This window comes from Parambassis ranga, unplaced genomic scaffold, assembly GCF_900634625.1.
Source record: "Parambassis ranga unplaced genomic scaffold, fParRan2.1 scaffold_21_arrow_ctg1, whole genome shotgun sequence".
Classification (NCBI taxonomy): Eukaryota; Metazoa; Chordata; class Actinopteri; family Ambassidae; genus Parambassis; species Parambassis ranga.
In genome coordinates this window covers 5,293,101-5,365,189 of record NW_021144767.1, presented here as the reverse complement: position 1 = coordinate 5,365,189, position 72,089 = coordinate 5,293,101, and the positions used below count along the sequence as shown (strand labels likewise).

Below are 72,089 nucleotides of genomic sequence, written 5' to 3'. Positions count from 1 at the left end.
CAGAAGAGGCTGAAGAGTCACAGCAGCTGGTAGCAGAATGTCTTGGAAGAGGGAACGCCACCTTTATACATGTTGCCACAGCCTTCAGTAAATGTTTCTAAGACAAACACAAAGGCGATACCTGTCAGCAGTTTAAACAGTTCCAGTGTAACTACAGTATTCACACAAATGTATTGGAAAATATTTACATTCCTTTGATGCTGTCAATCATTCTTCCCTGTACTTCCCTGAACTGGACTCTTCATTAAAGGTGTGTACTTAAAGTGTTTGTAAAATGCAAACTTCTAAATACACATCTAAAAATCATCTGACATCTCATGTGTCTCTGGTTTTCTGAATGTGATGGAGCTCAGGAGGGAGGTGAAAGGCTAGAAAGGTCGCTAACAGTGCCACCTGGGGGGATGGGAACCCTAATCCCAGGAAATATGGAAGGCACTCAGGTTCAAGTCACACACATGGCAAGGATCGTGTACCACAAAAAGAAGATTTATTTGATTACAAGAAAATTAGGATCTGCAGAAATTATGAATTATGAAATTAAGAAATTATGAAATGTGTTGCCAGTTTGCCGAATGAGATGGGTTGGGATGGCCCTGAAAAATAAAATATAATACTGACAATACTGAGGCTCACCCAGGGCGGGGGAACAAACCAAGAAGGGATCAAACTACACCCCCATGACCCTACACTTCAAACGAAATGACATGAAGAAAACCCACCACCAGGGAAGGGGGACCACCACCGCTGGGCCACAGCTCCTGTACAGCAAAACAAAAGAACATTAATCACAAATCACAGGGACCCAACCACATCAACATGGCAACACACACACACACACACACACACACACACACACACACACACACACACACACACACACACACACACACACACACACACACACACGGGTCTATGTGAACTAGACGGACACTGCTGGCCAAACGCGTTTTTTGCTACATTAGGCGGACACCCCTTTCCACTTGCTTTACGAAGATATGGGGTATGTCAAAAAATCTGTTTTGAGCCATAGAACACAAATGTCACTTTAAATCTTAAATACACAGCACACAACCCAAGATATAACAACCTGACAACATGGTTAGTTAGGCGGACAGGAGATAATGAGGTAATTAGCCCCGCCCATGACACAAAGAGAAATTAGGAGGACTAACTCAATTTGTGCAGACAGTAGCTATACACACACACAAAAATGTCACTGAGGTGTATTAAAGGGTCAAATACCATTAATGGAACATGGCTAAACACAAACACAAACGTGAAGGCATTGTCCATTGAAAGGACACACCTACTATATGTGGACAATTTGTTTTACACAACACACAATACGCCAGACTATGCATTGTGAAGACATACCTGATTTGTGAGGACACATTTTAACTGGCAATATAGCTCACATATATATTACATATTTTATATAGTTAATACCTCTTTCATGATTACAGAGAATGTTTTTGTGATGCTATGAGACAAACAACAGTCAATGCACTGCAAGCCACATTTATTGCAGCAAAAACAATCATAAAACATCTTGGCTTGTACATTTTAAAACATCATTTAACAAAAAACTAAAAAAGTGCTGCAACATTATAGAACCAAATGTCTTTCACACCATTCACTGCTCCAACCTCGAGGATGCTGGTGGATTGAGTTAGGGGTCATACCATCTGACGTGTGTTGGAATCAATGTACATAAGTTATCCTACTTTTACTTCATTCTTTATGAGTTTATATGAGTTACATCTTACTCTTTATGTGTGCATAATGATTTAAGTATCTTACTGTGTGTAGTATCATTTAACCTGTTGATTTATGCTTCTATTTGAGTTAACCTAAATCACATGAGTGTTTTCTATTTGAGTTAACCTAAATCACATGAGTGTTTATGTTTGAAGGTATGCTTACTTTAGTTGAACCCTGACATTCACATAGAATGTTTATACAGCATGGTATGTGCAGCTTAACCACTTTACAACAGACCAAGACTGGAGAAAGAACAGAGGCCGAAGATGACACACACACACATTCACACAGAGCTTGTTAAAGATGTTCAAGGACATCGTAAAACGAAACTAAGATTTGTGATACATGAACCCTTTTTCCCTTAGTAAACTATGTATTAGGGCGTTCCCAACTAATAAAAGGCTTGGAGAACCCAGAGCTGCTTCAGAGTGGCGCGGGAGATTGTAACTGAGCAGTCTCTGGTCACTCTCCTTGCAAGTAAAAAGATATCTAACTCTCTGTGTCTCTTTTGTGCAGGTTGTGTAATACAAATGTTTGGGGTTTGAACCTAACATTTAATTGGTCCTTCGAGCCGGATTCCAAGATACCTAACGATCCCAGCGAACGAGGTGAGATCCAGAGAAAGACAGTGGCCACTGCTTGAGACCCTTTCCGGGACTGGTCCCTCCCTCGTGGGCTGGGGTCCGATGGTTGACGGAAAGTCCAGGAGACACAGACGATTGTGAGTATAGATTTCCTTAAAAAGGGGGAATGTGTGAAAGACGCGCGCAGTAAAAGATAAGAAGTACAAGAGGATGGTGAAATCCTCTGTGTGTTGACAAGAGGATGGTGAAATCCTCTGTGTGTTGAAGAAGTGAAAAAGTGAATAAAACCCTGACAATTCTAGACTCTATCAGGTCAAGTAAAAAAGTCCGCAGGAGGGTAGACTCCCCTAGTTTAAAACGACTAGTTAAATTCTACGTAGGACAGCGGAACCTGTTTGGCAACTGTGTTAAAATTAAAAGTAAAAAGTGAAGTGCACGTTCGAACAAAAAGGTGTGAAAGTAAATGTGTGAATGGAAAAATAATTACCACTAGGTAATTATATTTCATATAAAACAACAAGACTCAAATGGTGAGCCTTTGTGGATGCATGTAGGCAAGAAAACTCCACCTGAAAAGGTTGAAGTGAGTTTTACCACAAAAGGTTGTTGATTGCCATCTTGTTGAAAGAAATCCAGTGATAGAATACAGCAGGTATTAAGACCCACTGGATCCAACATCTAGATCAAAATGGGGAAGGGGCAAAGCAAAACCCGACAAAAGTTAATTGATGAGTTAACTTGTAAAGATTGGAAAATAGTTCAAAAGGCAGATGAAGCCGCGATAGAACCGTTAGGTCATTGGATAAAAAGGTATAGTTTTAATGGTAAACTATCAACTACTAATGTAAAAGACCTACAACTCAAAATTAGGCTCAAATGTAAAGATGATAAAAATAAATTGAAAAAAGAAGGTTATGAACACACGCAGGTCTGGATCAAAATAGCAGGACAGCGTGAGGAGGGTGAGAGGAAGGCGAGACGGGAGAGGGATGAGAAAAAGAGAAAAGGGGCAGCAGGCAGTGACAGTGTAGGAGAGAAACAGACATTGATGTTTCACAGGAAGGAGGATGATGATTTTATTGGGCCATATGCTGGGGTTAGACAGCTGTTGCAACAACAGGCTGAGGTCTCCGCTCCAGACACACACATAGCAGCGGGGCCACCAGGGGGGCCGCCCAAATACACACCTCTTGAAAGTGAAATTTCACAGCCCAGCTACGCACCTCCTGTATTTGAAACTCCACACACAATGCTAACCCGTTCAAAAGGCAGTGTAGGAGACTGGTCAAAAGGCTTAACAACCGGAATACAAAATATGTTTTCTCCGAAACCAAAAATACCTGATTTCTCACAAGAGAGAGAAGACACAGATGTTTTCCCTCTAATAGAATTACCTAATCCACGCGCAGGCCAGGAGGGTGAGAGAGAGATAATTAGAGTATTCTGAACTTGGACTCAAAGTGATGTTAAAAAAGCAGTTGAGGGGATTCCGCACCCTAAGGAGGATGTTGAGGAATGCATCACACAAATGGAAAATCTGCGACAATCATATCATTTAAATGGAGTAGAAGTTCAGCAAATTTGGATGACCTTGACAGGTCCTGACTGGTTTTATGTAAAAGGAAATTATTCCCCTACTGATGCACAAAACCAGATTCATCCTCCTGAGAGTGGGGAATTAAATGGAAATGTGAATCCGCTTTTAGACCGGATCAGAAACAGATATAGAAGGAGAGCAAATTACACTGAAATTGGAAGGTGTAAACAAAAGCCAGAGGAGCCGTTTGAGGAGTACAGAGTAAGGATGGAGAAAATTTTTAGAGCGCACAGTGGTCTAGAGGTGAATGACGCTGATGATGGAGCTTATAAACAACAGCTAAAAAACGCTTTACACTCAGGCTCCCTACCAGAGATTAGTGGGTGGGTAAATCGTCATTATATAGGCATGAGCGGGGGAACACTCGCAGAGTATGTAAATCATGCCCTGCATGCGGAGAAAGTCATTAGCAGCAAAAAAGGAAAAAAGGAGTTGGTTTTCTATCAGGAAGAAGAAGAGCCAGCTGTGTTTTATCAACAAGCCAGAGGTCGAGGTCGCGGACGCGGTAGGGCCAGAGGCAGAGGAGGTTTTAGATCACGCTCAACTGATAACCCCAGAGCGTGCTGGTCATGCGGAAAGGAAGGCCACATAGCGAGAGATTGCAGAAGCAATCCCTCCCCCCACAGTCACAGACAACACTGGAACCACATGCACATCTCTCTATGTAAACGCACACATGCTAGATGGAGAGATCTCGGACAGCTAGTGAATAGAGGAGAGAAAGCTTGTGATTGGACAGCAACAGGTGTAAACACCTGGTATAGTGATTCAACTGAACTGACCAGAAAAGCATTATTCTGGACTGTAACTGTCCAAGCAGGAGTACATTTGGCTGAAACTGAAAAGTGATACATTTTCTTCACTGATGAGCAGGAAAATTTATTGAAACAAGTTCCCTCACAAGGTCACAAGGACCCACGGATGTAGGACTAGTGAAACGAGCACAACCGGTAATAATCAGGCCCAAAACAGAACATCGTCCTAGAATAAAACAGTATCCTTTAAAGCCTGATGCAATGGAAGGAATAGAACCGGTAATTGAGGATTTAAAGAAAGCAGGTGTATTGATAGAATGCGCAGACTCCCCAGTGAACACGCCTATTTTTCCAGTGAAAAAGGCGCCTCCATCTACAGGGTGGAGGATGGTTCAGGATTTGATAGCAGTGAATAATGCAGTAATTCAGAGGTCTCCATGCGTAGCAGACCCACATACACTATTAAATTCACTGAATCCAAAAGCTAAATATTTTACTGTGATAGACATAAGCAATGCATTCTTTTCGGTACCAGTGCATAAAGATAGCCAATTCTGGTTTGCATTTACTTTCAAAGGAAAAAGATACACATACACCAGGTTGCCTCAAGGTTATTGTGAAAGTCCAACTATTTATTCACAAGTAATTGCTTCTAGTCTTTCCACTTTTGAACCTCCAAGTAAGAGTCAATTGCTTACTTATGTAGATGACATTCTCGTGGTGTCAGAAACAGAGGCAGGCTGTAAAACGGACACGATTGCATTGTTAAAACATTTGGCACAAGAGGGCCATAAAGTAAACAAAAGCAAACTACAGTTCTGTCAGGAAAGAGTAAAATATTTAGGACACCAGTTATGTACAGGGGGGAGAACAATACTGGAGGAGAGAAAAGCTGCAATTCTACAAGCACCCAAGCCACTAACAAAAAAGCAGATGATGTCATTTTTAGGTTTGACTAATTATTGCCGAAGTTGGGTGCCGAATTACGCAGAATTAACTGCACCATTGCAGTCTTTGATGTATAAGGAAGAATTGAAAATGTCTGACAGCCTTAAGTGGACAATTGAAGCTGAAAATGCTCTGTGCAATTTAAAACAGGCCATGGTAAGCAGCTGCACATTGGCCTTACCAGACTACCAAAAGGAGTTTGTGCAAATGGTAGATTGTAAAGGATATTTCATGACCTCAGTTTTGACACAAATGCATGGAAATAAACTCAGGCCAATTGCCTACTACTCGACAAAGTTGGATGCTGTAGCATGTGCATTGCCTCATTGCGTGAGAGCAGTGATCGCTGCGTCATTAGCTGTAATTTCAAGTGCAGACATTGTACTTTTTCATCCGTTACTTTTAAAAGTCCCTCATGCTGTGTCTGCCTTATTATTGCAAACCAAAATGACTTTTCTCTCCCCGGCCAGACACTTATCCTGCATGTAAAAATAGAACGGTGCACAGTGCTTAACCCGGCTACACTCGTGCCCACGGAAGGGGAGGGGGAGCCTCATGACTGTGAATCTCTATCAGAGCAGACAGCTAAGAGCAGAGCAGACTTAAAGGACATTCCTTTACAGCAGGGACACACACTGTTTGTTGACGGTTCTTCTAAAAAGGATGATAAAGGAAAAACAAAGACAGGCTATGCTGTCGTAACACAAGATAAGGTTTTGAGAGCAGAGGCACTCCCTCAACATTTTTCTGCACAAGCAGCAGAATTAGTAGCTCTCACTGAAGCTTGTAAATTAATGAAAGACAAAATAGCAACAATTTACACTGACAGCCAATACGCATATGCAACAACTCATACATTTGCGCAACATTGGAAAAATAGAGGCATGATAACATCTACGGGAAAACCAGTAACACATGCAAAACTTCTCTCAGAACTGCTACAGGCTATACATTTGCCGAAACAATTAGCCATATGCAAATGTGCAGCACACACAAACGGGACTGATCCTATTTCTAGAGGAAATGCATTTGCAGACAAAACAGCAAAAGAAGCCGCGCAGGGTGAAATCCATGTTTTCAGTATGTCAGACACTAACTTAAACCATGACATACTACGTGATATGCAACAACAATCACCCACCCAAGAGCTGGAACAGTGGAAACGAAAGGGGGCACAACTAAAAGAGGGAATATACACATGACCAGAAAATAAACCAATCCTACCGAAAAATCTATATAAATGGGCCGCTATATGGAGCCATGGGCAAACACATGTCTCCACAGGAGGGATGTTGAGCTTGGTAGCCAGAAAGTACACAACATATGGATTCAATTCCTATTCAAAAAATTTTTGCAGAGCATGTTTGATATGTGCAAAACATAATGCTCAAGGCAATTTGAGACCAAAAAGAGGACAGTTTCCAAAACCTAATTATCCGTTCCAGCACATACACATGGATTTCATAGAACTAAACAAAAGTGAAGGTAAAAAATACTGTTTAGTCATAATTGATTCTTTTTCGAAATGGATTGAACTATTTCCTACAAAAAACCCAGACGCACTAACGGTAGCGAAAGCTTTGTGTAAAGACATTATTCCTCGCTATGGGATTCCAGAAAAAATCTACAGTGATAATGGTTCTCATTTTGTAAATCAACTAATCTCTAACATAGGCAAAATGTTTTGTATAGATCTAAAACATAATTGTGCTTATCATCCACAGAGCGCAGGTTTGGTAGAGAGAATGAATGGAACAATAAAAAATAGACTTAAGAAATGTATGGAAGAGACAAACAGACCATGGACTAAATGCTTAGATTTAGTAAAGTTGTACATAAACATTACAAGTACAAATGGACTAACACCTTATGAAATTCTGTTTGGCAGACCTTACAGATTGCCTTTCTTTCAAAATGTGTGGGAAACTGATGACGAAAGTACTTTAGCTGACTACATGAGAAAAATGCTGGAGCAACGAAAAGAGGTGTTTAATCAGACCGATAACGATGATACATCCCGTGTTCCCACAGGATGACCAGCTAGTAGAGCCAGGAGACTGGGTCCTGATAAAAAGTATAAAGAAGAAACATTGGCATTCACCTAAGTGGGAAGGCCCGTATCAGGTACTTTTAACAACTGGCACAGCAGTGAAGGTTGCAGAAAGGAGTACTTGGGTTCATTTGTCTCATTGTAAGAAAATAATCAAACATGAGTAAAATAACTTTTATGATTATAGCGCAGGCAGTTGCTATCATCCTCTGTATTGTAGTGATAGTGCTGTGGTATTTGGTGTAGATTAGTGACTTCTCAAAACAGGCACCTCCAGAGCAAAGGCCGACTACAAAGGGGGCCGTAACCATAGGTTGCTGTCGTCTCAAACCCGGTGAAGATTGTCCACCACTCTGGGCAGGTGATTTAGGAGGAGTCTTAGGAATGTTGAAAAATGGTGTTGACCCCAGCACATAAGAGGATGGTAGCCGTAGCAGGAGTAATCGGACTCGTTGCTATAACTATAATCTTGTTATGGGAAAGATATGAGACACTATCAGCTAAGGAAAAGAGAGCGATCGACTTTGTTCCTGTACACCCATGCTCAGAAAAATATCAGCAACCTGACTTCAACCCAGAAGTAGTTTTGTGTTACAACTCTGTAACTGTGAGCCAGACCATTGTTATTCCTAGTTCCGCCTTTCAGACTGCAGTTCATCGTTCACAGCCAAAAGACTATTTCGGACATACGTTTTACCTTGATTGCACTCCCTACGGTAAGTCACCTATGGGTGAAAGCGGGTCGTGGGGTACAGTTTTTAGATCTACTGATCTGAATTGGGCTCCAAATTCCTACGGATGGGCTGAGTGTGCCCAAGAATTTAAGAGAATCATTCCTACCCTGATGGTCACTAAAGACAGTGTAACATTGAAGGTCAAATCTGGACATGTACTCTTAGACAGAGAAAACTGTAGACGAATATACTTGTGTGCCTGGATATCAGGTCGTGATCCATGCTGGATTTTACGATTATGTTCCCTTCTGAGTGCAGGACAGGACACGACTTTCAACAACACGGAGGGTAAACTCGTTGTGGCAGGAGGCCAACCAAGGACAAAGACAATCATCATCAAGGAGGAAGATGCTTCAGATTTAGTTGAAAATGTTAAGAGTGTGATGCCTCATCATTGGATCCATACAGCTAAAAGGAGATCCACTAGGTCTTGGCAGGGTGATGTCCCGACATACATAGACAGCATCGGAGTACCCAGGGGCGTCCCAGATGAGTATAAACTGGTAAACCAAGTTTCTGCAGGTTTTGTATCTGTTTTATGTTGGTGGTGCACTATTAATAAAAATGTAGACCGAATCAACTACATCCACTTTAATGTGCAGAAATTAGGAAACAAAACTGAAGAAGGTTTCTCCGCTATTCACGAGCAGCTTTCCGCTACCTCTTTAATGGCTTTCCAAAATCGTATTGCTGTTGATATGTTGTTGGCAGAGAAAGGTGGAGTCTGTTCCATCTTTGGGGACCAATGCTGCACGTTCATTCCGAATAACACAGCAGCTGATGGCAGCCTTACCAGGGCTCTGGAAGGCTTAAAATCCCTTAACAGCAAGATGAAAGACCATTCTGGAGTGGACACATCGCTGTGGAACGGTTTTGGAGACATGTTTGGCAAGTATAAACAATTGGTGATGTCCATCATCATGTCTATCGCTGTATTTGCCGCTATTCTCACCTTATGTGGATGTTGTTGCATTCCCTGCATTAGAGCATTGTGCACTAGAATGATAACCACCGCCATAGCACCTGTTAGAGCAGAGATGCGGGAAGTGTATGCTCTGTTACCTTTTGTTGTAGAAAATCTACAGGAGGATGAGGATGACGATGACGAAGACATGGCTGTCTTCCTACCTGACTGAGATGATCCATCCCTCTGAGTGTACCATTTTATACTGCATGTATGAATTTGTGACCGAAAATCTTAACCAGAAGTGGTCATTAAAGGATGTAACATAAAGCAGTAAAAGTGAATAAACAGGAGGGAAATGTTGGAATCAATGTACATAAGTTATCCTACTTTTACTTCATTCTTTATGAGTTTATATGAGTTACATCTTACTCTTTATGTGTGCATAATGATTTAAGTATCTTACTGTGTGTAGTATCATTTAACCTGTTGATTTATGCTTCTATTTGAGTTAACCTAAATCACATGAGTGTTTTCTATTTGAGTTAACCTAAATCACATGAGTGTTTATGTTTGAAGGTATGCTTACTTTAGTTGAACCCTGACATTCACATAGAATGTTTATACAGCATGGTATGTGCAGCTTAACCACTTTACAACAGACCAAGACTGGAGAAAGAACAGAGGCCGAAGATGACACACACACACATTCACACAGAGCTTGTTAAAGATGTTCAAGGACATCGTAAAACGAAACTAAGATTTGTGATACATGAACCCTTTTTCCCTTAGTAAACTATGTATTAGGGCGTTCCCAACTAATAAAAGGCTTGGAGAACCCAGAGCTGTTTCAGAGTGGCGTGGGAGATTGTAACTGAGCAGTCTCTGGTCACTCTCCTTGCAAGTAAAAAGATATCTAACTCTCTGTGTCTCTTTTGTGCAGGTTGTGTAATACAAATGTTTGGGGTTTGAACCTAACAGTTTTCCCTTTACTAGCTGTCTCCTGGAGTAGTCACGGACTCCCGGGTTGAGGATTCTCCAGATGTCTATTAAATTATTTTTAGCCATTATATCATATAATTCGTTTCTACTTATATCGTTGCGTATATTTCCATGCACTATATCACTATTTGTTAATATTGTATTAAAATCTCCTATTACTATACTATACTCTGTTATCCATTTTACTAATTTATTTTTATAAAAATCCTTTCTCTCCATTTCATTATTACTACTATATATATTAATGATACGAACTACTTTTTTATTTAATTTCAGGTCAATCACCACCAGCCGGCCCTCGTCGCCGGCATGTACGCAGGTCACATTGTGAGGGAGGCCCGGTCTTACCAGGACCGCCGTGCCTGCTGTTAGCTGGGGTCCAGGGGCAAAAAAGAAACCCCCTCCCCATGTTTTTCTTGCATGCTCTTCTTTTTGTTGATTCCACCTTACTTCTTGCAAGCACAGTATGTCCGTTTGAATGGTTTGAAGAATCCCAGTTATTTTCTCTATTGCTCTTGCCCCTGCTATGTTTAATGATGTGATATTAAGCATTGCAAGAAGTAAGGTGGAATCTTCCCCTTATTATCATCTTTTTTTGAAATCTTTTTCCTTTTGTGTTTGCCCCGTTTTATTTCTTGCGCTTTTCCTTCTCTGCAATTTTTTCCCCGCTTCTCTTTCCAGGTCAGAGTCAGAGGTAAGATCTTTCCGACCCAGAAAAGCAGAGACAGGGGCAGCCTCCCTTTCTCTGGCTTTTTCTGCCAGCAGGAAGGCGCTGGAGCGACAGGTGGGTTCGACAGACATTGGAGAGGCTTCTAGCTGGGAGCCGGTGTCGACGTCTGCGTCATCCAGACTCGAGCCGAGCACCAGCTCCTGCCGTCTCCGCGACAGCCTCCGGGCAGGGAACTTCGCCCCCCCATCCACAGCTGCCGCCGCACTGATCTCTGCACTACCTGGCTCAGGCGTGCACATGATTTCATTTTCCTCGAGATCCAAGGCAGAACCCTTTTTTTGAGCTCCCCTCGCCCTCTCCGGAGCAGAGCCCGCCCTCAGAGCTCCCTCCCTCACAGGGAGTGCCTCTGTCTCTCCACCTGCCTCGCTCACAGCTGGCTCTTCTGTCAGAGCCATTGGCTCCGCCCCAGTCTCCGCTTCCTGGTCCTCGTCGTCCTCTGTGTTGGACTCATCATTCCTTTCATCCATTTCATTTTCTTCCTCACTTCCCTCCACACATATACACCTTTCCATCCTGTTATAACATACCCTGCATTTTTCAATCTTTTTTGTACATTCCCTCGCATAGTGCCCCTGAACCCCGCACTTATTGCACAGGAATTCCGGGCAGTCCCTCACAATGTGACCCGGCTGGATACAAATCCGGCAGACTCGGACCTGCCGGTCATGGATTACGCGGAAAAACTCAGCTCCCCCTGCCGTATTGAATTTGGCTGAATATGGCAAAGACTGCACATCCTCATTAAACTTCACTTTCACGAACCGAGTCCCATCAGCCACCCTTGTCCCCGGCCACATACGGCGCTTTATGGGGGACACCGCCGATACACGCCACGTCTCCAACTTCTCCAGGATCTCCTCGTCAGAGATATACACAGGCAGACCCAGAAACGACACCACCAGTTCATTATTATTTATCTCCTTTCCCTCCACCACTGTGTTTCCTATTTTAAAACCATCTATCAATTTTGATTTCCCCGCGTGACTTCCCATCGTGATTTCGTATTTGTCTTTCCCAGTGCTTCTACATGCACATATATTTCCACACATCAGTCTCACTACTCTGATTAATTCTATTGGCGATACTATTTCTTCCCCTTTTAGTTCTACTTGTACAGTTAGATCTCTTTCGTAGCTAATTGTTTTATTCTTCTCTCCCTCTTTCTGCGACTCCGACCTCGTGGCTTCATGGCTGTCTGCCCCCCTCCCGGCCATCTCTCCCTCCCTTCCATTCATTCTTTCGTTCGTTCACCTGTCTCATGTCTTTTTCCGTACCTACCTGCTCATTTGTTTTTTCCTTCTCCTTCTGTCCGTTCTCCATTCGGTTTGCCGTTTTCCCAGTCCTGTTTTCTTTATCCGTGTAATCCATCCTGCTTTGTCGGCCTGTTTCCCTCCCGACCAAAGCGTTACAAATAAACAGTTTTTAAACACAAAACTACTCCCCAACAGTCAGTTTGACTGCGGGGAGCGAGAAAAACAAATGTCCTTTAACGAAAAAAGTTCAAACCAGAACGAAAAAATCCAAAATAAAGCACAAGAAAATTAATAAGGTTTCCCTCCAAAACTGCGCTCCGCTCGCCTGCGACCTCCTCCTCTGGGCGTCTCCAGAGCAGTATGGCCGTGACATGTGACTTTACTTATGCAACATGTATGATAATGTTCTGTCTCCTCTCGTTTCCAGACTGTCTGGAGGACACACAGAGTGGACATGGGTCACAGAGTGCTGCTGCTGTCTGTGTCTCTGCAGCATGGGCAGCTGCTCCTGCTCCACTCGTCACCGGCTGATTGTTCACACCTGTGATCAGTCATCAGCCAATCCTGCTGCAGCTTCCATCTAGTATATGTGTCCAATGGAAGCTGAGCAACATGTCAGCTACACACATAGAAACACTACATATAGTTTGTCATATAAATAACATGGATTGAATCATGTTGTACAGTCAATGGAAACAAAAAGCACTGAGAGTGGTGCTGGTAGTGCAGCAGTGGATGGAGGCTGAAGTGCTGCCACCTAGTGTCAATATTTGGTATTACTCTGACTACATATTCCACCTTTAACTCTCTGCCATATATACTGTGCCATGTGTGAAGTGATAATAAAATGTGAATGTGAATTTATTGTAAAGAACTTTACTTATTATCCCTGTTATAAGTGAGCAGTGTGTGTGTGTGTGTTTGATGGAGTGTGTAATGTCTGCTCAGTGTTACTGATGCTGCTGTGTGTGATCTGAAAACTGATCAAACTGTGATGTGTCTGATGCTGACAGAAGAATCAGAGGTCAGACAGTCGGATCCTCCTCTGTGACACCTTTAACATCATATCAGAAATCTCTGTCTGCTTCTGGTACATGCAGCTGATCACCAGCAGGGGGCTCACTGCTTTGCTGTCACTCAGGGGGCCTGCTCTGTCTGCCACTGGGATATGATGAGGTGAACTTCAGAGTTTGAATAGATTTCATTTGTCATGTGTTTATGATCATTTTATGAATCAGCTCAAATAAAGGAGACTCACTGAAGTCACAGTTTAGTGTTTTAATACTTATACACACTTATTTTGAAGCTGCTATCAACTTGATGAGTCTTCCTGTTGAAGCACGAGGCAGGACGTGTGTCAGAACATCCATGAACTGAGTAGATTAAGAGGAAAAGCTGATGTGTCACAGCTGCTGGTTGTGTTCTTTCAGTGTCTCCATCTTGATGAAATGAGGCGTTTTACTTCCTCCAAGTAGAGTGGACCTGGCTCACAGAGTGCTGCTGCTGTCTCTGTCTCTCTGTGAGCAGCATGTTAAACAGCAGGCTCTGAATAGTGACGTCATGATGTCACAGTCACATCAGTCTAATCTCCCAATCTGAGAGAGAGCTGTCATCAACAGCAGGAAGTGCAGGAAGCTCATGGTGTGCAGGCCTCTGATGTGTGGAGGCTGTCGGCTTGTAGCAGCCAACAAGAAGGGAGTTTGTAAAAGTTCTCTGTAACTTTAGATGTGAGGATTCAGAAAGAACTTAGATCAGATATGTGCAGCACTTGTGCAACAGATACTCCAACAGTGACAGCTCTTCTGAAGAAAGCCTGAGGAGCTGAGACCTGGATGAGACACTGATACAGCTTTGCTCTGCTGACAGGAAGGATGAAGGCTGACCACACACACACACTGACACACACACACACACACACATACATAACACAAACATATAGACACACACACGCACACACACACACACACACACACATATAGACACATGCACACATATAGACGCAACACACACACCAACACACAATCATACACACACTCTCACAGACATGCACACACATATATTGTCACACCGGCTCAGAAAGTGTGACACATTGGGGAGGACAAACACAACTTTAACCGTTTGACCATTTTATTGAAGAAAGAACAGTAGTTGTATACCAACAATTGACAAACAAGGAAATGTGCAAACAAAATACACCGCCATGCCTGCAGCAGGCTGGAGAGAGCAGCCCTCCTAGTAGGCCAGACAGGGAGAGAGAGAGTGAAGCAAACAGACTGGGAACTCTTAAACCGTCTCCAGCTCGTCAGCACAGGAGAGCTGCATAAGCTCAGGATCAGCTCCACCCAGCAACCTCCTGCACACACAGGGGAGAGACAGCAGCAACAACACAACACTCCCTGAGAGGCCAACACAGGGCCACAATATAGACACTGACACACACTAACACACAGACACACACACACAATACACTGCTTCAGACACACACACTGCCTGCTTCAACTGTGGAAAGGCTTCCTGTGCATCAGTACAACAGGCTGTTGGGCCTTTGCAGGATCCTGCAGGGTCGACCCCAAAGTTCAGACTCACAGTTCATAGCAGGACTGAGCTGGATGCAGTCACAGCTCCTCACTGTGTGCAGCAGCTGGACTGAGCTGAACACTGGACTCAGACAGATTCAACATCCACACGTCAGTCACTGGAAGCCTTCAGAATGCTTCTCTCCTCACTCAGCTTCCAGTCCAGATCCAATACCTTACTGCAGGTGAGTGACGGACCTGTCAGCTGTGTGTTAGAAATGCATGAATAAACAGCAGCTTCATGTTGATGCAGGACGTATGAGGGCGGAACACTGATGAGATGAAAAGATTCAGAGGAAAAGGCAGAAAGAGCAGAGCTGATAAGTCACATGACTGATGCACTGACACGCTCTCTAGTCAGCTCCAAAACACCACTCAGATCCATCCACCATTCCAGATCACCTTTGAGAGCTGCTTTCAAAGGTGATCTGGAATGACAGCTGACAGCAGAGAGAGGAAAGCTTTAAATGTACTGCTACAACCTGATTGGCTGCATGAGCAGCGAGGCAGCGCCTGATTGGTGGAAGAGCTGACTAGAGAGCGTGTCAGTGCATCAGTTATGTGACTTATCAGCTCTGCTCTTTCTGCCTTTTCCTCTGACTGCTGTCCTGATAAAGACCTGAGGAAGACTGTTTGGAGGACACACAGAGTGGACATGGGTCACAGAGCGCTGCTGCTGTTTGTGTCTCTCTGGAGCTCCGGTAGGACTCTGCTTCCATGACGATGTCTTTATAAGAGCTGGGAGAAGAGTGTGTGTGTGTGTGTTTATATTTGTTTTCTTCACTGACAATCTTATTACGGATAATGCTAAGGATCACAGTGGAATTAGTCTGATTGTTTTTAAAGTTGTTATTATAGCAGTTTATGTTCACTGTGTATGTCCACATTGGATGTTCCTTTTTTAGGATTAACATTTATGGAGCCCCGAAAGGGACATTTGCAATTTATTTATTTATATTTCATGCTGTATTTATTTCATCCCTAATATGCAAATCTCCTCTTAAGATACAAATCATAAAGCACACAGTCCTTCTCTGGATAACTACAAACTTCACTACATCCAGTGGTTAAACAGACTGAGCCCTGTTGTTGCTGCTGTCAGCTACAAGGAGACATAAACACAGCGTGAACTGAATCAATATGAATTAAAATGGAGGAAACCTTTATTTGACCCAATGAATGACTAATATGCCACCATATGAACGATCTGGCACCGACTGGCTGCGGCTCCAAGCAGATGAAGGGAGGTTGGTGAGAGGTGATGAGGGTGATGAAGATGATGATCTGTTCTTATTGTCTAAACAGGAACAGTTGAAGCACAGCTTGCAGCCCCTGTATCTCAGGCTTCTCAGCTTCTCTTCAGATGTTTGGACGTTTCTGCTGGAACCTCTCATTTAATGACTCACATTTAGAACTTCTGACTTTATGTGGAGGAGGGATTTATTTTTGGAATGAGGAGGCTTCAACACTTCAGGACTGCTTTGAAGTGACTGACTGGCAGGCACTCTGTGAACCCCACAGCCAGGACATTGATGAGATCACAGAGTGCATCACTGGATACATAAACTTGTGTGTGGACAGTGTTGTTCCAGTTAGGACAGTGAATTGTTACCCCAACAACAAGCCATGGGTGACTAAGGACATTAAAGCCATTTTAAATAGAAAAAAGAAGGCATTCAAAGCAGGCAGGAGGTGCGAGCTACACAGAAGGACCTGAGAATAAAAATCAGGGAGGCCAAGGAGAAATACAGGAGGAAGCTGGAGTGGAAACTTCAGCAAAACAACACAAGAGAGGTGTGGAGTGGCATGAGGACCATCACTGGTTACAGGTGGAGCAGCAGGGGTGGAGTTAATGGCAGTGTGCAAAGGGCCAATGAGCTGTATCAGTTTTTTTAGTGACCCCAGTTCAGCCTGCTAACGACTCTTCAGCAGCTGAGCGACAACGACCAGCCACGTCACCCGCCCTCTCTTCTCCCACAGCTCATCCAGATGGCCCTGCTCGCACCTCGTCCTCAGACCCCTCGGCTGACATCACCTGGGAATTACTGGTTCCCCACCTCCACCGATCACCTTCACCACAGAGCAGGTGCTGCTTGGAAGAATGTCAAACATCAAACATATTCTGCTTGGTTTAACACTGTTTGTTCACTGCATCATTCCACATGTGTTCCTTCATAGCTCTGATGTCTTCAGGATGAATCTACAATGTAGAAAGTCATAAAAACAAAGACAAACCACTGAGTGACTTTTGACTGGTACATTTAAAAATGTCATCATATGTCCTAACCAGCAGGGGGAGCACTGATCATAAACTCTCTGTCTCACATGTTATTGTCATGTGTTTTTATGGAAGATGATGCTGACTGTTGTTTTCTTGCTTCTCTCTGTAAACAGCTTGTAAACAGCAGCTTCCCTGAGGGAAACTCAGCTAATAAATGATGCTGTAACCTCTGGGACTTGATCTGCTGGGTGGGAGTCCACTACATTATCCATCCTCATCCATCCAGCTGATATACTGAATGTGGGTTTTCATTGGTTGTCTGTTATAATCATCAAAATTAAAAGAAATAAACACTTGAAATATTTCAGTCTGTGTGGAATGAATGTTTGCATTATACAGCTTTCACTTTTTGAATGGAATTACTGAAATAAATCAACCTTCTGATGATATTCTAATTATATGACCAGCACCTGTAGTGGTGTTTTGTTGCAGCTTGTGGGGTCACCATAGAAACAAAGCTATTTTATTTTGCTTAGAGAGCACTTGAGAGCACTCCCTAATACTTGTTCTTGTTTCCTGAATAATGAGTACTAGCAGGACATACCAGCATGGACAGCAGAGGATTCCATGTTATAACTGGATCATCCAGCACAAGCAGCAGGATTCAGCACCACAGCCTCCTTCATGGCCTTCAGTCCATTAATGACTACAGCTGGACCAATGAACCGACTGTGGACTTCTCCATAGGCTTAACTGTGTAGAAAGGACACCAGGATAACTGGTCAAACAAAAGGTTCCACTGAGATTTGAACTCAGATCGCTGGATTCAGAGTCCAGAGTGCTAACCATTACACCATTGAACCTCCTCTGTGAGTAAACCTGACTGGAAGAGAACCAGAGACATATCTTGTCCAGATGGTCTGTCTTTCCAGAAATGGAGTCTGTCAGTTGTTAAAATGAGTGAGCTGATGTCCAGGTGTAGAACAAAGGAGCTCCTGCTAGCAGTGGTGCAGTTTGTACCTACCAGCTTCAAATGAAGACAGAAGTGTCCTCTGAGGACTCACACAGCACTACAGTAGATCATTAATCAATCAGACCTGCAGATCTGTTCTTTGACAGTGATGTGTCCAGGATTACACCATCTATCATTAACAAACAATACCAGCCCCCCTCCTTTCCTCTGACCGCACTCCACTGTCCTGTCTGTCCTCGCCAACTGAAATCCATTTAGCGCAACGTTAGAGTGCAGTGTTAGCACCGTTAGCCAAGTTTCAGTAAACAACAGCATGCTACACTGACGATATTCCCTCTGGTGCCGGGTCAGCACCGTCAGCTCGTCCATCTTATTAGTGAGAGATCAAACATTCCCAGTGATGACCGAGGGGAGTACAGGTTTATAACATCTGATGGAACAACACGCAGCTCCGGCACGGGTTCCCCGTCATCTTCTCCTCCTTATGTCTCGAAGAATGTCGGGTCTCTCGCCGTGCAGCACCGCTGTGTCCCTGAGGGCTAACAGCTGATCCCCCGTGTAAACAATAGGGCCTCCACTGTGTGTCCACGGTTACTTGTGAAGCAAGGAGTGTAAAAAACTGAAAAAATACCAGCGCAAACTCCGTAATCTTTCCTTTGAGGACAACAATGTCCACATTTTAGACAGAGAGGAAAGGTGGTTTGAAAGAGGAGTCAAGGAAGCATCTATGTTAAGCTGGAAAAACCTTCCCTTAACAGAGGTGGTGGCCTCAGACATCATCTTTCTACCACATACAATGCAGTGATTCCATCCATTCCCAGAAAGTTTGCACATACAATAAGAACAAAGGGCTGTCAACCAGTCCCCCTCCGGCAGTCTCACAGTCGTTAGCCAGTCGTTAGACACACCTAGCCCAGGCAGCCATGGAAACATTTAGTGCTATTGTTTGTGAGTTTTACCCAGACCCACCCACTGAGGTCTGCAACCACATATAAACCATGTTTCCCCACCAAACAGTTAGAACTGATGAAGCTGCTTGGATGAGCAGCGAAACGTCTTCAAGAAAACTCTACAAGTCCAGACGCCTTGCTTCAATCTTCTCTACGTATTAACATATCATATTTTCACAGCAGTTTTAAGGTGTGTACATACTCCTAAAGGTTAAATTAATAATTTTTGTTGGTGCAGTAGTCAGCGTGCATATGAGAGATATTCTCACTAACATACTGCAATGTAGATGTCTTTGTTAAAAAAAGGACCATATTTCACTTGTTTCTGAGCAACCACAGCCGCAGTAGGCAGCGCGTCAGTCTCATAGTCTGAAAAGAGTAGTAGCCAGCACGTATACGAGACATATTGGCACTAACATGGGCACTGTATATGAAAAAAAGGCCTTAAACTTCCTGGTATTGTGTTCACAATGGTGGCATTGATCCCCAGCCTCTGTCACACAGTCTGTTCAGTGTGGGGCCCCTTAAGGTCTGTGTTCCACACATGCACAATGGGTAGGCAACCACCGGATTGTATAGTAAGCACTGACAGACATCTGCTTTTATGGTAATTTCCTCTGTAAATTAGCTTGTCGATGCTACTATGTAATATTATGTACCTGTAAATGGTGAGTGTGTGTACTCTTTATTCAATGCTGTCTCTAAAAGTTGTGCCCCGTGTGAGGGTTGAACTCACGACCTTCAGATTATGAGACTGACGCGCTGCCTACTGCGCCAAGGCTAGCGCCCATGTGTCGACGTTGATGCCACAAATCGCGCCACAAATCGCGCCGAGAGCGCCGGTTCGAATCCCGCTAGGTGCGTTAATATTTTGCACTGAAATTACGCGAAACATATTGGTCGTTGTATGACATTTTACCGAGGTGACGTTATAATTAAAAACAAAGCGAAAGGAGAGTGATGCACACCGTTTGTATGTGACAAATTTCACGTGTCATTTGCTGTAATAGTCCAATTGCACATGCATGCATTGAATGGGATAAGTGCAATCTGCTCGCTGTTTAGCTAATATGGAAAGAGCTTGAGAGGAACAGGATTGCATACAATAATTGTATCCTTAGTAACAAGCTGTAATGTTTTAATCTGCATTTTTCTTAACATCCTTTTTTGTATACCGACCTTGTCTGCAATATAAGGCTCATCAATGGCTCCAGACTCTTGATTAACCCCCACAACCCCAAATATATAAGAACAATGGAAAAAAACCTTATTGTTATTACCATTTCAGTAACTTTTTGGGGGGAATATTGCTCACATTGAGCACATGTAAAGGACCAGTAGGAGTTTATTTGCAGTCTTTACTGCTCATAAAGCCTCTTAATATTAGTCTAAATTCATATTTGGATAAACATCATTTTTTATCAAAGTATTTTGTGAAATTAAATGGTATTTACAAACACTGAAATCAGACTGTATTTACAAATCCTGTAAAAACCAAACAAAAGCTTTTGTAATGTTTATAGCCTCATTTAATTGTGATAAAGGCAGATTCACAGTTTTAAGAATCCACACATTCCAGAGGTCAAACAATACTGTCTGGCAGACCTGTTGTTCAATCTACTATCATTCTATGAAGCTGTACATGCCCAACTACCTGAACATTATTATTATTAACTGAATTACACAGAGGGGGAAACTGATACCAAAAGAATGTGTTTGTTTACACTATATACACACTGATATACACTGCAGCAAAGATGCTGCGCTGGTGGCAGGATGCTGCACTGAAGCAGATGCCAGGCTGGCCTCAAGATTCAGAGAAGAGATGGGGGTCTGTCTCCCCCAAACACCAGCTGCCTTTTAAACCTGGCCATTCTGCTGTATTGGCTGGCACGGTAAAGCTGTGCAGGTTGTCCCCTGCAGCCATGGTCAAGAGAGCTTCTCTCTGAGGTGTGGATGGCTTTGGAGACTCAATGGCTTGCTGAAGCACCTCGGTCTCCCGAGCCCGACTCTGCTTGTTGTACCTGAAAAAAACAACAACAACAAAAGTTTTACAGAAGCAATATATTCCACAAATACAGCTGACATGGTTCACATACTTCATGATTTACTCACCGTCATGCCAGCATTGCTGTGTTCACCTCAGGCAGCTGGATGGTGGTCTCAGCCATCACACAGGCTTTGTTGACAACACACTGGTGTATGCTGATGAAGAGTCTCAGTCATCCAGGTCATAATCATAGAGATGATTGAAGCAAGGCAAGGACTTAGAGTTTTCTTGAATGGAGTCGAACAGGTCTGGCTGCCCTTGGGACCCGATGAAACACCTGGAAAATTAAGGCAGTGTGAAATATAGCAGTAAAAGATAAGTGTACATGCTAGTTTGAAAAATAATGACCAGATATTACAGTAGCTGTCTTATAATTCACAATTATAAAGCCTGCAGTGAGTGGAGGTGCTGTGGCAGATGTACCAGTGAGTGGAGGAGCATCCAGCAAGGGGACAGTGACGTCCTCAAACTCCTCTGGCTCCAGCAAAGCGTAGCCTGTCTGGTCATATAGATACTCCACCCCATAAGCTCTCCTGAAAATCATACACACAAACACATCAAATCATATGTCATGTACTAATATATGCACTAAACCTAAATACAAATGAGTTTTTCCAGACATTAGGAAACTGTACCAGTGCATTTCCTTGGTGGTGTGTAGTCCACCAGCTTCAGGATCCATGTCTGTCAGTAACTAGTCCTAAAAGAACAACAATAGAAGAACAAGGAGGAGAAGCATAATGTTTATCAGAACACTAAGAGAGAGTTCCTCACTTTAACACAAAACAATAATTTAATTATAACAACTACATGATCATAGGATATTGAAAACCAATACAGTGATGCTATGACACAGTAATACTACACTGCAGTAATAAAAGTCCATTGAAAGTTACGCTAACTGAAGACAAAGAGAGAGCTAACTAAAGCTAACAATAACAAGAGGCTTGTCTGTAGCTGATTAGCCGAAGCTAACGCTGTAAATGGAAATGTTTGCTAAAACACACTAAATGTAGCGTTCTCCCAGTCAAATGCTTTATAGGTGTAAACAACACAGAGGCCAGTCTATGATCAATTATTCCATCTGAGCCGTCGGTAACTGTGAATTTATCCTAGCCAGTAGAGCACCGGCTAGGTACGTTCATACATACATTGCTACACAAACGTAGCGCTTTACAATCACATACCAGCATGTACACAACGACACTCACTCACCGACACGTCGGAATCTCCGCGACACGTCGGAATCTCCGGTAGAAATTAATCTTGCAGACGGTTACTGGGGTAAATTATCCTGATAGCCGTCCACGGCGACGTAGCTCGGTAAAAGGCAATGACGAAGCCATAGCAACAGCGTCGTGACCGGGCCACATCCGCCTCAAGCAGTGGTCCGAGCTGTGATTGGCCGGCTCGTTGCCAGGGGCGGGGGCTGGCGAATCGTGGTAGAGGGCAGCTCTGTCATTGGTCAATTCGTGGTCAATTCGTGGTAGCACTCGGCCTCGTGGTTGGCCGTCGGCGGAGGTAGGCGGGAGCTGGCGAATCGTGGTAGAGGGCGGCTCCGTCATTGGTCAATTCGTGGTAGATTCGTGGTAGCACTCGGCCTCGCGATTGGCTGTAGGAGGAGGCGGCTTGCTCGACACACGGGCGGCCGGAGGCGCCAACGAGGCCCAAAAAAAAAAAGAAGACCATATGTCTTCTTTTTTTTTTTTTTTAAACAAAGATCTACAGCAGGGGTCTCAAACTCAACTTACCCGGGGGGGCGATGGGGGTCGAGGCTGGGTGAGGCTGGGCCGCATCAAGTATTCCACAAAAAAGCATTAAAATATTCCAAAATACAACTGGTCCGATCTTCTCAATCTTCCAGGTCAGAATAGGGATGCAAATTATCGAGGAATTCATTAATCGTAAATTGATATGCAGCGATTTTCCCTCAGTTTCACTAAGATTAAAAGCTAAACATTGTTTACTAAATAAAAACTGCATGTCATATTCCTTAATGACTGATTTGCTGTACCATTGGGGTCAAACAGGCTGGTTTGTTTGTAGGTGATTTTGTGTTTACAGATGCAGAGCTAGCAAATTTTAAAAAGGCTCTATCTACTTGCTAAAGGTAAGATTTGACCAGTCAAGGATTCTAATGACTACATAACACATCCTTTATTACATAAACGTGTTGTAAACACATGTATTGAACAAATGCACTTCAGATAAAAAATCAAATCAGATAAAAATCATTGTGACATATATGTCACATCGGCCCTTTAGCCAAAAAACCAGTGAAAAAATGATGTGACATTATGATGAAACTCTCGAGGGTTAAAAGTCACTCCTTCGAGCCAGATTTGAACCAGCGACCTAAGGATTTCAGTTTTATTGTCTCACTACAGTCCTCCGCTCTACCAACTGAGCTATCGAAGGGTGGGCTGAGAAAGAAATGCCCGAGCACAGCCGAGCGTTCATAGTTGACTCAAACACGGGTCATCTGTGCTTGATTTGAAAGTCAGGAATGTGGATTGGATTTGTGTGTTCATAAAGACCTGAAAAAAATCAGACAAGATTTTCATTATCCTGGAATGCAGCTTAAGACTTTGTGGCAGTATGACCACTTTACATCTTGACCATACTAGAATAGAATAGAATAGAATAGAATAGAATAGAATAGAATATAGACTTTGAGGCAAGGCGTCTGGACTTGTAGAGTTTTCTTGAAGACGTTTCGCTGCTCATCCAAGCAGCTTCATCAGTTCTAACTGTTTGGTGGGAAACATGGTTTATATGTGGTTGCAGACCTCAGTGGGTGGGTCTGGGTCAAACTTAGAAACAATAGCACTAAATGTTTCCATAATTACCTGTGATGATCTGGCAGGTGTGTCTAACGACTGGCTAACGACTATGAAACTGCCGGAGGGGGGCTGGTTGACAGCCCTTTGTTCTTGCTGTGAGTATGTGCAAACTTCCTGGGAATGGATGGAATCACTGCATTGTATGCTTCCTGGGGAAGCCACTCCATGCCTGTATGGACTCCCCAAGATTCACAAGGAAGGAGTCCCCCTCAGACCCATCGTCAGCAGCACAAACTCAGTCACATACAACATGGCTAAGCACTTGGCTGAACTCCTGACACCACTGGTAGGACTTTGTGAACAAGGTGGAGAAGATCCGAATGGACCCAGACGACACTATGGCCTCATTTGATGTCACCTCCCTGTTCACCTGCATCCCTACATCAGAAGCCACAGAGATGGTAAGGACGTGCCTCACACAAGACAGCACACTCAAGGAAAGAACCAACCTCACGCCAGACCACATCTGTGACCTGCTGGACCTCTGCCTGACCACCACTTATTTCCAGTACAATGGGAACTTTTACAGACAGAAGCACGGCTGTGCGATGGGATCATCTGTGTCTCCTATTGTGGCCAACCTCTACATGGAAGAAGTGGAGAGAAGAGCCTTGAGTTCCTTTTCTGGAACCACCCCCACCCACTGGTTTAGATATGTGGATGACACCTGGGTGACCAATGAAGTGCAACGGTTCACAGAACACATCAACGCAGTGGACAACAACATCAAGTTCACTCGGGAGGACATCAGGGAGAACAATCTGGCCTTCTTGGACTGCACAGTACATATTGAGGACAGGAGCCTCAACATGGAAGTGTGCAGGAAACCCACACACACGGACCAGTACCTGTTGTTTGATTCACACCACCCACTGGAACACAAACTGGGAGTCATCAGGACCCTGCAGCACAGAGCACAAACTGTACTAACCAGCTCAGAGGGGAAGAAGAAGGAGCAACACCACATCAGGAAGGCCCTGCAAACCTGTGGCTACCCGAAGTGGGCACTCATCAAAGCCACTAAAACAAGACCCCCCAACAACAAGAAGAAGCACAACAACCGGCGGAGAAAGAACATCTCCATTCCATATGTGTCAGGAGTATCAGAGAAACTCTGCAGGATCTTCAAAGGACACTCCTTTGAGGACAACAATGTCCACATTTTAGACAGGGAGGAAAGGTGGTATGAAAGAGGAGTCAAGGAAGCATCTATGTTAAGCTGGAAAAACCTTCCCTTAACAGAGGTGGTGGCCTCAGACATCATCTTTCTACCACATACAATACAGTGATTCCATCCATTCCAGGAAGTTTGCACATACTCACAGCAAGAACAAAGGGCTGTCAACCAGCCCCCCTCCGGCAGTCTCACAGTCGTTAGCCAGTCGTTAGACACACCTGGCCCAGGCAGCCATGGAAACATTTAGTGCTATTGTTTGTGAGTTTTACCCAGACCCACCCACTGAGGTCTGCAACCACATATAAACCATGTTTCCCCACCAAACAGTTAGAACTGATGAAGCTGCTTGGATGAGCAGCGAAACGTCTTCAAGAAAACTCTACAAGTCCAGACGCCTTGCTTCAATCTTCTCTACGTATTAACATATCATATTTTCACAGCAGTTTTAAGGTGTGTACATACTCCTAAAGGTTAAATTAATAATTTTTGTTGGTGCAGTAGTCAGCGCGCATATGAGAGATATTCTCACTAACATACTGCAATGTAGATGTCTTTGTTAAAAAAAGGACCATATTTCACTTGTTTCTGAGCAACCACAGCCGCAGTAGGCAGCGCGTCAGTCTCATAGGTTAAAAAGAGTAGTAGCCAGCACGTATACGAGACATATTGGCACTAACATGGGCACTGTATATGAAAAAAAGGCCTTAAACTTCCTGGTATTGTGTTCACAATGGTGGCATTGATCCCCAGCCTCTGTCACACAGTCTGTTCAGTGTGGGGCCCCTTAAGGTCTATGTTCCACACATGCACAATGGGTAGGCAACCACCGGATTGTATAGTAAGCACTGACAGACACCTGCTTTTATGGTCATTTCCTCTGTAAATTAGCTTGTTGATGCTACTATGTAATATTATGTACCTGTAAATGGTGAGTGTGTGTACTCTTTATTCAATGCTGTCTCTAAACGTTGTGCCCCGTGTGAGGGTTGAACTCACGACCTTCAGATTATGAGACTGACGCGCTGCCTACTGCGCCAACGAGGCCCAAAAAAAGGGACATATGGTCTTTTTTTTTTTTTTTAAACAAAGATCTACAGCAGGGGTCTCAAACTCAACTTACCCGGGGGGCGATGGGGGTCGAGGCTGGGCCGCATCAAGTATTCCACAAAAAAGCATTCAGATATTCCAAAATACAACTGGTCCGATCTTCTCAATCTTCCAGGTCAGAATAGGGATGCAAATTATCGAGGAATTCATTAATCGTAAACTGATATGCAGCGATTTCCCCTCAGTTTCACTAAGATTAAAAGCTAAACATTGTTTACTAAATAAAAACTGCATGTCATATTCCTTAATGAGTGATTTGCTGTACCATTGGGGTCAAACAGGCTGGTTTGTTTGTAGGTGATTTTGTTTACAGATGCAGAGCTAGCAAATTTTAAAAAGGCTCTATCGACTTGCTAAAGGTAAGATTTGACCAGTCAAGGATTCTAATGACTACATAACACATCCTTTATTACATAAACGTGTTGTAAACACATGTATTGAACAAATGCACTTCAGATAAAAAATCAAATCAGATAAAAATCATTGTGACATATATGTCACATCGGCCCTTTAGCCAAAAAATCGGTGAAAAATGATGTGACATTATGATGAAACTCTCGAGGGTTAAAAGTCACTCCTTCGAGCTGGATTTGAACCAGCGACCTAAGGATTTCAGTTTTATTGTCTCACTACAGTCCTCCGCTCTACCAACTGAGCTATCGAAGGGTGGGCTGAGAAAGAAATGCCCGAGCACAGCCGAGCGTTCATAGTTGACTCAAACACAGGTCATCTGTGCTTGATTTGAAAGTCAGGAATGTGGATTGGATTTGTGTGTTCATAAAGACCTGAAAAAATCAGACAAGATTTTCATTATCCTGGAATGCAGCTTAAGACTTTGTGGCAGTATGACCACTTTACATCTTGACCATACTAGAATAGAATAGAATAGAATAGAATATATACTTTGATACTCTCACAACGCTCCTCAAGGTAAAACGTCTCTAAGATGTCAAACTTGTGCAAAATATTGTCCATAACCAGATCAAAAGTGTTTTTTTTCTTTGTCAGAACCTGAATGTTTATTATTATTTCTGTTTATTAGAACTTTAATGTTGGTTTAGGTCCTTTGGTTGTTCCAGGGTTTAGATCTTTCCATCAACACATTAGTCAGGGCTCTTGAGAGCAGGTATGGACTGGCCATCTGGCATACCGGGCAATGCCCAGTGGACCACATTTTTGGGTTGGGGATGGCATAATGTAATCAAAAGTTAGGGCTGAAACAAACCGGTATTTTGGTACTCAGATACTCGCCGATTATTTTTGCGATTATTCAAGTACTCGGATCACGCGTAAATGTCATCGTTTTCCCAATAGAAACAGCTGCAGCGTCAATGCTTCAGTCTAGGGCTGGGCGATAAAAATGATAACGATAATTATCGCGATATAACTTTTTTCAATAACAATATGACAAAAGTTCGATAATGCTCAATAAATGTGTACACGTTGTGTGACGCTGCACATGCGCATTGCATGCTGGGCTCTCGAGTGCTACATGTGGAGCTGCACCGTCACTGTGAGGAGCTGTGACTTGGAGGAGTGGTGAGAGAAAAATTAACAGCACAGACAACGTGGAAGACACAAAACGTCTGTAGTGTGGAGATATTTTGGCTGTTTTGTTTGTTTAAATTATACCTAAAGCACTTAGACCTTGCACATGCAGCCACGCTACTTTTTTATGTTTTATAACATTATGTGTTTTATTATTATGTGTTTTATAATATTCGAAGTCGACAAAAGCATGTTTTACAAAGTCGCTTACGGTTCAACTTTTGTTTTCTCCGAAAAGAGGACACTTAAGGCTTTCTATTAGTATACTCCGCCATGTCTCTGTCTTGTTTACAGGCTGTGTCTATGGGAAAGTCAGTGTCCAATCGGACGATGGAACAAGATCACAAGGTGCTCAAACTCCAATTGTAGAGCTTTCCGCTCTCACATGGTATATCAAAGATGGTTGATTCGACAGGAGACGTATCACCCCTGACTAGCTGGGTCGTCTACACGGTTGAAAAGCAGCTCTGAATGCAATAATAGATGCGTACCCGACCGTTATCTCAGCTGGAATGTCATCAAAGTCAATAGAGCGAATCCCACATTTTTTGCTTATAGTGTAATAAATTTGTATGGGTTATGGTTCTACTTTTTAGTACAAAGATATAGCATGTAATATTGATTTTATGGAGATTTTATTAAGAGATATACACCTTAGTTTTTTGAAGAATTGGTCATGTCATGTTTTGACAAATAAAGAGAAGCTTAACACCACAATTAACCATCTGGTTTCTACAAACTGTTCTCCTCTAAATGTGAAATAAATATAGATTTTACTTATCGTGTTAATTATCGATATCGACTGATATGGAAATAAATTATCATGATACATTTTTTGCCATATCGCTCAGCCCTACTTCACACCGCAACCTCCTCCATACCCGGCGCCAAAACCGTGTGTCTATGTGTCCGACCTGCAAACTGCTCACTCGCGTTTCGAACCCAGGACCTCTTGAACCCAAAACACTGATCATCCCACTGCACCACAAGAGAATCATTCTCAATGATGTCACTAACGAGTCGTCGAATGCTAAATTAGTTATCAATGCATTTTGCATTGGAATATTACTCGAGTAATCGTTGCAGCCCTAAAAAAAGTACATCATAGATATTTTCTATCAACCACAATGGTATTTGAGATGTTAGTATTAGTATTAGTATTAAATAACAATGTTGGTGATATAGCAGTATACAAAAGGGGTACTGGGAAACTCACTCTAAGCTTGAACTTGAAAACTTGAGAGCTCTGCTTTGTGTCCATTTGTTCCTCCAGTTCTCCCTCAACAACATGACTGTAAGGAGAAAGAGATCCTGTCTGACCAGCAGCTCTGTAACCAGGAAAAAAAATCCAGTCTGGACCATTTTGCACCGTTTGTCATCCAATACAAAGAAGAGCTCAACCATCAGGACCCACTGCTGACACCTGAGATAAAGTTACACAGAACAGGTAAGTGAAACTGCAAACAAGCAGTGAATCCAGTGACTCATGCAGGATCCTATTCAGTTCTGTGCAACGTTTATATTAAGCTTAATGATCAAAACTGTTAAACATGTTTTCTTGTTCTAACCCTTTAGATCTCACTCAACAACACAATTTTAAGGAGAAAGAGCGGATTCTAGCTGACCAGCAGCTCTGTAACCAGAACAGGAACAGCAGCCTGGATTGGGAGGAACCAGAACTCCCACAGGTTAGAAAGGAACCGCATGTTCTCTCCAGCAGTCATGAGGAAGAGCAGCATGAACCGAGAGAGGAGACTGAGCCCTCTATATTGACTGTTGCTAATGAAAGGAACTATATTGAACTAGAACTAAGCTGTGACAGGATTGTCTCTCACAACTCTCCTCCAGGAAAAAAATCTGTAAAATGTAAACCTGGTAGAAAAGGTGAGAAGCCATTTTCTTGCAGCACATGTGGCAAATGATTTTGTCGAAATCATGACTTAGCTATTCACATGAGAACCCACACAGGTGAGAAACCACATTGTTGCAAAACATGTGGGAAATGTTTTACTCAAAATGGTAGTTTAACTGCCCACATGAGAACCCACACAAGTGAGAAACCACATTCTTGCAAAACATGTGGGAAATGTTTTACTCAAAATGGTAGTTTAACTGTCCACATGAGAACCCACACAGGTGAGAAACCACATTCTTGCAAAACATGTGGGAAATGCTTTACTCAAAATGGTAGTTTAACTGCCCACATGAGAACCCACATAGGTGAGAAACCATTTTCTTGCAAAACATGTGACAAATGTTTCAGTCAAAAAAGTAACTTAACTTTCCATATGAGAACTCACAGATGAGAAGCCATTTTCTTGCAAATTATGGTGGAAATGTTTTAGACAAAATAGTGTTTTAACTGTCCACAAGAGAACCCACACAAATAAGTCAAGTGTTTGCCAAACAGGTGTGACCAACTGAACTATTTGTTTAATGTTCTTTGGTAGGTTTTATTTCTGTGTACTATTGAATGTGAACTGACAGCTGACACTGAGATCTGTCATGTTGATTTGTGTGTATGTCGAAAAAACATTTTTTTATGCAACCAGTTCAATGAATTGGTTTCCTGAATGAATTGTTAAATAATTTATATAAAACTATGTTTTTTTTTTATTTTAGATACTTTAGTAATCCCAGAGGGAAATTCTTTAAGGCTGCTGCCAAGCAGTGTCATACAATGACTAGCAAGGTGCGCCACAGGCTAGGGTGAAGTGTTTTGCCCAAAGACACACAACATTGACTTTAGGGAGGAGTTGGGATTGAACCACCAACCTTCCGGTTATTGGACAACCCTGCTATACCACTGTGGCACTGCTGCCCCGAAAACACAAAGGCACTGCTGGGATTTGAACCCAGGGTCTCCTGTTTACAGGACAGGCGCTTTGACCAACTAAGCCACAGCGCCTTCAGGTATATCAGCTGTATCTCAGAATGTGATGGAGGTAAAGCATGCTGGGACATGTTCAATCAATTGTACTGCATTTCTGCAGTATCATTTCCTTAACATAGCATGTAACACTTGATAGCCCTGATTGTCTGTAGACAGTTGTCAATTAATAAATTCAAATTAATTCTATAATACCTGACTTATTTTTCTACGAAGGTTTGAATTTTGAGACTGTTTAAACAAGAGAGAAAAGTGTGACAATGTGCTGCTATGTGGTGGCAGGGCAGCAAGTAGGTGGGCCCTGGTAAGAAAAAGAGGGGCTGCCCAGCTGTAGCAGTGGTGTAAAACAGCTGACCCTGGCGAGACAGGGGGCTAACCCGGCACAAGTAGGCACACACACACGGCCAGGTGCCATGGATGGACAGTGGCAGAAGATTAAAAGATGAGTAGCAGTCAAGGAGGGGCTTGATGGCTTTAGAAGGAAGGGATTATGCCTTGTTTTTGCAACCGGTTGCTGACTCAGGTCTTCTCGTATCATTTTTGATCTGCAATAAAGACTCTGACTCTGAGTTTGCCTGTCTACAGTTGTCTTTGTGACTGTTGGTTTTGTAGATGTGAGCTTTATTGACCTCAGTTCTCATATTTCAAAAGAATGTACAGAACAACAACAATTTGTTATATCTTTCATCATTATTTCAGGTGAGGGAAATGAGGAAATAGTTCTTAGAAACGACACAATTTATTAGCCTCTGTCTAGCAACTTGGCAGAGCTCAACTCATCCTCATACAGGGGCATACTCAACATTACATGCTTACGTACAACGTAACTATGGTTACCCGTAGGGACCAAAATACATAACAATTTGGACTACTGGTAAATGATGGCTTTAGAGGACCTGCACAGCTCAGCTGAAATCATTCAGACCTCAGTGCTACATATGATGGTATCATTTGATGGACTGTGTAGTCCTGTTTGGATGTCAGATTTTATAAGGTCCATAGCTTCTGTTTTACAATGTGTTATTTTTGGCCCACAAGCTAAACAGAACCAGAAGTGCAAAAATTGACTGATGAAAATGATATTGAGCATTTCCTTACCTCTTTTCACATCTGACAACATCATTTCACAGACACTTTGTGATGAAATGACGTCAGCACAGTGTGTGTAGTGCGTACTTGTAACATCAGCTAGACCCATGTAGAAGGCAGATGTGGACTTTTGTTCAATAAGTGTCTTTGACTGCTGAGATTTTCAAACAGGTCTCTGAATAATAGGAGGAGGATCCTGCTGTGAGCTCCACTGGAGACACTGCTGCTGCTTCTTACTTCTTGGACCACCCGTTATTAATACATTGTGTTGAACAGGTGTACATAATAAAGTGTCTGCTGGGTGTAATGTTGTTATTACTCCCATCAGTGTTTTACAAAATCTTCTCATATGTCCTGTTTATTTCTGTTACCAAAAAAGAGTCCAAACAAAACAACTGTCAGGGTTTGTGTGAGGAGAGGACACAGTTGCAGAGAGCAGAGCAGTTTCAAAGAAAAGCAGTCTTTTATTTAAATGCCAGGAGGGCAAACAAAACAAACTAAAAATCACACTTTGCGTGGTCGAAGGTAAAGTACAAAATAACAAACTAAAAATCACACTATTTGTGGCAAAACTAGGTGAGGCAAAAACAACATACTTAGCACAGAAAGAACAGGATCAAAAACAAGGCTAGGCTAGGTCCAAAGTTTAACAAAAAGCAAAAACAAGGTCTAAAGGCATTGCATGGCATAACCTGGTCACATGGCGGTAGCAGGGCATGGCAGAGACAAGGACAAGACTAAACACAATCCCCTTTGGTGACGACAAGACAAACTGGCAGAGAGTGCAGGGAAGACAAAGACTAAATACACAGGGACCAGGGAAGACAACGAGACACAGGTGACACACATGAGGGCAGGGCAGGTAATCAACCAGGAGGGAAAACACAGGAAGCAAAACTCAAGACAATACACAGGGAGGACAGGACTACCAAAGTAAAACAGGAAACACAAAACAAGACTAGACAACTAGAAACACAAAACAAGACTAGACAACTAGAAACACAAAACAAGACTAGACAACTAGAAACACAAAACAAGACTAGACAACTAGAACAAGACTAAACAAAGACCCAGATCTACAGGAAAAATAACTATAACTAAACACAGATTAAACTAAAAACCCAAAACAAGTAATCAAAACCATAAACAAACACCAGATCGTGACAGAACCCCCCCTTCAAGGAACGGCTCCCAGACGTTCCTAAAAACACAAAACAAGGGTTCAAACTAAAATACAGGGAGCTAGAGTTCAAGGTCTCAGAAATCAATCAAAATAACTCAAAGTCCCAGAGTTCATGAAGGCCCCGGCCATGGGCCAACAGGGGCAACGGAGACAAAGGTCCCGTAAAACGAGAGTCTGGGGTGCTTGGGGGGCAGAGTCAGAAATGGAGGGGACAGGGACCCTCCAGGGTCCGGGCGAAAGCCCAGCATGGACAGGGGTGAGGACCCTCCGGGGTCCGGGCGGAAGCACAGCATGGACATGGCTGAGGACCCTCCGGGGTCCGGGCGGAAGCACAGCATGGACATGGCTGAGGACCCTCCGGGGTCCGGGCGGAAGCACAGCATGGACATGGCTGAGGACCCTCCGGGGTCCGGGCGGAAGCACAGCATGGACATGGCTGAGGACCCTCCGGGGTCCGGGCGGAAGACCACCAGCGATGGAGACGCGGGCCCTCCGGGGTCCGGGCGGAAGACCACCAGCGATGGAGACGCGGGCCCTCCGGGGTCCGGGCAGAACACCAGCGAGGACGAGGCAGCGGACCCTCCGGGGTCCGGGCAGAACACCAGCGAAGACGAGGCCGCGGACCCTCCGGGGTCCGGGCAGAACACCAGCGCCGAAGACGAAGCAGAAGACCCTCCAGGGTCCAGACAGGAAGCCAGAGCCGAAGACGAAGCAGAAGACCCTCCAGGGTCCAGACAGGAAGCCAGAGACGAAACCAGAGCGGGGGACCCTCCAGGGTCCCGACAGGAAGCCAGAGACGAAACCAGAGCGGGGGACCCTCCAGGGTCCCGACAGGAAGCCAGAGACGAAACCAGAGCGGGGGACCCTCCAGGGTCCCGACAGGTAGCCAGAGACGAGGACGAAGCGGGGGACCCTCCAGGGTCCCGACAGGAAACCAGAGACGAGGACGAAGCAGGGGACCCTCCAGGGTCCCGACAGGAAACCAGAGCAGGGGACCCTCCAGGGTCCCGACAGGAAACCAGAGCAGGGGACCCTCCAGGGTCCCGACAGGAAACCAGAGCAGGGGACCCTCCAGGGTCCCGACAGGAAACCAGAGCAGGGGACCCTCCAGGGTCCCGACAGGAAACCAGAGCAGGGGGCCCTCCAGGGTCCCGACAGGAAACCAGAGCAGGGGGCCCTCCAGGGTCCCGACAGGAAACCAGAGCAGGGGACCCTCCAGGGTCCCGACAGGAAACCAGGGCAGGGGACCCTCCAGGGTCCCGACAGGAAGCCAGAGACGAAACCAGAACGGGGGACCCTCCATGGTCCCGACAGGAAACCAGAGCAGGGGACCCTCCAGGGTCCCGACAGGAAACCAGAGCAGGGGACCCTCCAGGGTCCCGACAGGAAACCAGAGCAGGGGACCCTCCAGGGTCCCGACAGGAAACCAGAGTTGGGGGTTCCCCAGTGACTGGACCAGTCGCTGGGGCTGAGAGTCCTTCTGGGTCAGGGCGTGGACCCAGATCTGATGACCCTCCAGGGTCAAGGCTGGAAGCCAGAGTTGGGGGTTCCCCAGTGACTGGACCAGTCGCTGGGGCTGAGAGTCCTTCTGGGTCAGGGCGTGGACCCAGATCTGATGACCCTCCAGGGTCAAGGCTGGATGCACCCCCAGCATCCAGACAGGTGACCTCCAGTGTCTCTGCCACCCCTGTCTTGGCAGGTAGTCCTCTGCGGGGGGCACTGGAGGTCTCTGGGGTAGGTGGCATCGTCTGGAGCCCGCCCTCTGGCCGAGACGGGAGCAGCGACGCCGTCTGGAGCCCGCCCTCTGGCCGAGGCGGGGGGAGCGACGTCGTCTGGAGCCCGCCCTCTGGCCGAGGCGGGGGGAGCGATGACGTCGTCTGGAGCCCGCCCTCTGGCCGAGACGGGAAGAGCGACGCCGTCTGGAGCCCGCCCTCTGGCCGAGACGGGAAGAGCGACGCCGTCTGGAGCCCGCCCTCTGGCCGAGGCGGGGGGAGCGATGGCGTCGTCTGGAGCCCGCCCCTGGGTGGCCCCGGAAGGGATGGCGTCATCTGGAGCCCGCCCCTTGGCGGCCCCGGAAGGGATGGCGTCATCTGGAGCCCGCCCCTTGGCGGCCCCGGAAGGGATGGCGTCATCTGGAGCCCGCCCCTTGGCGGCCCCGGAAGGGATGGCGTCGTCTGGAGCCCGCCCCTTGGCGGCCCCGGAAGGGATGGCGTCGTCTGGAGCCCGTCCCTGGGCGGCCCCGGAAGGGATGACGACGTCTGGAGCCCGCCCCTGGGCGGCCCCGGAAGGGATGACGACGTCTGGAGCCCGCCACTGGGCGGCACCGGAGAGGATGGCGTCGTCTGGAGCCCGCCACTGGGCGGCCCCGGAAGGGATGGCGTCATCTGGAGCCCGCCCTCTGGCGGCCCCGGAAGGGATGGCGTCATCTGGAGCCCGCCCTCTGGCGGCCCCGGAAGGGATGGCGTCATCTGGAGCCCGCCCTCTGGCGGCCCCGGAAGGGATGGCGTCATCTGGAGCCCGCCCCTGGGCGGCCCCGGAAGGGATGACGACATCTGGAGCCCGCCCTCTGGCGGCACCGGAAGGGATGACGACATCTGGAGCCCGCCCTCTGGCGGCACCGGAAGGGATGACGACATCTGGAGCCCGCCCCTGGGCGGCACCGAAAGCGATGACGACATCTGGAGCCCGCCCCTGGGCGGCACCGGAAGGGATGGCGTCATCTGGAGCCCGCCCTCTGGCGGCACCGGAAGGGATGACGTCATCTGGAGCCCGCCCTCTGGCGGCACCGGAAGGGATGACGTCATCTGGAGCCCGCCCTCAGGAGTAGGGGCTGGGTCGAGGACTGAACGGGGAAACCAGGGGGGCAGCATGGGGGCCACAGGAGCACGGAACTCCCCCATGTCCTCGAACGCCCTGGCATAATGGAGGTGGAGCCACGGGTTAGCGCTCAGAGCTAAGTCCATCTGGGCTCTGAGTTGCTCCTTTAGGTTCCACAACGCCCCCAGCTGCTGGAGAAGCAAAATCCTGCGGTCCACCAACCGCCTCACCTCCCTCCTGTCCGCGGGAGGTGAAGGCAGGAGATCCACCAGGTCGAGCTCAGCCTGAAGCTTCCTCCTCAGCTGGTTGGCCTGGCTCCAGAGTATCACCAGCTCGTACGGGGCGAACTCTGGGCCGCGGCTAAAGGCAGCCGATTTAACTGCTTCTGTGCCTGCTGTGTCCATAGTGGCCAGTTTGTACTGTCAGGGTTTGTGTGAGGAGAGGACACAGTTGCAGAGAGCAGAGCAGTTTCAAAGAAAAGCAGTCTTTTATTTAAATGCCAGGAGGGCAAACAAAACAAACTAAAAATCACACTTTGCGTGGTCGAAGGTAAAGTACAAAATAACAAACTAAAAATCACACTATTTGTGGCAAAACTAGGTGAGGCAAAAACAACATACTTAGCACAGAAAGAACAGGATCAAAAACAAGGCTAGGCTAGGTCCAAAGTTTAACAAAAAGCAAAAACAAGGTCTAAAGGCATTGCATGGCATAACCTGGTCACATGGCGGTAGCAGGGCATGGCAGAGACAAGGACAAGACTAAACACAATCCCCTTTGGTGACGACAAGACAAACTGGCAGAGAGTGCAGGGAAGACAAAGACTAAATACACAGGGACCAGGGAAGACAACGAGACACAGGTGACACACATGAGGGCAGGGCAGGTAATCAACCAGGAGGGAAAACACAGGAAGCAAAACTCAAGACAATACACAGGGAGGACAGGACTACCAAAGTAAAACAGGAAACACAAAACAAGACTAGACAACTAGAAACACAAAACAAGACTAGACAACTAGAAACACAAAACAAGACTAGACAACTAGAAACACAAAACAAGACTAGACAACTAGAACAAGACTAAACAAAGACCCAGATCTACAGGAAAAATAACTATAACTAAACACAGATTAAACTAAAAACCCAAAACAAGTAATCAAAACCATAAACAAACACCAGATCGTGACAACAACAGTGTGTTTGGGAGGTCTCACAGCTTGTTCTCCTCCTCTGAGCACAACTTTTTTTCTGGGGTCATATTTAAATACTGTTGTGTAATTGGTCAGAATTTTGAAAAGTGTGTAGTGATTGGAGAAAAGTGGAAAAGCCTCTCCACTGAGAATCCACACAGGTCAAACAGTACTGTCTGCCAGACCTGTGGTTCAGTCTATTATCATGCTAGGCGCACGTACACGCCCACCTCTGATTATCAGCTTGTTACACATTAAGGAAACTGGTGTTTGGGCAAAAAAGCAAAACCATGGAATCATGAATAGTATCAACAAATCTTCCTCCTCCTCCTGAAATGACTGCAAACCTGATGCTCAGCTTCTTTGTCTCCAGGAGTCCTAATTCAAAGGGACTGTTTTCATTTGTTGATGTTTACATGTAGAATGTGTGATTTATGATGCTGCTGCTCAGATGTTTTCATGATGTTTTACCACAATTAAAGAACACGGTGATGTAGTGACTTGTTATATTTAATGTAAGTACTAAATGGTATTAAATACTAAAGTGTGGAATGAGAAGAGACTCATGTGTCTGCATGTCAGTAACACAAAAGAACAGCTTAGCAGAACGGTTGTCATGTGATTGAGGTTTGACTGAGAGCTTGTTCATATGAATCAATGAATTGCTAAGAATGTGAATCAAATAAGAATGAATTTTGGAAAACAGTATTTTCTTTAAATACACAGCAAAAATAAACAAATAGCATGCAGACATGAAAGAAATGACACACTGCTGTAACAATGGCTGCTTCCTCTCACACAGCCACCCTGTGCTTCTGTGTTGGTCGTCAGCCATTACAGGGACGTTTGATTTCTTCCCCAGGATCCTCCACTAACAGCTGCTCAGCATCAATCCGAGTAAGAAGAAACACAGTGTTTAGTTGTATGTGTGACACATCACGTGTGAAATGATTTGTCCTGTCAATAGTTATCTTCTTCTCTGACAGCCGTCGTTGGAGGGCCTCGTTCAGTTCTCTCAGTTATTCTTCGTTCTCGTGTAACTGCTGTGTAAGAAGAGCCATTTCCTTTTCCATGGCCTCGAGTTTAAGAGCACGTCGTGTTAATATGTCCACAACTTTACATTCAATCTCTACAAGATTGCCTGCGGAGGTCCTCCCTGGATACAGCAGGGTCACAACAGCTGTCCTATAACACACACATGCACGTTAGTGTGATGACAAAAACAATCATTTTACTGAAGTGTGAGGTTGAAATAACTCACCATGAGACATTGGATGAGCTGCATAACCTCCAGGCTCTCAGGAGACTCTAATTCTTCTAGTGAGAAGTCCATTATCTATGAGGACACACCAGGAAGATCCTGAAGCCGAGTGTGTAACAATTTACATCGTAACAGCTCAGAGTGAAAACAACATGAAACTGTAGTGCACATGATTGTGATCAAACAGTGGAATAAAACTCAGTGTTCAGTAAATTAGAAAGCACAGAGGCAACAGTCACAGGTCCACAGGGACCAGGGTCAGGATGAGGTCTACATCTGGGTTTGGATTTCACATGATAACACTGTGCCCAGTTACACATTGAAACTTGAAATAATAACACAAAACAGTGAGGGGCACTTCCTGCACTTTTGGACATTAAACAGTGAACAGTGCAGCTTTCTGAATAAAGTACACTGTCTGATGATGGAGCTGTCCTCTGTGTCCTTACTGCAGGTGGACTCTGTAGCTTTCAGACAAACTTTCTACTGCCTCTATAATCTAACCAACATTGCATGGAAACACTAGCAAACCTCTGGTAGCTGTGTCATGTTATTTTAGACCCTGTTCACACAGAATCGCTGGAATCTGGCTAAGCTCTGAACGCAAATGCAGCTAGCGACTCCCGCTAGCACCGTCAAACTTCCAGGTTCACAGGGAGGGTATCCAGGCCGCGTACAAAAACACTAGAAAGGAATAAACTAGTTACACTAACCAGGGACTCACATTTCTAACTTTACATGCAGTTCTAGAGGAAAAGACCAGAAGAATGCAGAGCTGCTGAAACTTACTGTAGTCCTGCTGCAGTGGATCCACACATCCTGCTGGAGAGTTGTCTGTAGCAGTCAGACACACACTGACTCGTACTGTTAGATTCACTGAGAGGAAGTTTAAATTTCACTTTGAAGCTCCGCCCTCTGTTTGTATCAACCCCCTCCCACCAACATGGAGGCCATGCTGGCACCATGTTGGTACAGAAAATGTCACATTGTTTACATGAATAATAGTTGTGTATCGTTGTATATTTAGTCAGGTCATGTCAGGACTGTGTCCTGTGTAACTGCACTGATGTTGAGTTCAAACAGTGATTTGTGGGCATTTTGTAAGAATCACCAACCAGAAGTGAAACAATCAGTGTAAGTGTGAGGATTTAGCTGCAGCTGAGTCACAGGGTGGACCCGAAGCAGCTCAGTGTGTCATTGGTCACTGCTGAAGATGACATGAACTTCATGTCTGAAGTCACACAGTCAGCTGGTTTGTTGTGCTGCTGTTGTGTTGTGTAAAATAAAATAAAAAAAATAAAGTCAGATGAGTGCTTACCCAGGCTGGGCAGACATGTTGGATTTTGTTCAACAACTGACAACATAAATTATGAACACAAAGAAAAATGAGTGTGTTATCTAAAACAGAAAAACACAGACGTTCAGAGAGTTCCTCAGTTTGTCTGTTTATTGCCGTCTTTGTGTGAACGTGGTTTGAGTCTAACAGGCAGGATCCAGGAGGAAAGTCAGCTTTGTGAGTGAACAAGTGATTGTGTGTTCCTGCTTGATGCACTAAGCAGGCTAAATGCTACAGAAGTGGTAACTGTGTGTGATACATGTGTTGGGTTGTTGTGTTCATCATAGTGACAGCATCATTTGTCTTGTACACACTGTTGTTAACAGTTGTGTGTTTTTGATGCTTGTTGAACAAATGTGTAACATACAACATGTTTCTAGTGAAAACAGTTGTTGTGTGCTTGTGTTAGTAGAGCAGACATGATATATACATGATACATGTTATTGTTGACATGGTCAGCCTTCACTTCAGATGCAGGACCTGCCTCGAGCCTGGTCAGTATCCAATGAGACATTTGACACAGATGGACATGATAAGAAGCTGCAGCTGTTTCACATTTGTCTCCTTTGTCCAGCTGATTAGCCGTTCACACTGGAACGTTAGCAGCAGCAGCTGATGTGCATTTGAATGGTGTCTGCACAGACACACTCTGCATGGACACGATGCTGCTCATCATGTCAAAGATGTCTTTGTCTGTAGGACTGAGGACAGAAGGACACAATAGTTTCTGATGGAAATGTTTCTTCAGGACAGTCGGTCAAAGTGCAGTACATAACACAACAGTACCACACAGAGGTCAGACTGCAGCTGCAGCAATGTGTTGTGTAGCTGACCTGTCTTAAATGTAGTTTAACAGAAGGCTGTGTAAATGCTCTTCTGCCATGATTCCAATCAAAGACTGTGACTGTCCTGTTAGTGTGGCCCCAGCCTCATTCACCCTCTGATGGAGACTCATGAAACAGCTGTTTACTGCCTGTTCACCTGCAGTCAGTCATCAGATGGATCCATGCATGTACTTTAGCAGCTAGGAGTGCCCGGCGTGGGCAGGAGCGGGCGGCAGGGAGCGATGCTAGAGCCATTAGAGAAGTTAAAGCGACATGATGGAGAGGGAGAGGGGCGCTCGTTGCTCCCTGCTGCACGGGGAGGCTGCGTCCTGGCCTCGGGCCTTTTTACCGGCAGCTGGATAAAAGCAACTCTCCAGAAATGCGAACATTTGTAAACCATGAATTAGTTTGTGCCGTGTGAGCAGACTGTCTGTTATAAACTGTGATGTTTTATTGGAGCAGCAGAGCAGTCATTACGGTTTTACGTCTCGTTGCCATGCACTGCAAACCTGTGTAAACATTAAATTACAGACCCTTTGAGATCGGCACTAAATGACTCCCACCTGGTCTACCTGACATTTTACTGATGTCTGCTGCTCCTAAACCAGACCTGCCACATATGATCAGATCTCACCTGCACAGCAGAGTCAATAACTTGCCTGTTGCTCTGTTATCACAACCACACAGTTTCTGAAAGTTTTAAATTTATGCTGTAAATTCAGATAACATTTTCTGATCTGCTCCACCTCAGCAGCACCACCCAGCACTGATGAATGCATCAAGCGGACCTTCTGTTGCTCCAGTAGTGGAAGATGGAGCTGGCAGCCATGTACATGATCCTGGCAAAACAATCCAGAATGAACTGATAGAGTCCATCAGTTCTAAAATAATAGAACACATGATGACAGAGATCAAAATATGCAAATATGTCTCCATCATTTTAGACTGCACCCCTGATCTTGTTGTGGATCGTCATGTTTATTCTGTTCCCTCATCATTTGTTATGATTTTTCTGTTATTAGTCCTCCTCCTCCTCTGATCCCTCTTTCCTCCCTGTTGTCCTCAGTGTTGCTGTGTCCCCCTTGTCTTATTCTGTAGTCCTGTCTTCCCTGTATGTCTCCCTGCCAGTTTTTACCTCCTCCCAGTTCCCTCCTCCTGACTACCAGCTCCTCCCTAATTGTGTTCATCTGTGTCGTCTCTCCTCTATTTAAGCCCTGTGCTTCCCCTTTGTCTTTGTCAGTTCTTCCCATGTGAATCCCTGCTCATCTCCCCTTGTGGTTACCTGCCTTCCACCTTCTCGTCGTCCTCCTTTTTCCTCCATGTTTCTTCATCCTTTCTTCATCATCATGTTTATTGGTACATTTGTCTTTTGCATTTTTGACTGGCACTGTTTTTCAGTAGCCCTCCTTTTGTTCTCCCGCTCCTCTGGTCATTGTTGTAGTTTAGCTTTAAATAAAGCTCCCTTTTGTTGAACTTTATTTTTTGTCTGCGCCTGGGTCCTGTTGAAAACCTACACCTCACATAACAGATCTGAGTCATAAGGAGCAGCTCTCGGTCCGGACAGTGTCACAAGAAGACGTTCCTCAGGTAAAGGAGCATTTCTTGTTCTTTCTTGTGGCAGAGCAGTCAACAGGAGAACACTTGTCATCTCTAGGCCTATATTGCATATGTTCAGTATGTATTTCTTTAATTCTAAGTATTTTGAATGTGAACTTGCTTTATTAAAATGAAAGAATGTCTAAGACAAAGCTATTAAGTTTCTTATGAGTATACAGTATAGTAATACATTGAGGTGGGTTCAATAAATAAAGACGGAGACCAGACTGCAGCTGACTGGGTACTTTATTTAGAGACCAGAGCAAAACAAAACCCACAGGAACAGACCAACATTTCCTTTTAATGACCACAAGGGGGAGTATGCTCTTCTAACCTATTCTCAATACACTACACTCCTTCCCTTAAAACTTTAACCCCTAGTAACCATAAAACCAGAAAAACTCAAAATACTGAAATGTCCATACCTACTATTAAACTACGACTACTATTACCTACTATAAACAAAGTTTACCTTGTATTAATTTAAAAGAAAATCCTCTCTGAAAATAATTGTTTTTAGCTGCTCACAACCACAATGTCCAACCACAAACACCAATAATACAGTTTCTTGTTCCTTAAAGGTTCAGGCTTTTAGGTGCAACCCGCAACCGCTCAGGATATCGGCGGCCAGGTGTTTGTGTGGTGGCTGGGCCAGCCACTGGCTCTGCTGGTTCCACTGTCGTATTTCCATACTGAGCTGGGGATTCTGAACAGGGCTTAGAGCTGAGTCTTACAGGAGAGGTGGTAGACTGAGAGACTGAGCCGGTACTGGATCAGAAATCTGACTATTTTTGCAAAAGGCAAGACTTTTGCAATCAATTGCCTTTCAAGTACATTTAAATCGCACAGTTCGGGGGGCTACGTCTAAATGATTTGCCACTGTGACAGACGGCATATTTCCTCGGTAGAGGTGCTGGTCAAGTGTGGCAGATCCACTCCAACATTCTATGTTGTGGAGTGCTACAAGAGGCCAAACACTCACCGCCACATACATGAACATATGTTCCAGTCAAGCAAGCCTCTACCACACAATTTGGGGGCAGCAGTGGCTCAGTGGTAGAGCAGGGTTGTCCAATAACCTGAAGGTCGGTGGTTTGACCCCAGCTTCTACCTGTGTGTCCTTACCCGCATTGCCTCCAGTGCACTCACTGGTGTATGGATGCGTATGAATCGGCAGTGGTCGGAGAGGCCATAGGCGCACCTTGCCAGCCACATCTCTGTCAGTCTCCCCCAGGGGAGACCACTGGTAGCTCACCACTGCCACTGTATGAATGTGGTGTGAATGAATAATGCACCTCAATGTAAGCGCTTTGAGTGCCCAACAGCAGAAAAAGTGCGCAGTGGTGCCAAAAAGCTATGTGTAAATGAATAATAATAATGCATTGGTCTTATATTGCTTTTCTGCTCTGTCTTTTTATTAGTTACATTTTTTGTAGTCCTTCATGAGTGCTGCTCTGTGGTTTTTTGACATGTATAGTCATTTGTGATGTCTGCTCACAGATGTCAGTGTGGTCGTTCAGGAGTTTGTTCCGGTGATGCTGTACTTGAAGCTTTTTTGGGTAGAGTCGACGCTTTCAAAAGAAACAGGCACAAACTCAGACCCAGCATGAGGACCACGGCCTTCAAACAGCTTGTCTAAGTGTTTGATCAAGTCAGTTAAGTGAGCGAAAGTAAGCATTACCGCCATTCCTCCTGGTTGGGGCAAGCCTGCTGCACTTCTGGAGTGTGGATCGAACACTCCATAACGTCCCGATCTGTCTCGAAATACCGCGACGAACTGGGGGGACACGACGAGCAAAGCATGGCTGACATCTACCGACAGACACTGAAGACCCGAGGCAAGAGGCAAATACCAAGCTTCCCTTCGAGTGCTGTGGGGGTCTCCCTCCAGGTTTCCTACACTGATCTCAGCCATGTGGACGTTGTACTGATTTGTGTCCGTCTGAACCTGCTGGGGCAACTCCTCTACGGTGAGGTGATCGCTCCGAAACTTACCTTATGTCAGAAGGTTTGTTTTGACTTCAACATAGACAGAGTCACTGCGCTGTTGAAGCACAAACCTTCACTGTGGTAGGCCAGGAACAACAGAGCATTACAGGCACAATGATGATTTTGGGAAAATGGACTGTACCTGTAATCGCCCTGGCTGTGAGTCACTCTCACAGAACAAATCTGTTTACCAGGACCTGTCACAGTCTGTGGTGGTGTGTGTAATTCCTCATGCAGCTTTTGGAAAAAATGTGAGGAGGAACTCTCATTACTACTACTGTAGGCAAGTTAACAGCTTGATTCAAAACACAACATTAAACCTAAGTTGAGAGGACCACTAACAGAACAATGTATAAATGAATGAATAATATGTATGAAAAAAAGTTCACATCTTTCTCGTTGTTTTAGGTCTGTTTTCCAGTGCACTTATTCTTTGTGATACATGTATACTGTATTATGACTCAATATAAAGGAAATTTAAAAGATGTATTAAACTGAGGAGAATTTCATGACTGTAATTGAGTGGAAGATGCAAAATACATACACCTGCAGTTGGAGAATGGGAGCAGGAGGGTGCAGCATCCATTCTCTGCAACTGTGTTGGTGGTGGAGGTGTCAGGGCCGTCTGAGAGCAGAGCATTTTAGGCATACTTTACAACTACTGAAAGGCCACCTGATAAGCAAAACTTTTGACATAAAAAACAGCATATAATCAAAGCAAATGTTGCCATATGACATGTCTGCAACATTAAAATATAATATTCATTTATATTCATTTAAATGAAGTCAAAATCCATTACTAATCCTGTACTCCTGTTAACCTCTCATTGTGATTAACAACTACATATAGCAATTAGCAGAAAAAGTGTCAATATTTCCATTCCAAAGGGCAGCTAATTAGCACCCACTATTTTAACAGAGACAAAATGGCTGACATGGAACGACAAGAGAAAATGGAGGGCACCACAGTGTGATTGACAGAAGTCCAGGATCATAGGAACTCTACAGTAAAATACTTCAATGAACTGCCACTGTTGTCATGATGATAAAACACAGCAGCACCAGGCTCCAACAGATGCTTCTATCACACTACAAAGACAATCGCACCATAATCACATCTTTCACACAGTGCAGCCAAACAGACCAACAAGTACAGCTCCCACTGTGCTAACATGTTAACACACACAGGGCTCTAGACTAACTTGTTGCACTGGTGCGCCTAACTTTTTTCTTAAGTGCACCAGCACCTAAGAAATTAAAAGAATTTCTTAGGTGCTGATGTATTTCTTTTCTTTTATTAAAAGAAATACATCAGTCTGTGCGGAATGCAAACATTCATTCCACACAGACTGATGTATTTCTTTTAATTCTGATGATTATCAGAGAGGTTGAGGCTGGCTGTTCACAGAGCTCTGTCCAAGCACATTAACAGAGAGGGAAGGGGAGTACAAGCAAGAGGGAGTACAAAGTGTTGAACAGGGACTCAAACCCTGGACCCTCAGATTAAAAGTCTGATGCTTCCAATTCGTCACTAGTACACTTCATGTAGTGCAGTGAGTCCTGATTGACTTGCGATTGACCCTTTATACAAGGGGGATTAGCTCAAATGGTAGAGCGCTCGCTTAGCATGCGAGAGGTAGCGGGATCGATGCCCGCATCCTCCAGCCTGCATTTTAGGAGGGATGGGTGAGGATGGATGGATAATGTAGTGGACTCCCACCCAGCAGATCAAGTCCCAGAGGTTACAGCATCATTTATTAGCTGAGTTTCCCTCAGGGAAGCTGCTGTTTACAAGCTGTTTACAGAGAGAAGCAAGAAAACAACAGTCAGCATCATCTTCCATAACATGACAATAACATGTGAGACAGAGAGTTTATGATCAGTGCTCCCCCTGCTGGTTAGGATATATGATGACATTTTAAATGTACCAGTCAAAAGTCACTCAGTGGTTTGTCTTTGTTTTTATGACTTTCTACATTGTAGATTCATCCTGAAGACATCAGAGCTATGAAGGAACACATGTGGAATGATGCAGTGAACACAAAGTGTTAAACCAAGCAGAATATGTTTGATGTTTGACATTCTTCCAAGCAGCCAGCTTTTGCTTTGAAGACAGCTTTGCACACTCTTTGCATTCTCTCAATCTGAACTGAACCACCAATGCTGTGCAATGCTGACATCTAGTGGTGGAATCCCAGGCTGCAGCCTCCTCATTCCAAAATCAATCCCTCCTCCACATAAAGTCAAAAGTTCTAAATGTGAGTCATTAAATGAGAGGTTCCAGCAGAAACGTCCAAACATCTGAAGAGAAGCTGAGAAGCCTGAGATACAGGGGCTGCAAGCTGAGCTTCAACTGTTCCTGTTTAGACAATAAGAACAGATCATCAATGTCTTTTAATGTGTACAGTGGGTGCAGGAAGTATTCAGACCCCCTTAAATGTTTCACTTTGTTATATTGCAGCCATTTGCTAAAATCATTGAAGTTCATTTTTCCTCATTAATGTCCACACAGCTCCCCATACTGACAGAAACACACAGAGCTGTTGACATGTTTGCAGATGTATTAAAAAGACAAAGTGAAATATGACATGGTCCTAAGTATCAGAGCCTTTGCTGTGACTCTCATATATTGAACTCAGGTGCGTCCATTTCTTCTGATCGTCCTTCAGATGGTTCTACACCTTCATCTGAGTCCAGCTGTCTTTGATGATACTGATTGGACTTGATGAGGACAGACACACACCTGTCTGTATAAGACCTTACAGCTCACAGTGCAGGTCACATACTGGGTGATGACGTCCTCCTGCAGGTGTTACTGTGGAACAACTGCTCTGGATTGGGATGAGTCTGAATAGAACTTTGTTAGCTTTGTAAAGCTGTGTGGTAGTTAGAGAGGAACTGAAAAGAGTCAACAACAAGGAGTTGGTCTCCAATGGAATACAGTTAAACATCAGGGCTCGTCCAGGATTGGAACCCGGGACCTCTCGCACACGAAGCGAGAATCATACCCCTAGACCAACGAGCCATATGTGAGCCGACAGTGAAGAGAGGAGAGCTTTAAATGTACTGCTACAACCTGATTGGCTGCATGAGCAGCGAGGCAGCGCCTGATTGGTGGAGGAGCTGACTAGAGAGCGTGTCAGTGCATCAGTCATGTGACTTATCAGCTCTGCTCTTTCTGCCTTTTCCTCTGAATCTTTTCATCTCATCAGTGTTCCGCCCTCATACGTCCTGCATCAACATGAAGCTGCTGTTTATTCATGCATTTCTAACACACAGCTGACAGGTCCGTCACTACCTGCAGTAAGGTATTGGATCTGGACTGGAAGCTGAGTGAGGAGAGAAGCATTCTGAAGGCTTCCAGTGACTGACGTGTGGATGTTGAATCTGTCTGAGTCCAGTGTTCAGCTCAGTCCAGCTGCTGCACACAGTGAGGAGCTGTGACTGCATCCAGCTCAGTCCTGCTATGAACTGTGAGTCTGAACTTTGGGGTCGACCCTGCAGGATCCTGCAAAGGCCCAACAGCCTGTTGTACTGATGCACAGGAAGCCTTTCCACAGTTGAAGCAGGCAGTGTGTGTGTCTGAAGCAGTGTATTGTGTGTGTGTGTCTGTGTGTTAGTGTGTGTCAGTGTCTATATTGTGGCCCTGTGTTGGCCTCTCAGGGAGTGTTGTGTTGTTGCTGCTGTCTCTGCCCTGTGTGTGCAGGAGGTTGCTGGGTGGAGCTGATCCTGAGCTTATGCAGCTCTCCTGTGCTGACGAGCTGGAGACGGTTTAAGAGTTCCCAGTCTGTTTGCTTCACTCTCTCTCTCCCCGTCTGGCCTACTAGGAGGGCTGCTCTCTCTCCAGCCTGCTGCAGGCATGGCGGTGTATTTTGTTTGCACATTTCCTTGTTAGTCAATTGTTGGTGTACAACTACTGTTCTTTCTTCAATAAAATGGTCAAACGGTTAAAGTTGTGTTTGTCCTACCCAATGTGTCACACTTTCTGAGCCGGTGTGACAATATATGTGTGTGCATGTCTGTGAGAGTGTGTGTATGATTGTGTGTGTTGGTGTGTGTGTTGCGTCTATGTGTGTGTGTGTGTGTGTGTGTGTGTGTGTGTGTGTGTGTGTGTGTGTGTGTGTGTGTGTGTGTGGTCAGCCTTCATCCTTCCTGTCAGCAGAGCAAAGCTGTATCAGTGTCTCATCCAGGTCTCAGCTCCTCAGGCTTTCTTCAGAAGAGCTGTCACTGTTGGAGTATCTGTTGCACAAGTGCTGCACATATCTGATCTAAGTTCTTTCTGAATCCTCACATCTAAAGTTACAGAGAACTTTTACAAACTCCCTTCTTGTTGGCTGCTACAAGCCTCCAAACATCAGAGGCCTGCACACCATGAGCTTCCTGCACTTCCTGCTGTTGATGACAGCTCTCTCTCAGATTGGGAGATTAGACTGATGTGACTGTGACATCATGACGTCACTATTCAGAGCCTGCTGTTTAACATGCTGCTCACAGAGAGACAGAGACAGCAGCAGCACTCTGTGAGCCAGGTCCACTCTACTTGGAGGAAGTAAAACGTCTGAGATACCATAGTTTGAAAGAAATGTCTCTAGACAAGAGGCAGATTTTGATAACCAGGCCTAACCGATGACCGATCCATCCCTGGGTCCAGACACAGATTCAAATCTCCCCCCATAATGAGCAGGTGTGAATTTAAACACGGGATCAATTTAATGATGCGGGAGAAAAACTGTGGGTCATCAAAATGTGGAGCATATATATATATTAGCTAAAATAACGTTGAGATTAAAGAGTTTGCCAGTCACAATAACATAACGGTGGCCCACTGCTGGCGACCTCAAGACTTTCTACTGCAGGTTTGAGAGGGACCACTTCACACCCCTAACCTGTACCACAATGACCCCACTCGGCAGCACCCCTATCAGGGACCACCATCCCATCACAACCACCAACACAATGAACCCTGCAGCATCTCCATCATAATGACCACCAGAACGACTCCACTCAGCAGCAGCAACCCCAACAGCCCCACAGCCATCAGTGCCTCCTCAGTGGTTTCTATGGTAACCAAACAGAATCCCATTTAAAAGGTTACAATTCCACCACTGTTGACCAATGAATATACAAAACCATAATTCATTCACTGAAGTGAGAACAGGAAGGCCTTTCTGTGATCTGAATTTTATCTGAATCATGGTGAAATGATGATCCTGGAAACTAAACAAACAGCCAAAATAAAGTGTCCAGAGAAAGTCCAACATAATAATCCAAAATACAGGCTGCTATGTCAAAAACATTCTCACATGATATGTTCAGCAAAACACTGCAAAAAGATCAGCAAGAACAAAGAACAGAGGGCCAAAAGGAACAAACTCAGCAGAGGCTGCAGGAGGACTTCTCTGGCCTCCAGAGCTCAGCTCTGGTCCTCTGGTTCCAGCCTTGGTCCTCCACTCACTGTGATCCTTTGTTGTACCAGGTGTAGTTTTGGTGGCTACACATGTGTTCACAAACTGTTCTGTTGTAGCAGCTGAGCTTTACTCCAATCCACTGTCACCACAAACACTTTCCCCTCTCTGTTCTTCTTCTTCCTCTGCCTCTTCTTCTTCTTCTGTGGTGTTTTCTGGCAGCTGACATCCACACAGTGACATTTCTGCCTCCTCCTGTCTTCAGTCAGACTGTTTCTCTCACAGTCTGTAGAGAGAAGCTGACATTGTTGCACTGATTAACCTCAACCACACACACCTGTGTGAGCTGCACCATCATTCTAACAGTTCCATTGTTACACTGAGTGACAGCAAAGCAGTGAGCCCCCTGCTGGTGATCAGCTGCATGTACCAGAAGCAGACAGAGATTTCTGATATGATGTTAAAGGTGTCACAGAGGAGGATCCGACTGTCTGACCTCTGATTCTTCTGTCAGCATCAGACACATCACAGTTTGATCAGTTTTCAGATCACACACAGCAGCATCAGTAACACTGAGCAGACATTACACACTCCATCAAACACACACACACACTGCTCACTTATACCAGGGATAATAAGTAAAGTTCTTTACAATAAATTCACATTCACATTTTATTATCACTTCACACATGGCACAGTATATATGGCAGAGAGTTAAAGGTGGAATATGTAGTCAGAGTTAATACCAAATATTGACACTAGGTGGCAGCACTTCAGCCTCCATCCACTGCTGCACTACCAGCACCACTCTCAGTGCTTTTTGTTTCCATTGACTGTACAACATGATTCAATCCATGTTATTTATATGACAAACTATGTGTAGTGTTTCTATGTGTGTAGCTGACATGTTGCTCAGCTTCCATTGGACACATATACTAGATGGAAGCTGCAGCAGGATTGGCTGATGACTGATCACAGGTGTGAACAATCAGCCGGTGGAGTGGAGCAGGAGCAGCTGCCCATGCTGCAGAGACACAAACAGCAGCAGCACTCTGTGACCCATGTCCACTCTGTGTGTCCTCCAGACAGTCTGGAAACGAGAGGAGACAGAACATTATCATACATGTTGCATAAGTAAAGTCACATGACATGCACCACTGTAAATAAAGGAAATCACTTAGAACACAGAGCCCAAGAAATAATATAATCTAAAGCTCACAAGACACAAGACGAACAGAACAGAACAAATACTTTATTTATCCCAAACTGGGAAATGTTTTCTATTGCAGCAGCAATGTACAGGGTCAGTATCATCCTATCTGGTGGTAAAAGTCTTTCTCCCCATCGGGGAATCGAACCCCGGTCACATGAGTTGTAAAAAAAACCACACTACATGGTTGAATGGTTTCAGGCTGACACAATAAAATACATTAAACTTTCAGTTTCACTGCACGAAGTTGTTATACAAAGTGATTAAATGTAATTTATATTTTATTCAATTGTAAGACTTGATACAGGGTCTGTTTGTAATTTTAATACTTTAAATTAAATAGCTACATGTGTAAGAACCCTGCAAATAACCCTGAAAGCACTGCTTTAATGTGTCATTAAGCATCAGGTCTGTCACTACACCAGAGAATTACTGCTGGGTGGAGGAGAGTGGGGCTCCCTGCAGGACCAGCTGTCTGTCCTGGAGGAGGTGTACTGACCATCATCACCTTTGGAGGGTGAGGATACATATTTTATAGCTTTTCATATTTTAAGCTGCGTTGGAAGCCGCTCTGTGGAAGTTATTATTTTTATTTTTGCCCTTTTTAAAAACATCTTTAGTAACATGGCAGCCGCCGATCGTCAGCTCTGCAAACCCTGATGGACGATGTGGTGGACAGAGGAGACAGACACCCCCCTCCCCCAGATGATGTCCCACTCACAGCCAGAGGACTCCAAGGTCTTCACCGTGGCATCATCCAGTCCAGCAGCACCAAGGACTCCTGCTCAGCCAAACATTTATATATATGTTCTTTGTGAATAGTATTTTCTGCTGATCTTTATAAATAATAAACTGTACATTTTCATAATGCCCACTGGTAAATAGTTAGAAACTCTCTCTCTCTCGTCAGGTTATTGCTCCTCACGTTTTATACTATACCACAGTAAACAGTCCAGAAACAACATTCAATCAAAACGTTTAGTTTACAGCGCCTCGTATCAACAGGACGTCATGTTTGTAAATATAAAACTCTTTTTTTTTTATAGCATTTTAAAAATCCCTCGAACTACTGCCCTTTACTTACATTTAAATGTGAATTCGGCACTCCTGCCGGTGCCGCTCGCTTGGTCCGTCATTTTACTGTTGAAAAAAATGGGCCCGCAAAGCATCTTGGGATATGTAAGGCCACGAAGGATGGTAGCGATGCATCCTCCGAATTCAGGCAAAAGGAGGACGCATTTGAAGGACCCTTCGAATGTTGGCGAATTGGGACAGTCTTCGCGCAGCGTTGTGACGTAAGCGGCCTTAAAATGCGCACTCCGAAGGATGCAGACCCTGAATTGAGACACAGCTATTGACATAAGAGGCTGGGAACAAAACCTCAGAATGAACTCCAAAGTAAAAAACCCAAATGTACAAAATGAAACCAAGGAAAAACACTAACCAAACCAAAATAAATCCAAAGAGAGGAACAGGAGGACGAACTGACAGGGAGGACATGACGGCAGGCAAACACAACACACAGGTACAAAGAACAATGATCCAAAGAGGACAAAGGGAGCACAGGACTTAAGAAGAGGAGGGAAAACAAGACACAGGTGGAAAAAATTAGGGAGGAGCAGGTAATCACAGAGGCGGGAAACAGAAGGAAGGTAAGGAAGAGACACATACAAAAGAGGTCAGGGCAGGAAGGATAGTAATACAATCAGGAAATAAGAATAACAAAAGGCAGGCAAGAAAAACCACAAACAGAGAACAGAAGTGACATCCACAACAGTCCCAGGTTAAAAGCTGTGATGAAGCACTAATATTGTCCCAAACACAGCAGAACTTCATGGAATTTAATGGCATTTATTTGTCAAGGACAGCAGACTGTCTCTTATCACTATTATGCAATTTCCCCATTGTGGGACTAATAAAGGGTTCTTAATCTTAATAACCATTGATATGAAAAATATGTTGATGCTGTACATAAAGGCCTCCAATGAAAAATATGATGGTATGTGAAGCAGCTTTGAAGGAGTCAGATTCTCTTAAATTAAGCCCTTTTTGTCAGCACAACAATGTCATTATCATCTTTTTCTAACTTGATAGCAAACAGTTGTTTATTTACACAGCCAGCTGTTTTGGAACATCATTCATTTGGAGCTGTGTCTCTGTCCACCTGGTGAACGTAAGCCCAATATTCACTCTCCTTTGGCTCTATGGTTTTTTTGGTTTCTACATCTGCCTCTCTAGCTGCCAAATGCTCCATATGTTCACCAGGCAGTTGCCAATGCTGTCTGTCAGCTCCTGCTGTTTGCTGCTGAGTAGGTAAAGGAGGGAGTTTAGAGCCAAGTCTCTGAAAGCAGCCGCCTCCTGTGGTTCAACATAACACGGTGAAATCAGCAAGAGTAAATCAAAACTGTAAAGTCGTACACTGTTTTTTTAAAAAATGTCTACCACAGCTGCTTGATGTGCGCGACCTTTAGGTAAAAAATAAACTTAGCCTGTAAAACTTTGAAAATTGTTTCATGATGTTCAATCAGATAACTGATCCGCACATAAATAGTAGTGTTTTAATGGTACACTCCTATATAAACAGAATAAAACAGATGATATACATTTACAGCCAGGTACTGTGACAGTATTGTTACATCACTTTATACATTTATTCATTCATTCATTCATATTATTACAAGATTTACAGAAATCACGAATCACGAGGGATGGTGTAGTCGGCCATGTTGGGAAGACCAGAAAGCACACAGCAGCTCAGACCGCTCCGGCCGACGTCCATGTCGCAGGCCTGAGACCACTCATTCGTCTCACTGTCATAGTACTCAACATTAGAGGTGGTGGTGTTGAAGCCATTGAAGCCCCCGACAACAAAGAGCCGGTCCTCAACTACTTCGATGCCAAAGTTGCAGCGGGGGGTCATCATTGAGGACACGTTGTGCCAGGTGTTGGTGTGAGGGTTGTAGACCTCAGCGGTCTGCAGACAGTCTGTTCCATTGAAGCCACCAACCTTTGGAGTCAAAGATGAGAAGAAGATGCATCACTTATCAATTCAATTGTCACATAAAAAACTAGCTGCTTTAAAGCGCTGATGAAAGCTGGTCACACATTTCTTTCATGCACTTACTGCATAAACATGGTTGTTGTATGCAATGACTCCTAGTCCTCTACGCCGGCTGGTCATGGGAGAGATCAGGGTCAACTGGTTGGTCTCTGGGTTGTAGCACTCTGCTGTTTGCAGGAACTCATTCCCATCATATCCACCACATATGTAGATCTGAATACAAAAAGGGGGGGTGGACAATAAGAAATTGTCATTTTTGTTGGCTCAAACTGGCAGCAGTGTTTCGTAAACAGATCTTTCTGTTCTCTGGTATGTTCCACTGTGTTCCACCCACCCTGCCGTTGAGTGCTGTGCAGCTGGTGCTCCTCCTCTGCTCATGCATGGGTGCAGTTTGAAGCCACTGGTTGGTTTCTGGCTGGTAGAACTCAGCACTGCTGAGATGTGTGTGCCCATCATAGCCTCCCATGGCGTAGATGCACCCGTTCAGCACCGTAACCCTCACATTACCACGTCGATAGTGCATCGGTGCCACCTCTTGCCATGTCTGTGTGCTCAGGTCAAACCTGTGCACACTATTGGTGGCTTTGAACACCTGGTCAAAGCCACCAACACAGTAGACATACCCACCGAGGTAGGCTGCACCATGACAGGCACGAGGAGGCTCAGAAAGGTTTGTTATGTTCATCCAGTGATTTGCACGGACGTCAAATGCCTCGATTACATTAGTTAGATCCATGCTGCTGTTCAAGCCTCCAATGGCCAATAGGATGGCAGAAGGCAGACGAGCCTGACCGAGGATTCTGTCTTTGCATTCGATGACCTCAGAGGCCATGGCCTGGCACCTCAAGTTGTCCGTCACCAGCTTATTGGACAGCACATGACTCTGTATGTACTCTGTAGGCATCATGCTCAGCCTGACCTACAACAATACAGAGAATAAAGAGGATATAACTTAAAAGTCTGTGTCAGAATAAATAAAAACACATAAAAAATCATGGTTCCTAATAAAGAACATCACAATAAATACAACAAGTAAAACAATAAAATAATGGTCAGTTATTTGAAATGCTTTTAGCAACCGGAACAAAGGAGGTCTTCATTCTCTTTGTTCTACATCGTGGCAGTCAGTCAGGATAGACTGAGCCCTCTTTGAAGTCTTATCTTTAATATATTTTTTTAATTCCTCTCATTACTCTCCTCCCTTCATCTGTCATAGTATCATTATCAGCTAATTGATTGTCTGAGTTGCATTAACCTGCACACAAAGCTTATGCAAATAGCCAGCATTACATGTATATGTTCCTTATTAGTTTATGTACTTGTACTGATAATAATAAATGATTATAATGCTTGTGCCAGCGCCCAGCTTTAACAGGAGGTTTAGTAAGTTTTGGTTGGTTGTCTTATATTTTCATTTCTTGCTCTTTCATGGGTAGGTTGTAGGGGTGGGACGGTTAAGAAAAAAATTCCAAACCTTTCAGTACACGTGTTTCGGTTCGGGGCGGGTGTTCTGTTTGGTTCTGGACATGCGCATCAAGTAATGCAGGGAGGTGTTTTTACTAGGGATGTCCCGATCAGGTTTTTTGGCCCTCGAGTCCAAGTCTGAGTCATTTGATTTTGAGTATCTGATCCTCAATGCACTCACAGCCGGTCAGTCTCTCTGTAGCTTCACGCAGCAGGTTCAGCTGCAGGCAGAGCAGAGAGACCCACAGCACTCTGGGTCCGACCGTGTGCAAAACTGGGAAGGTCCCATGCTCACAGAGCGGGATGTAAATAGCATATTTCAATAGCAAAAATAAAATAAAAACACGGACATCAGTAACTTTAGCTTAACCTAGCGTAGTCATAGAGTTCAGTCTATCCTACTAGCATGTAATGAGCAATGGTGCATGCATCTGTCACACATCGGACCTCTGTGTGCAGACAGCGGCGCAGAGAGAAATGACATGCTGCCGTGCTAATAAGACAAATAACATGACATAACATGTTCAGTTTGTTTAATAAAGGAACAAGGTGTAGACCTGTTCTATAGGAAAGTTCTTTTAAATGACTTCTGTTATGATCTGCTGCTATATAGAAATTAAAAAGAAATAAAATTGACTTGACCTAATATAATGATGGGGAAACACTGAACTGATTCTTAAATATTTTGAATGTTGGATAAATAGGCTGTATTTTGTGCTCATCTGGTATTTCCAGAGTGTTAAAAGTAGAAAAAACTTCAACAATGTGAACCGAACCGAAAAACATGACCTCAGAACCATGAAACAAACCGAACCCACAAATGCTTGGTAAGGTTTTGGAAAAGATGATGATTTGCATAAATTCTCCTCCATTTTCAGAGTCACCCAGAAGAACAGCATGCACATGAGCACAATGCGTCACTCAGGTAGTTTGTGTTGCTTTCTATTATCACTCATCAGAACAGATGATATTGCACCTTCTAGCCTATAAAATGGTAAAGGATGGCTGTACTGGCCATCATCATGACATGGAGCACATCTAATAACTGATAACCCTCTATTGGGCTGAGGTTGGCTTCAGTCACTGTCTTGAAATAGATTAACCTATAAAGTGAAAATTATAATGTATAATATAAAGTACCTCTGACAAGAGAAGATCTGTGTATCCTTCTCGTTCCTGAGGTTCATGTGTGATCCACCGAATGATGGCCTCAAACACAGCTGCCTCCTGTCTCACATTGAGGTTGTCACTGCTGATGATGTCACTGACATCCTGGGCCGAGAGCTGCAGGAACTCTTCACCGAAAGCCACATCCTCAAAGTGACTGAGGACATAGTGGAAAGCCTTGAGGTGCAGTTCAGGGGCATGGTAGGTTTTTGTGAACTGCCAGATGCCGATGCAGTTGTCTGGGCAGAGCGTCTTTTCAAAAAAGTTGCAGCATATTTGCACCAGCTTCACTATATTGAGGTAATCAGCTGCCATGAAAAGCCTCCGTGCATTGGACTCTGTCACGTTAACAGAGCCGGTGTATGCAAACTCAATGATGAGCTCCATCATGTCTGAGGATAGGTCAGGGATAATGTAGACTTTCTGTCAGGTTCAGACCAGCGTGTGAAGAGAGCTCTGAAAGACACAGAAAAAGTTCCACAACATTATACACCACTTTGATGCATTTCAGTTTTTAAAACAGATACTAAAATGAGTCACTAAGTCACTGGTGGATTTACGGGTAACTTTATTCAACAGTCTAGTTAAAGGTCTAAATCTGCTTGCTGTAACATTATCTAATTCACTTATGACTTCTAAACTATACATCAAGTTTAAGTTTAAGATAAAATAAGTTTGAGCCTATAGAGGGAGAAATCACTATTAGATGCTTTAATGTCAACATGTCAAACATGTCCTATCATCCAAGTCCCACCTGGGGCCAGCAGATTAACACACACTTGTTCACCGGTTGTTTTTGTCATGTTCAAACATTAAGGACTGCTGCTGCTTTCTTTATGAGGTCAGGCTGACAACATTTTCCCAGCAGTTGACTAGTCATCACAACAATATCAGCAAACACACTGAAACACTGTGAGCTATAAAAACAAGATTGCAGTGAATAATCTCCAACACTCACATCATAAACTACAACAAATCCTTGTTTTTGTCTCCCTATGTAAAGGTTACGAACACATTCATTTAAAATTGAGATAATCAGTTCACCTGAAGTAAGTGTACTTCGCCAAGATGACTTTGTGGATGGGAAAGTCATGAGCCTCCACTCTGATGACAGCATCACAGAGCAGCCCCTGCTCACGGAGATCTGTGTACACGTTCATGTTGACTTTGCAGACTTTATATTTTCTCTGTGTTTGTTGCCTGTCTCCTCTCAGTATGTAACAGAAGTTCAAAGACACACTGTGACTGAAACTCTTGTCATCAAAGCACTTCACATCACCATGGAGACATGTAAACATGTTTACATTTAAAAACTACCCATCATGCATTGCATTTGTGTTTTAGTTGATTAATTTGATTGCTGTTGCTAGGCAACAGTCAAACTATTGTTCTTCACCCTCTTTCCTCTTTTTATTCTTCCGTACGTTTTTGGCGCAGCGTATCTTCAGCATACATTCACCGATTTCAGCCATTCAACTATCAAAATGTTCATCACACAGAGGACATTCCGGGTAAACTTCAAGTTTTTTTCACAAAATTATAATTTTTCAAATATTAAGCAATGTATGTAGTTCCACATGCTTTCAGCTACAGAAACCATTCAAACATCATTCTGTTCAGCTCTTCAGGGGCTGTTAAACTTGTATTCAGATTTGTTCAAATATGTTTCGTTTTCAAAATATTAATAAAAATTCAAAAGCCATTTAACATTGAAGTCTATGAGAGAGACCTTCAACGAGGGTCATCTGCCAAATGTATCTCCTCCTACAAATTTCAAGCTACAGACTCCATTTTAGTCTTAAAACGCTCATTAGATGCTGCTCTATCAAACTTGTATTCAGAATTTTCTAATTCCGAATTGTTTGCACCGCTAGCTTCTCAAAGGTTGGAGTGGTTTTCAGTCCGTTTCTGAGTTTAACAGTGTGTATTGCGTGGCTCAGAGTGGATGATGTCATCACTCAGAGTGCGGGAGGGAAAAAAACTAAACCAGATCCTGTGTCTCTATCCTGCTGCAACGTCTGCACCTTCCATCTCGCTGAGATAATTATGCCACCAGTTGGAAGGTAAAATGGTTTGGGTTCTGACGGTGTCACTCTAAAAACTCAACACCAAACCGTTTTGCCTGTAGAGCCAGCTGTTCGGGAAGAGTCCCGGACTTTTCCTCATTCACAGCCCATATAAACGGTGAGGCGACTGGAAAAGAGCAAACTATTTTCTAACTTGCCACGATTTCCACATATTAGACTGGATCAACATGAAATCGCACACATTTGTAGAGGTAAACCTTGCTAGTGCCCCCGGTTGTTTTTTTTTTAGTCTGAATGCTTTGGTTTGGAAAAAACAGCCGTTGTTTGAAGGCTGCACCCCCATTAAATACATAAGACCTGCCCTGAGAGGAGTAAAAGCAGAATCACACAGTGTCTTAATTAGGGCTTAATTAGGCAGGCAGGGCTGTTACCAGTCATATAAAGAAAATCTGATATTTTCATGTGAAAGTATCAGTTAAACAGTTTGGATCAACAAACTGACACCTAAATGGGTGACTGACATGGAGACACACAGAGGACAGGACTTCAACACATGAGGGAGGTGAGGTGGGTCCAGGGTTCAAGTCCTTGTTTGGGAGGAATGCTTTGCACTCCTGTCACACTGCTTTGAGTTGTTAACCCCTGCAGCCTGCTACCATCTTTGCTTATCTAAACAGTTTTCATCCAATGTTGAGCTAATACAATAAAACATCAATATCTGTTGATATATAATAACCACTACACTACAGAAACTCACAAAGTTGTTTCAGAAAATAGCAGCACTTGTGTGAAACCAGCCTGTCCAGTTCAACACTGATTGTGAATCAGTTTCAGCTGCTGTTGTGCAAATGGAACAGACAACAGGTGGAAATGAGAGGCAGTTATCAAGACAGCCCCTATAAAGGAGAGGTTCTGCTTCTCAGGAGGGTCACACCCTAATACAAGACCACTTCCTGTTATGCAACAGTCTACAGGAGTGGGGGCAGAGTCCTGTAGAGCAGTGGTCCCCAACCACCGGGCCGGGGACCGGTACCGGTCCGTGGGTCATTTGGTACCGGGCCGCACAGAAAGACTGAGCAAAACATATATTATTCATTATCTGAGTCTGACAGCTGTTTCATTTATAAATCGATCAGATTCATCCGCCTGTGCCTTAAGCACCTGTCCAGACGCTTGTCTCGGTCACGGGATACGGCCCCAAAATTAAGCCCACAAGCAGCAAAAATAAATAAAAAACAAACGTCTTTGGAGAGCTTTCTTCGGAAAGGGGAAAAGGCCTAACGAGGAGACAGAAGAAGAGGAGCCTACCCCTTCAAAGAAAAAGAAACCCGCATTTAAAAGACTATATCAGGAGTCCTATTTAAAATACGGATTTATTGCAACAGGTGATTCTCACACACCAAGTCCGCTCTGAGTGATGTGGCGACAGACTCGCAAATGATGCAACGAAGCCTTCAAAACTGCGAGACCGAGCACCCTGCATTAAAAGACGAGCCATGGAAGAAAACATGAACAAGAACGACTGAGGCAATTAATGACGGCCAAAACAAAATTACGGAGTGGACTGGAAACACACTTCGGGTGTCATGTCTCCCATTATCCCCAGATGGGACCGCCTCATTGCTGGGAAAGCTCAAAGGCTCCCACTAATTAAGCATAAGAGTAAGAGTCTGTTTATGCACTTTGTTTTTTTTTTTTTTTTTTTTTCTGTGCCGGTCCGTGAAAGTATTGTTTTACATGATACCGGTCCGTGGTGCAAAAAAGGTTGGGGACCGCTGCTGTAGAGGCAGGAGAGAAACCCTCTCACCAAGGAAATCAAGGTGGCAAAAAGGGGAATACTCAGAAGAGTTGAAAAACAGCTTTTCTGCTAACGACCATGCATCAGTGTGGAGATCACAAACCACAGGAGACGACCTCCCCCACTGCTGACGACCTCAAGACTGTCTACTGCAGGTTTGAGAGGGACCACTTCACACCCCTAACCTGTACCACAATGACCCCACTCGGCAGCACCCCATCAGGGACCACCATCCCATCACAACCACCAACACAACGAACCCTGCAGCATCTCCATCATAATGACCACCAGAACGACTCCACTCAGCAGCAGCAACCCCAACAGCCCCACAGCCATCAGTGCCTCCTCAGTGGTTTCTATGGTAACCAAACAGAATCCCATTTAAAAGGTTACAATTCCACCACTGTTGACCAATGAAAATACAAAACCATAATTCATTCACTGAAGTGAGAACAGGAAGGCCTTTCTGTGATCTGAATTTTATCTGAATCACAGTGAAATGATGATCTGCTATGTCAAAACATCCTCACATGATATAATTACATAGATAAATCAGCAAAACACTGCAAAAAGATCATCAAGAACAAAGAACAGGGGGTCAAAAGGAACAAACTCAGCAGAGGCTGCAGGAGGACTTCTCTGGCCTCCAGAGCTCAGCTCTGGTCCTCTGGTTCCAGCCTTGGTCCTCCACTCACTGTGATCCTTTGTTGTACCAGGTGTAGTTTTGGTGGCTACACATGTGTTCAGAAACTGTTCTGTTGTAGCAGCTGAGCTTTACTCCAATCCACCGTCACCACAAACACTTTCCCCTCTCTGTTCTTCTTCTTCCTCTGCCTCTTCTTCTTCTGTGGTGTTTTCTGGCAGCTGACATCCACACAGTGACATTTCTGCCTCCTCCTGTCTTCAGTCAGACTGTTTCTCTCACAGTCTGTAGAGAGAAGCTGACATTGTTGCACTGATTAACCTCAACCACACACACCTGTGTGAGCCGCACCATCATTCTAACAGTTCCATTGTTACACTGAGTGACAGCAAAGCAGTGAGCCCCCTGCTGGTGATCAGCTGCATGTACCAGAAGCAGACAGATTTCTGATATGATGTTAAAGGTGTCACAGAGGAGGATCTGACCTGTCTGACCTCTGATTCTTCTGTCAGCATCAGACACATCACAGTTTGATCAGTTTTCAGATCACACACAGCAGCATCAGTAACACTGAGCAGACATTACACACTCCATCAAACACACACACACACTGCTCACTTATAACAGGGATAATAAGTAAAGTTCTTTACAATAAATTCACATTCACATTTTATTATCACTTCACACATGGCACAGTATACATGGCAGAGAGTTAAAGGTGGAATATGTAGTCAGAGTTAATACCAAATATTTACACTAGGTGGCAGCACTTCAGCCTCCATCCACTGCTGCACTACCAGCACCACTCTCAGTGCTTTTTTGTTTCCATTGACTGTACAACATGATTCAATCCATGTTATTATATAACAAACTATGTGTAGTGTTTCTATGTGTGTAGCTGACATGTTTGCTCAGCTTCCATTGGACACATATACTAGATGGAAGCTGCAGCAGGATTGGCTGATGACTGATCACAGGTGGTGAACAATCAGCCGGTGACGAGTGGAGCAGGAGCAGCTGCCCATGCTGCAGAGACACAAACAGCAGCAGCACTCTGTGACCCATGTCCACTCTGTGTCCTCCAGACAGTCTTAAGATTAAGATTAAGAAACCTTTATTAGTCCCACAATGGGGAAATTGCATTTTTGCAACAGCAGGTACAGACAGCAAAGGATAAGTTAAGAAAAGATATATATGATAAAATAAACTACCAATAAAATATAGAATAGAATCATCAACAGTTTACATATGAACAGTTATTGCACAGGTGAGTGGAGGGAGAAGTGGTCTGTAAGAAAACTGTACATAGTGCATCAGAAACTAAATAAATAATGTGTTGTACACTGTGGTGTGTGAATATTGCACCTATCAGAAGTGGTTATTATACAGTCTGACAGCAGCAGAGGTTGTGTGTAATGACGCGGCTCACCAGCAGAGGGCAGGTGACGGAGCAACAAGCAGGAAACTACAGAGGAGGAAGAGACCCAACAAAGATCAGAACAGACACACCAGCTCTTCTCTCTGAGACCCATGATGATACCGTCACATATCATCACTGCACATGTTTTTGGCTGCACGTCTGGAAATGAGAGGAGACAGAACATCATCATACCTGTTGCATAAGTAAAGTCACATGACATGCACCACTGTAAATAAAGGAAATCATATATTTTTAAGACTCTTAGAACACAGACAGAAGTATGAATTATATATGGTTACAATCAAAAATAATTGAATGCAAATAAATGATTTTGTGGAATTTAAATCAAAACCTAAAACACCAGAAACAGCAAGTCCATGTTTTGCATTACAGTGGTCCCTCCTATAACGCAGTTCACCTCTCACCTTGTTTTCTCTTACAGCTCATTGAGTTCTGGTCCGGATAGTCCGTAGACCATAGTCCTGAATTTATTTTTTATTTTTTAATTTAATTTTTTTATGCCTGAACGCTCTCTTTATGCTGTAATTACTGTACATTGTGTAATTGTGATATTCTCCCACAGCTTCTGTGACCTTATGGCCAGAAGCTGCACCAACCAGTCTTCACCTGCCTGAGGACAGCACGTGATAATAATGATCACTGATTTGTTCATATATATGTAATGTATTTTATTTAAATCCAAATACAGTAAACTGTTGCCAACATATCTGGTTTTCATTATTTGTGCAGCTTTTTAAAATAACAAAGACTGAATGTTTCTGTAATAGACAACAAACACAGTTACAGTTTTTCAGTGAACAGATATTTATTCTCATGTATGATCAACAAAAAAGAACAGAAGCACCAAACATGTTAGAACCTGAAGAGATAACAGGCCAGCTCTAGGTGTGGGGCGCCTTCCTTCTATACAGGCCTGTGTTGTCAGCATGAGGATGCTGCAGTCACCAAGGTTGGCCACAGCATCATCTGAGCCTGCAGCTTCCTCAGAAACAACAGCTGGCTGCACCTGCTGCAGGAGGACCATGGTGAGGAGGTCAGAGGTCAGACGTAGTTCAGACGGAGCTCCAGCAGCTGGTGGATCTGCTCCAGGCTCAGGATTTGAATTCTGACCTGTCAATCAGTAACAATAAACATTTATATATTGTCAATAAACAGAGCTTTACTGTCCTTGACAGGTCTTACATACACTATGATTGGTGTTCAGACTAAAGTAGAGCAGGTAGGTGTCTGTTGATGTGAGGTAGCTGAATATCTGTAGGGAGCACAGACGGCTCTGTAAACACCAGAGGAAATGCACTGAAGAGTCATAATAAAGATTCCAGTGCTAACTGGCTGTGTAGCATCGCTGCCCTTGTGGTTTTAGCAAATCTAACCTGCAGTAATTGCCAGGTTTGATGATGTTATGTATTTATTCTTGCTGTAAACTCAGCACTGACGCTTATTACTTCTCTGGTGCACAGAGCAGGAAGAGAGTGACAGCCAGCCGATAGTTCCTTTCAGGGTCGCCAGGAGGCCTGCATGATGTGTTTAGCGTCTTATCGCTTCCAAAAATTATTAATATTCTCCCTTTTGATGCGTAACTGTCTACAACTTTGCCTGGTGTCAGTGTTTTGCAGCCAGTCACGTCAATACGATAGATAGCGCATGTTGAGTTTAACTGACCACACGTCCGATGTTCCCTGAAGGCACCATGGCCGAGCTCAGGCCTCAGCCCAGAGCGCGCTCTGCTCAGCATCATTGTCCTGCTGTCACTCAGCATGGCCACCCCATGTCCCACCCCCCCCCCCCCCGGCAAAATCGGGGTCAAAACCTCAAAGGTGAAAAAAGGAGAGGCGAAAGAGAAAAAAAGATTTGAACCTGAAAAGTAAATCTGAAGCTGAAAAAAAGATTTGAACCTGAAGAAACAAGATGTGAAACTGTAAAAATTAAGATTTGAATCTGAAAACAAAAACTCTGAAACTTAAAAAATAAAATGGTAAATATGAAAATAATTATTGACATGAAACCTGAAATAAACTATTTATTCAAAAGAATTTCAAAGTTGATTAAAAAAAATTTTGAGCTGAAAAAAATCAACATCAAAACATAAATGTTCAGTTTCAAGTTTTATGTGTTTGAATGAATTTTATTTTTTCAGGTGAACAAAATTTATGACCCCGATTTGGCTCCATAATCGTGAGGGATTGCCCAGAAGGGGGCGGGGAGTCTGGCCCTACCCGGATCCTGTAGCATATAAAAAAAATGAGCGCACCCGGAAGGGGGTGGCGCAGGGATCAGTGCGTTGACAGCCGTGGATTGGGGGGAGGCGAAGAGCCCTGCCCGGAGGCTGCCAGGTGGTGAAGAGGCTCTGTCACTAGGATCCAGCCTGGATGACGTTAGCCTATATGCCGGCTCCCAGGAGCTTGGGCAAAGCACCATGAAAGACAGTTTTGTGAAGCTCACCCTTCGCTCCAGTAAGTCCCTGCTGGCTGAAAAAGCCAGGGCAAGAGAAGCCGTCTCTGTGCCCGCCTTCCTGGACATAGGGTGATCTCCTCCGACTCTGACCTGGAGAGAGAGGCAGGGCAGAAATTATATAGAAAAAAGATGCAGGAAGCAAAACAGAATAGGCATGCTAGGAAAAAGAAATGATACTGTTGCATTGAGGTCTGCCTCCACCTTACTTCTTGATCACAATCACATCTTTAAACATTCCTGGCGCAAGGACAATAAGGAAAATACAACACACACACACGGATATTCTCTGTATGCAGGAAGTAAGGTGAGCGCAGACCTATTAAGTCAAGTAAAGAACATTTGGAGAGGAGAAATATTTTATGCCCCTGGACCCTCTCTGGCAGCGGGGCGCTGCTGTGCGGATCAAACCGGGCCTCCCTCACGATGTGGCCTGTGTGCACACCGACGGCGGGGGCCGGTTGGTCATGGTGGACCTGAAAGAAGGCAGCAAGGATCTAAGTAATTAATATATATGGAAACAATGATGAAAAGGGAAGGAAAGATTACTATGGGAAAAACTAAGTAAATGGGTATCGGGGAATTGCATCATAATGGGGATTTTAATATAATAATGACAACAGAATAATCAGTAAATATAAATAACAACAAATTAAAGAGTGACATGAGCAGACAAGAATTACTAAATTAATGTCGGAATATAATTTAATAGATTTATGGAGAGTGCTAACCCGGGAGGTCGGGACTACTCCAGGAGACAGCCTGGTGCGGGGGGAAGCTGAGACAATCCCGAATAGACTTGGTGCTGGCGTCTCCTGGAGAAGTCACAGAGGTGGACACCGTGGATTACATGCCTAACAGGTGGAGCGATCATTCCCTGCTTCAGGTTCGCATGAGAGGAGCGGGCAGGCCCAGAAACGGCGGTCTGTGGGTTTAAACAATAAAATCTGAGAAAATGAACATTTCAAAATAAAGATTAATTCTTTTCTAAACGAATAAAATATGAAATAACGGAAACCGAAGACTTATTGAAATGGTGGGCGGGTGTAAAAAATAGGATAAAAAAAAAACAAAAAGTGGCAGGAACAACAGGAAGAGAACGAATTATTAGAAATAATAAAAATCGAAACGAAAAAAATTGAAGAAAATCCGGATCGAAACACAATCATACTCGCAATAGCGCAGGCAAAATTGCACAATTTAACGGCCAGCAAATGCAAAGCAGCAGCAATAAGAGCAAAAGCAAAATATCTAGTGGAAGGGGAAAAATCAACAAGTTACTTTCTGGGGTTGGAAAAACTAAAACAGGAAAACTCTTTCATAAAATCGATAGTAAACAGTGAGGGGGAAATAATAACGGACCTGGGAGGGATTTTACAAACGGCGCAGAATTTCTATAGCAAATTATTTCAAACTGAAGCAACAGATCAGGACGAAAGGGAAAAAAATATAAATTACCTGGAGAAAAAGCTAGACGAAGCAGACAGGGCCTTCTGTGACTCCGACCTGACAATACAACAAATCACAACAGCCATAAAATCACTGAATACGGGGAAAAGCCCAGTGGGACGGACTGACAGCTGAATTTTACCAAGCGTTCAGTCCTAACCTGGCCCCCATCCTATTTCAACGAAATAGAAAGAAGAAAAACAACGGAGACTTTTGCAAAAGGAATAATAACAATAGTGTATAAAAAGAAAGGGGATAAAACAAACTAGAAAACTACAGACCGATAAGTCTTTTGAATACGGATTATAAATAATGGCGAACATTTTAGCAAACAGGCTGAAAGGGTCATTGAGGAGGTGGTGGTGAGACACAGGCACATGGCGTGCCGGGCAGAGACATTTCTGACTCTGTCCTGGCCGTCAGATGCCTGGTCAAACACACGTGCACAACGGGGGTTTTTATTGAGTGTAGATTTTGAAAAAGCTTTTGATCGTGTGGAGCACACCTTTCTATGGCGAGTCCTAGAGAGGCTGGGCTTTGGAGAGCGGTACATTAACTGGATCAAACACTGTACAGCGGAGCCACCAGCTGCGTCAAAATAAACGGCGCGTGCACGGGCGCGTTTCCGCTGAGCAGATCGATCAGACAGGGCTGTCCGCTGTCTGCCATGCTCTTCACCCTGGTGACAGAGCCTCTGGCAGAAGCGAAATGTAAATATTAGAGGGATTAGAGTGGGAGAGTCTGCGTGCTGCAAGATTGTGCAGTACGCAGACGACACAAATGCCACGGTGGTAGATAAAGATAGTGTTAATGAGGTGATGGGCACGATAGATTCTTTTTGTAAAGCATCGGGTGCAAAAATGAATATTAATAAAACACAAATAATGATGTGTGGGGGAGCACAAAGCACACGCATCACATGGGGGTTTCAGAATGCGGGAGAGGAAATAAAGATACTGGGGTGTGGGTGGGGAAAGATGAAGGGAGAGCAAATCAAAAACATTGGGACATTTTAACAAAAATCAAGAACATAATTAACCTGTGGAAGCAGAGACAGCTGGGGATAAAGGGAAAAATAACGGTAATCAATTCACTAATGATGTCTACCATGAATCATGTCCTGGCTGTTTGTCCTCTGTCCCCACAGCAGGAGAGCAACATTAACAAAGCCATCAGCAGCTTCCTGTGGAGGTCTAACATGAACCAGGTCGCCCATGACGTCATGATACTTAGTCCGGTTCGGGGACATTGTCGACCCGGCCGGTGGCATAGAAGCTGCGGGGATCCTGGCCATCCTAAGGAGGGGAGAATAGTTTTCAGAAAAGGCAACATTGTTGATGTACGTGATAAACTGGCTGCCTCTGTCCCTCAGCGCTGGTTACGGTTGCTGAGGAGGGAAGGCAGCCAGGAACAACTAATCCACTCTGTTGTGAGTTTTATACCCGACAGGACCAGAAAAACCTACAAGACATCCCCACAAAAGGGTTGTATCACATCTTCCACCAGCGGCTGACCAGGCGTGGAGGAGGGTTTTCCCTGGCCTCCGGGGGACAGGATCTGGGCCACACTCAGGAGCGGCATGGCCCCTGGGAATGTGCTCACAATGGATGTTAGATTAAGGCACAGAAAGTTACACCCTGGAATAGTGCTACATCAAATAAACAAAGAGGCATTCAGCAGGGGCTGCGCCGTCTGCGGGGCAGCCGAGGTGTTGTCTCATCGGGAGCCTTATCAGGAATGGATAAACTATTCCCCACCAGGGTCTATATCAGGCAGAAGCAATCCATATCAGAATGGTGCATTAAGGCTGTTCTAGTTGAACACAGAGTGCAGTGTGGTGTCAGGATGTCAGCCAAGTGCTTAACCACATTCTGTGTGACTGAGTTTGTACTGCTGATGATGGGTCTGAGGGAGACTCCTTCTTGGTGTATCTTGGAGTCCATACAGGCCTGGATAAAGCTAGAAGCAGAGCTGACAGCTGATTATTTGATCCCTCTCCAGTTTCTGTAGGTAGCTGACTATCTGTTTCTTAGTTGCTAGTGGGATCTCTCTTCTACTGTGTGTTGAGGACTCCACCTTATGATAAGTTCCACCAATGGAATCTGCTCCGGCAATTTGGCAAAGTTTAGTCCTTCAGCCAGTGCTTGTTTTTCCAGCTGGCTGACATCCTGTTCCTCGCCCAAGCAGCCAATGGTGTCCAGCCTCAGCTTCAGGTTGCAGCACTTGGATGAGTGGCTTCAGACAGCCAAATATATCTTTGTCGTGGTGGCACTCACAACGGGCCAAGTGTGTGTCGATCAGCAGTCCACTCTTTCATGTAAAAGAACATGTAGCCGGTCTCCTACCTGCTTGCAGTCTCATGTATCTGCTGGCCCTCTGCAGCGGTGACCACCTCACCAACGCTGCCTGCACATCTTTGTGTTGGAGCCGTAGGCAGCTCGACTGGGGCCTTCATCCGCAGAGTCAGCACTACATTAAAGACATATAAAGATCGTTCCAAATATAAAACAGGTTTACCTTCAGCAATCTTTGTCAGATGAGCAGGCCCAGTTCCTCACATTACAGTTACTGTTGCTGTGGCCTTGATGGTATCAGTCTAGTCCATAGAGGACAGTGGTCCTATCTTTGCCAACAGCTTATGGCAGTAAAAGTACCTGAATGAAGGGTTGGCTGGAGGGAAGAGAAGGTTCAGCAAGAAAAGTTCAGCCTTTTATAGGTCTGTCATTCTTTATCTAATGACCAGCAACAACCAATAAGAGGCTGGCATTAATGAACCACATGAAGTTCAGCTTTGCTGTATTGATGATCACTGATTGATCAATGAATCAATGGACAACAAGAATCAATAAGAAGTTTAATTGGTGAGGATCAATGAGAGTGGAAAAGGTGTTCCAAATTTGTTGATAGTGTGGGTTCAAATCCCACTAACAGTTCAGTGTGTTGTGAGGTCATGTGACAAGATGGATGACTATAGTAAGGATCTACTGTAGTGCTGTGTGAGTCCTCAGAGGACACTTCTGTCTCATTTGAAGCTGGTAGGTACAAACTGTACCACTGCTAGCAGGAGCTCCTTTGTTCTACACCTGGACATCGGCCTCACTCATTTTAACCAATGACAGACTCCGTTTCTGGAAAGACAGACCATCTGGACAAGACAGGTCTCTGGTTCTCTTCCAGGCAGGTTTACGTAAAGAGGAGGTTCCATGGTGTAATGGTTAGCACTCTAATGAATGAAAAAAAGAGAACAATGAAGAGAAGAAATCTTTGTAACAATGTAACTCCAAGTCAGTCACACTTGTGTGAAATCAGCCTGTCCAGTTAGGATCAACACTGACTGACACTGTCCTCCATGTCTAGATAAGGCTGTCTTTATGCAGTGCTGTTTAATTTTATTGTATATATTTGACCTGTATATGTTGTATATATTTCACATGGGTGAATGGGCTGAATAGTATGTTATAGTCCTGTATGCAGTGTGTGTGTATATTCACTTGTATTGTTTTATATTTATTCTGACAAATCTGATAAATCATATGAACATTTAAGACTCACTCTGATCTTCATCAAAAAGCTCCCACACAAAAACATTTGAATGCTCATTGTTCATATTATTAAACCATAAACAGGTAAAATTACGGCCGATGTTGTCAAATGCAGATCTAGAGCTGATTATCCATGCTTTTATCTGGTTTCGTTTAGATTACTTCAATTCACTTTTTATTTGTTTTTTTACAATTCTGGACTCAAACGCCTGAAATTGGTTCGGAATGCTGCTGCAAGGCTTTTAACAGGATCAAACAGATGGTCACACATTACCACAAATTTATCTTCCTTACACTGGCTCCCCATTAAATTCAGAATTGATTTTAAAATTTTAACCCAAACTTTCAGAGCTTTAAATAGGCAAGCCCCCCAGTACATCACAGACACGCTGGTGTGTTACTCCCCTAGACGCACTCTTCGATCCTCCTGCCAGCACCTACATGAGGTTCCAAAAACCCACTTTAAAACCCAGGGAGACCGATCCTTTCAGGCAGTGGCACCCAGACTATGGAACGCTCTGCCCCTCCCTATCCGTGTGGCTGAGTCTGTTCATTCTTTTAAACGCCAGCTGAAAAAACTTTTATTCAGACAAGCTTTTAGTTTACTGGGTTTTTTTGTGCTGTTTTGTTGATGAAGATTCTCAGTCATCCAGGTCATCATACATAGAGAAGATTGAAGCAAGGCGTCTGGACTTGTAGAGTTTTCTTGAAGATGTTTCGCTGCTCATCCAAGCAGCTTCATCAGTTCTAACTGTTCTAACAGTAAGAACTAGAATTAAAACTAGAATCAGAACTAGAACTAACAGTTAGAACTGATGATCGACATACACACAAATTAACATGACAGATCTCAGTCAGATCTCAGATCTCTTCACATTCAATAGTACACAGAAATAAAACCTACCAAGGAACATTTTCAAACAAATGGTTCAGTTGGTCACACCTGTTTGGCAAACACTTGATTTATTTGTGTGGGTTCTCTTGTGGACAGTTAAAACACTATTTTGTCTAAGACATTTCCACCATAATTTGCAAGAAAATGGCTTCTTATCTGTGAGTTCTCATATGGACATTTAAGTTACTTTTATGACTGAAAAATTTGTCACATGTTTTGCAAGAAAATGGTTTCTCACCTTTGTGGGTTCTCATGTGGGCAGTTAAAGTACCATTTTGAGTAAAACATTTCCCACACGTTTTGCAAGAATATGGTTTCTCACCTGTGTGGGTTCTCATGTGAGTAGTTAAATGGCTATATCGACTAAAACACCTGCCACATGTTTTGCAAGAAAATGGCTTTTCACCTGTGTGGGTTCTCATGTGAGTAGTTAAATGGTTATATTGACTCAAACACTTGCCACATGTTTTGCAAGAATGTGGTTTCTCACCTGTGTGGGTTCTCATGTGAATAGTTAAATCATGATTTCGACAAAAGCATTTTCCACATGTGCTGCAAGAAAATGGCTTCTCACCTTTTACCAGGTTTACATTTTACAGATTTTTTTCCTGGAGGAGAGTTGTGAGAGACAATCCTGTCACAGCTTGGTTCTAGTTCAACATAGTTCCTTTCATTAGCAACAGTCAATATAGAGGGCTCAGTCTCCTCTCTCAGTTCATGCTGCTCTTCCTCATGACTGCTGCAGAGAACATGCGGTTCCTTTCTAACCTGTGGGAGTTCTGGTTCCTCCCAATCCAGGCTGCTGTTCCTGTTCTGGTTACAGAGCTGCTGGTCAGCCAGAATCAGCTCTTTCTCCTTAAAATTGTGAGTGAGATCTAAAGGGTTAGAAGAAACAAGAAAACATGTTTCACATGTTTCAGTTTTGATCATTGAGCTTAATATAAACGTTGCACAGAACTGAGTAAGATCCCGCATGAGTCACTGGATTCACTGCTTGTTTGCAGTTTCACATACCTGTTCTGTGTAACTTTATCTCAGGTGTCAGCAGTGGGTCCTGATGGTTGATCTCTTCTTTGTATTGGATGACAATCGGTTCAAAATGGTCCAGACTGGATTTTTTTTCCTGATTACAGAGCTGCTGGTCAGACAGGATCTCTTCCTCCTTACAGTCATGTTGTTGAGGGAGAACTGGAGGAACAAATGGACACAAAGCAGAGCTCTCAAGTTTTCCAGTTCAAGCTTAGAGTGAGTTTCCCAGTACCCCTTTGGTATACTGCTGTATCAACATTGTTATTTAATACTAACACTAACACCTCAAATACCATTGTGGTTGATAGAAAATATCTATGATGTACTTTTTTAGGGCTGTAACGATTACTCGAGTACTCGAGTAATATTCGAACTTATTTAGCATTCGACAACTCGTTAGTGACATTGAGAATGATTCTCTTGTGGCGCAGCGGGATGATCAGTGTTTTGAGTGCAAGAGGTCCTGGATTCGAAACGTGAGTGAGCAGTTTGCAGATCAGACACATAGACACGTGGTTTTGGCGCCGGGTATGGAGGAGGTCGCGGATTGAAGTAGGACTGAGCGAT

The 72,089-nt window shown here is 44.1% G+C and overlaps 5 non-coding genes across 5 annotated transcripts; 1 reads left to right on the top strand and 4 right to left on the bottom strand.

Moving 5' to 3' along the window:
- Nucleotides 1-26,079: 26,079 nt before the first annotated feature.
- On the bottom strand, nucleotides 26,080-26,152 carry trnam-cau (transfer RNA methionine (anticodon CAU)). Its single transcript has one exon. It is a non-coding gene; the product is annotated as a tRNA-Met (tRNA).
- A 638-nt stretch (nucleotides 26,153-26,790) lies between these two features.
- Nucleotides 26,791-26,881, bottom strand: trnay-gua (transfer RNA tyrosine (anticodon GUA)). The gene is given in 2 exon segments: nucleotides 26,791-26,826; nucleotides 26,845-26,881. It is a non-coding gene; the product is annotated as a tRNA-Tyr (tRNA).
- Nucleotides 26,882-30,597: 3,716 nt separating this feature from the next.
- trnat-ugu (transfer RNA threonine (anticodon UGU)) lies at nucleotides 30,598-30,671 on the bottom strand. Its single transcript has one exon. It is a non-coding gene; the product is annotated as a tRNA-Thr (tRNA).
- A 14,860-nt stretch (nucleotides 30,672-45,531) lies between these two features.
- On the top strand, nucleotides 45,532-45,604 carry trnaa-agc (transfer RNA alanine (anticodon AGC)). Its single transcript has one exon. It is a non-coding gene; the product is annotated as a tRNA-Ala (tRNA).
- Nucleotides 45,605-46,893: 1,289 nt separating this feature from the next.
- trnat-cgu (transfer RNA threonine (anticodon CGU)) lies at nucleotides 46,894-46,965 on the bottom strand. The gene has a single exon. It is a non-coding gene; the product is annotated as a tRNA-Thr (tRNA).
- Between the last annotated feature and the right edge of the window lie 25,124 nt (nucleotides 46,966-72,089).